This window comes from Choloepus didactylus, chromosome 9, assembly GCF_015220235.1.
Source record: "Choloepus didactylus isolate mChoDid1 chromosome 9, mChoDid1.pri, whole genome shotgun sequence".
Taxonomy (NCBI): domain Eukaryota; kingdom Metazoa; phylum Chordata; class Mammalia; order Pilosa; family Megalonychidae; genus Choloepus; species Choloepus didactylus.
Window position 1 is genome coordinate 15,086,842 of NC_051315.1, and position 72,089 is coordinate 15,158,930.

The window sequence follows — 72,089 nt, forward strand, 5'->3', positions numbered from 1 at the left end:
GATCGGGAGCAGGCGGCGAGGAGGGGATTGGGGGTCGGGACTGGGCACAGATGAAGGGGGCGCCTTTCTTCCGAGGTGGGTGGGCTGGCTCCGCAGCGGCGCCCACCGGGTGAATTTTCACCGACCCACCGCATCTCTGCACGCGGATACCCGCCGGCGAGCGGGGCGGAGACCGAGGCCGGCGCCTGGCGGCCGAGCACGGCCTGCAGCGCCCCCGCGTGCCCGGAGAGAGAAGCGACCTCCCGAAGCTTCTCTCGAAGCGCCTGCAGGCCTAACCGGGGTGAAGCAGGGTCCAGCCCGCCGGCCCAGGGGGAGGCAGCGCAGGTAAAGTGTCTCCTTCAGCAGCCAGCCTGCTTCCCACCTGCAATGCGCAATCACATTCACCCAGAGTTTGCCAAGCTCTCACCCCGAGCCAAGCGCCCGTATGCACGGTCCACCTACTATGTGCATGAGCGCCTACTGTATACTTTGCAGCCTCCACCCAAAGGTGCAGGGGCAGAGAAGGGCTTCCCATCAACTTATCAGAGGACTGCAATTAGAAAATCCTGAAAGATGTCTTTTTAACATTAACAAACATGCACATTTCATGTTTTAGCTTTAGTTTTTGAGTGCATTTTAGGGAAGGCACATGAAGCTGTTTTGCCTGTGTGCACTAAGATTTTAGGATATATAATGGGGGGGGTGGGATGGGGTGAGGAAAGGAATCCCAATCTGTCCCTGATCGTGGTAGGAGCTCAGAGCCCACATTACTGGGCCACCCAGCCCATCACTGCATTGAGATCAGGTGTCTGTCTCCCTGTGGACACAGAGCTGGGTGTCCTTTGCAACCAGCATTGCACCTGGCATGCAGTAGGCACATGGAAATGTCTGCTAAATTGCAGGGGAAAGTTCACATGCAAGATAGTGGGACTGGGAGCAGGGTCATGATGGGTGGAAAGGAAAACAGAGGTGAGTGACAGGGTTAAGGCAGAGTGAGGAACCCCCAAATTCTCCTGGAGGTGAGGATAGCAAACTAGTGGCGGCTGCCTACCTTAGAGCCCACCACCCCCCCCCCCCCCAAATTTGCTGGAGCAGATCATCCTTGATCAGGACCCTCGGGAAATGGGACTTGACAGGGAGGTTAGCAGGAGAATGAGGTGGTGCCCTACTGGACGGGGGGTGGGGGGGTGGGGGGGACGGGCACCCTAGGGAGTCTTCACAGTGGAGAACCACTGTCTCTGCCGTCGGAACTTGGGATCAAATCCTACCTCTGCCTCATACTGGTCATGCGACCTGGAATGCATGGTTCCTCATCTGAGAAACAGCCCCAGTGGAACCTTCCCCACAGGTTGATCTGAAGATGCAATGGAAGGAGGTATCCGATACAGGGTAAGCCCTCAATGGGTGGCTGCCCTGACAGCTCCAAACATCCCCAGTAAAGGCACAGCTCAGCCTACCCACCGCAGCACTGGACCTTCCCTCATTGTCAATCTCCAGTGCCCGTTCCTTCCCCCTCTGCTCAGCAGATGACCTCGGCTCATTCCTTTGGACAAAATAGAAACCATCAGATGAGGATGACCTCATACTCCATCTTCCCATCACCAAACCCACTGGCTACCTGCAGCTCGATTCATATTTTCACCTTCCTTCCTGCTCCAGTGGAAGAACTATTCCTCCTCCCACCAATTGCTCAGAACCCCTTGCCCTTCAGTTTTCAGGAGGGCATCACTTCTGAAATTATATCCTCTCTCCTGAATTATTAATTTCTCCCTCCCTACTGGGTTGTGCCCATCAGCACACAGACTCGGCTTATTGTCACCCAAGTCATAAAATATAAAGTCCTCCGGACCCCAACTGTCCACCCCAGCCTCAGCCCCTTCTCTCTTCCCAGCCCACCGAGCCTGGGTGTTCCTTGGACCCTGCACCTCCCATCCTCCAAGGGGCCGCACACCCCCCGGATCTGTGGGGGACCAGGACTGACAGTCTGAGCTCAGCAGGGAGAAGAGTCTGGGCTCTTCAATGATACACAGGGTACTTTGTTTTTGGTTGAAGGGCCTCCCAAGGAAGACAGCATTCCAGCTGAGAAGCGAAGGATGAGACGAGTCAGCTAAGGAAGTGGGGAAGCAGAGGGAGATGGGTGACTGGGCAGGTCTGAGGAAACCAGTGACATCCCTCAGGCTGGAGAGGACACTTGGGCTGGGTGGAAAGTGGCAGGACAGGGCCCGAGAGGTGAGCGGGGGCTGGCCACACCATGGCTGGAGTGCAGCACCCTTGTAATGGCAGTGGGTGGCCTCCAAAGGGTTAAAACCAAGGCAAGGAATAAGAGCAAAGGTCACTCTGCCTTTGGGGTGAATGGCGATGTGGCTTGGGCCACGGAAGAGGCAGAGGGAGTGAAGATAAGTAGAAAGACCCAAGAAGCCTTATGAGGGAGAACTGAGAGGTCTCTGGTGCTTGTTTGAATCTGGGATGGGGTGGAGAGGGAGAAGGAAGAGACTGTTTTTATTGAACTGTGGTCCCTCTGCACATATTGTTTTATAATATTTTTCTCTTAAAATAAATATATCTCAAGGATTACCCCCTATTCCTAAATATCCTCTGTAATGTGGTTTACATATTGAAGATTATGCAATTGCATTTCATACACTACATTGGCCATTGGCTAGTTCCAATTTTTCTCTACAATAGAAACAAATCTCAGCTCATAAGTAGAAAATCACATATAATCAAAATACCTTTGAAAGCCCCTAAATCATTCAGGAAGTACAGAATTAATTATTTTTTATACACAGCCATGTATAGTAATGAGTATAAATGTATGATACATGTGGTAACGTACAGCGTATAATAAAGAAGAGATGTGCAAAATACAATTTTAAACCACTATTTAAATTATTTTTCTTTTAATTTTTCTGCACACCTGTAGTTGAATTTGTAGAGGTTAATTGCACATTTGTGTGACTCTGCAGCATTAGGTACAATATTCCACAGAACCCAAAGATTAGCTTCCATCTGTCTTTATTGGTCCCAGTTCTTCACCCCTCCAGGTTTACATGCTCTTTGCCACCCATCCTCCCACTAGAGGTGGAGTGAAATTCTCTGACCTATGACTTTGGGCTCAAGCATGTGATGTGTTTTGGTCCATGAAACATTGGCAGAAGTGACGGCATGCCCCTTCTAATCCCTGGCCTCCTGTATTTCTGCTTGCCCTCTTGTGACACTGCTTTCACCAGTCATTGAGTTCTAGGGGGGATATAGGCGGACCATACCTAATTCTAATAGACACAGAGGAGCTGGACCTGTGGCTGAAAGCAGAGCTGCCCAGTTGAGCCCAGCCTAGATCAGCCAGTCCCCAGCCAAACTGCAAATGCATGAGTGAGCATAAATAAGTGTTGTGACCCTCATGTTTGAGTCTCATTTGTTATGCGGCATTAGCTAACCAATACAGTGAGTATCTCTGATTAGTTCCTTTTACAGGTTCAAAAGATACGCACATTTTTAAGGCTCTTGATACATCTTGCTACATTGCCCCCCAGAAAAATTCATCTATATTTCTATTCCCAGTGGTTAACAGTGCATGTTTTCCTCCTCTCTGACCCATCTGGGTATTTTTTAAATTGTCAATTTGATAAATAAATAAATGGCTTCTCTCTTTTTTGCATTTCTTTTGTTATAAGCAAGGATAGGCATGTTTATATGTTTATCGGCCTGTAGTCTTCCATGTTTTGTGAATTGATGGTATCCAGAACACACACACACACACACACACACACACACACAAATGCATCTAGCACAGTGCAAGCCACATAGTGGCTCTTGATGAATCTTAGGTGCCACACTGCTTTCCTTCCTTATATAGAAGGGCTATAGGGAGTGAGAGAAAGGTAAGATTTCTCTGGAGTGAGGACAGTCAGGAAAAGTTTCCTGATGGAAATACAATTTGAGCTGATCTTTGAAGCGGGGGAGTGGCAGGATTCTGGAGTGGTAGATGAAGAAGGGGAGATGTTCTGAGTGGGAAGAGCTGGTGCGAGTAGGGTTGGAGTCAGAAGCTGTTGCGATGGATTCTGCCAGTATTCAGCCCCCAGGACGTGCCAAGGGTGCAGCAGTTAATTCACGTAAAAGGGTATTATCATTATTCTCACTTTACAGATGAGGAAGCAGAAACTCAGAGAGGTCAGATGACCTGCCCAAAGCCACGCAGCTGGTGGGTTTGGTGCTGGGATCCAAATCTGACCCCAAACCCCACACTCTGGGCACCCCATCTGCAGCAGCCACAGAGGTGCTGCTCAGATCTCCCTTTGAGAAAGAACCTGACAAGTGGCTGCGAGGAGGATGGTCAGCCGGAAACCTCCAGGGCAGCTCCTGCAGCAGCCCCCTCCCCCAGGTACCTCCTGGACAGCCCCCTGCCCAGGACTGAGCAGGGTGGGGTACTAAGCCTGGCTCTTCCTGCCCTCCTGGCTCAGAGCTCCCTGCAGACTCTGTCAGATCTGCGTGGCCATCTGAGCCTCTCTCTGCCCAATCCTGCTCGTTGCCTTTTATCTTCCGCTGGCATTTCACCCCCAACCTCAATCAAGTTCTTGCCCTCCTAATTGTAGGTTCTTCAGCTCCCGGAGAATTCAACCCATACACCATCCTAGATCATCTTTCATCCCTCGCCAGGCAGGGACAGGAGGGTGATGAGAATTCCTGTCCGCCTGTTAGAGCATTCGGCAGACTGCGGAGGGTTTCGAAGGATAATATAACTAACTCTGTGTGCTTACCATGTGCCAGGTACCAATTAAAATGCTTTCTTTTTACTTATTTCAATTAAGCCTCACAAGAACTCTATGCGGGAGGCAGTTTTTTTTTTTTGTTTTTTTTTTTAATCTTTATTTTATAAATTAGGAAACGGAGACCCCAAGAGGGTCAGCAACTTTAGACTTTACTGTCTGGGTTACTGAGCTGCCAGGTGGTAGCAGGATTCCCACCCAGGTGGTCCGACTCCAGAACCTTCCCCCTGAACCCTGACCCAGTGATTTGACGCTGGGAAGTGCTCTCTGGGTTTGCTCTGCTGGGCAGGGAGGCCATAGAAGGGCTTGTGCACAAAGTGTCCTTCAAGGGACCCTCCGCCCTGCCCAGCCCACCTGCTTGCTGCCACGAGATCACGGAGTCACCGGGAAGGGAAAGCAGCCACATCTGGGAGGGAGGAGAACCGTTTCAGGTGCTCGGCACTGTCAAGCTGGCCAGCAGTGTCTTGGGGAGGCCATGCCCAGCTTCTGTCAGTCCCCACCCCGCCCCCATCCCTGCCCTGCTCCCTGGCAGTGGAGGATGCAGTTGTGCTAATTTTACCCAGTTCCTCTTCAGCCCCACGATCAGCCAGGGAGCCACTGGGCAGCCATGTGTGGCGGATCCTGTGGATCTGAAGGGGAAGTGGCCGTAGCATGGCTCCAGGAGCTTGCCAGGGGAGCCACCTGGCAGAGGTACTGGGCAACAGCTGCTGTCCTCCATCTGTTAATGTTATCAGCAGCAGACAGATTTGGGATCCAATACCAGCTCTGCCCCCTACTAGCTGAGTGTCCTCAGGTGATCTAATTTTATTAGTTAGTTATTGCTGTGTAACAAACCATCCCCACATGCAGGAGCTTTAAGCTGCAGCCATTGGTGACTTCTCATGAGTTGTGTGGGCCTGGCTGGGCCGGTGTCAGCGGGGCCTATCAAGGTGGCCACACGGGGTTTGCTGTGGGCTGGCTGGCAGAGGGTGGACTTAGCCGAGGCAGTGGGACCCACCTCCAGTGCCCACTCATCCTCCAGCAGGCTCATCCAGAATTGTTTCCACAGTGGTGGCAGGGATTTGAGAGAGAAAGAGAGCGAGAGGAAGAGCCCAAGGCCTCTTAAGGCCCAGACTGAGTTTTGCAGTCACTTCTGCCTGACCCAATTCCAGGGCTGGGCAAATAGACCAGCTTAGATGGGGAAGCTGCAAAGTCCCACTGCAGAGGGAGACTAGGGTGGCGCATGGAGCCAGCATCCCACATGATTTAGGACTCACAAGAATTGCAATACTTGTATAATGGGAGGCCCTAGCTAAAACTCGGGGTCCAAGGTTGTTTTTGTTTGTTTGCTTTTTGTTTTTTTGTTTAAGCTAATCTTAAAAAATGTAAAAGGCAAAAATTAGATTTGCCTTTGGGGAAAACTATTCATTTGTATCTGGATACTGTTTGAGTGGGGGCCTTTAATTACATAAATGTAGAGAGAATACAAGGCAAGACAGGTACACACCTCCCATTCCGAAAGACTATGAAGCCATCCCAATACAGGATGAGGAGCCAAATGGTCTGCTTAACATTCATTCACTCTTTTGTTCATTCATTCATTCATTCATTCACTCACTGAGTGAGCCAATCTGAAAATATTTACCAAGAGCCAGTTGTGTGGGAGACAATGTGCAAGAGAGACTGTACGAAGAAGGGTCTGGAAGTAATAGAGAGGAAATGAAAACAATGCAGGTTGCTGGAGGACCATGTGAGACTCAGTCAGGGAAAGTTCCTTGTAAGCTGTGGTAAGGAGTCTGACCAACTGCCTAAGGAAATAGGGAGCTACTGAAGGTTTTAGGCAAGGAGTGGCATGGTCAGCTTTGCAATTGATAAAGATCTCTCAGGCTACTGACGGAGAGAGGTGGCAGGGGAAAGGCTGATCAGGAGATTCCACCATCCTCCAGGCCACCGATGCTGCGGACTGGGTCACTGTGGTGGCAGATATGGAGAGAACTGGGTGGACCAGGAGATATTGTGGAGGCAGAGTTAATGGGACTTGGGATGAAGGGGTCAGAGTGGGGGAGGCATGGTGTTTGACCCTCGGTGGAGGGGAGCCATTTGCTGATATGGGGGACACAGTGTGGGGTGGCAGATGGTGGGTCAGGGTTTAGCTGCCTAAATTTTGAGGTCCCCACGTGGAGAGAGTTGGTAGATAGTTGGATGTACATGACCGGAGCTCAAGGGAGAGTCTGCACTCGAAGTGTGGATAGGGGTGTCATCAGCACAGGGGTGAAAATCCTAGCCATGGGAGGGAAGTGTGGTGAGCCCCAGCTGGGGCTCTGGGCTTCATTGCTTTGGTGGGGGCAGACATTGCAGGCTCTGCATGGATTTTGCCTGTTCTGTGGCTATAAACTGTATTGTTCCTGTAGACAGATGTGTGTGCTTGTGAGTGAGTGCATGTGAGCATGGATGTGTGTTTGAGACTGTGTATTTGACAGTGTATGACAGTGTGTGAGGGTGGGACTGTGTGTGAATGTGTGTGTATTTGAGTGTGTGTATGTGTGTGCATTTGGGGTGTGTATGTGAGAGTATGTGACACTGAGTCAGAGTGTGTATGTGTATTTGGAGTGTGTGTTTGACAGTGTGTGTGAGTGTTTGTGTGTGTTTGAGAGTGTTTGACAGTGTGAGAGAGAGTGTGTGTGTATTTGAGTGTGTGTGTTTGACAGTGTGAGAGAGAGAGAGAATGTGTGTGTGTGTGTGTGTGTGTGTGTGTGTGTGTGTGTGTGTGTGTGTGAGCATGTACTCTTGTATGGAGCTGGTACATTTTAGAGACTAGCTGCTGACACAGATGCCTTAGGGAAGGACTTGCAGAAATGACCTTTACCTCTTATCATGTTATGAACACTGCAGTGGCTTTAACCTTGCTCTTAGAATCAAGACAAAACCTCCCAATGTGGTGTGTAAGACCCTGCAAGGTGTGGTCCCAGCTCACCTCTCCAGCCTGGTTTCCCTTCTTGCTCACTTGACTTCTCAACTTAAGCCACGCCACCTTTTCTCCAGGGCTTCATTACTTGCACTACTCCTCTCGCCACAGGACATTTGCACATGCTGCTTTCCCAGCCTGGGCTAATCTTTCCCTCTCTCTCCATTGAGTTAGCTCCTGCCTATCCTTCCCTAACTTCTGAGCAGGGCAACTCTCCTGTCATATGCTCCCAATGCACCACCTGCATCTCCTTCAGAGCCCTTATCACGTTTATTAGTGCAATGACTTGAGTCATCTGGCTTGCCCACAATCCTGAAACCCCACGAGGGCAGGAACCATGTCTATTTAACTCCCTAGTTATTCTCAGTATTTAGCACATAGTGGTGATTCAAGAAACATGGGCTGAACAAAAGAAGAACTATGGAGATGCCCAGGCTGGGCTTGCAGGGACTCAGACTGGGTTCCTGAGACCTCACACGGGGTGCTGCTCAGAAGGAACTCTCCAGGGTGGATCCATTCCACACTGGTGGCGCATCAGGGCCTAAGGGCAGGTTGCATCCCTGAAGACCGAGGAAAGGGCTCCCCTGAGGCGGGCACCAGCCCCACAGTTCATTACTCCTGGAGGAGGCAGATGCTGGGACTGGAAATAAGCACCAGGCGCTGGACCTTCGGCTGCTCTATTTTTGTCTCCTCACTTCCTGTCCCTCCGTTCACCAGTAAGGAAGTGGGTGGGCCTCTTCCACATTCCCTTCCTGTCTGCTCAGCCCTCCCTTACTGAAAACTCTATGCTCAGGCCAGCCAGGCTCGGCTTTTGATGAGCTAAATAAAAAAAAAAAAAATTAGAAAATTATCTTTGCTTTCAATCCCATTTTCATGGCTCTGTCTGCCTAAAAAGATTCAGAAAGTCAGCTTTGAGATTTAGCTGGATGGGGTCTTTGTTTCAGGCAACGCCTGCCCTCTCCTTCCCTCTGGCAATGAACTTGGGAGATAAGGAACAGGCGACATACATAAATGGGGAGAGGGGTTGATAAAACACATTAATCACACATTTGCAAAATATTATTCCCAGTACCCCAATGTGGCTTAAAATGTCTTCTTTCTTGTCTGTTCTACTATTCCTCCATCCCGCCTGCCAGGAAGAGCCTCCTGCCAAACTGAAAAGTCAGCTTTGAAGCTCCTCAGTGCTCCCCAAGGCACAGACTGGAGTTCCCCGTCCGCCTGCAACTTTAGGAGCGGGGTGGGATGGCGTGCCTGCGGGGTGGTTCTGGGTGGTTGAGGGACATCAGGAGGGGCAGAAGTTCTGCAGCATCCCACAGGGGCTGTTCTCACCCGGTGCCCCGGTGGTAAGCAGTGGTCAAAAAATGCTGGCTGTCTTCAGCCCCTCCACCTCTCTACGCCCTCCTCCCTGCTCCTCCCTGGGTTCTAACCAGCGCTCTGTCCTTTGCAAGTGGCTTTGAGCAAGTCCCTTCCTGCTCTGAGGCTTTCTAATGTCAGGTAGGAGTGACGAAGAGGTGGGGTCCCACTTCACCTGGACCCATCACCCCCAGATTATTCAGCATTCAGCATAACCACTGCAACACCTGACTATAACCGAGAAGATAGGACTTAGGGGATAGTTATGATTACTGAATCATTATATAGCTATTTCTTTTTACTTTCTGGTATACTAGAGTAGACAGAGGGCAACACCTAAATCTCTGAACCATAATCCAGCTGCCTTGATCTCTGATAATGGTTGTATAACTATATAGCCTTTATCTTGTGATTGCATAAATCTTGGGACTGACCCTCACTTATACCCCCTTATCCTGTTTTTCAACTTTAGAGTCTTAATCACTAAAGACAGCCCCTAATGTTTATTAATGAGGGGCCTTGAGTCAGCCCAGAACCAACCCACCCCAATTCCAAAGCTATCTTAATAGACAGAGCTGGCTCTAGCCAAAATGGGCCTCCTGTCTTGCGCAGTAGCTTAAACTTTAACCTATAAATGACCTATCCCTCAATATAATACTAAAAATCAAGCCCATAATATTAAGGCCACCATTTTCTTATGCACGTTCTGTGGCTAAGCAAGTGATCAATCAGTACATGCTCAATAATTAGATCATCTCTAATTACGTCGTCTTAAGGCATTGTGCTCATTATCCTAAAACCTGCCCATCTTTTGATATTATAAAACTATCAGAGTTACTGCAGTTTGAGGAGACAGATTTTTAGACCAATAGGTCATCTGACCTCTGGCTTTGCGCTTAGCAATAAATCTTTCTCTCTTTGAAACTCTGGTGTCTCGGGAATTGGTAACTTGAGTGCATTGGGCAGAGAACCCTTTGCTTTTGATCGGTGTCATGGTCAGAGAGAGAGAGCACGAGGGGTCACGTGGTTCCACTCAAAGGGTGTATATCTTGGGGCAAGATTGAAAATGAGAGGGGAGCCAGGGTAGGTGAGCTCCTCCGCCTTCTTGGTTTAACACGGTCTTTCCTTTGACAAATATTTACTGAGCTCCTACTGCTCTGAGCGATAGTGACACAGGGGCAAATTAAACAGACAAAATTCTCTGCATTAATGGAGCTCACATTCTAATGAGAACTAATTTTCATGCTTAAGGGCCTAATTCGTGTTTATCTAACAACACGGCGCCAGATACACTCCAACCTTTTCACTTGATGCACAGCCAAAGAAATGGCGGACTGTTGCAGTGCCAGAGGGGAAACTGGCTGTGAGAGAAGCTGTATCTGAAGGACTAGAGAAATGGTCAAGACTAAATTTAACTACAGGTGATCTTTCCCTTCTGTACCAAATTTAGACCTACCCTCAGCCTGGCCACGAGTTGAGATGCCATCATCTCTGTCTGCATGAGTGGGTGAGAATCCAATGAAGGGGTGTATGCATTGATGGGCAACCAAGAAGGGGGGGGAGTGTATGATCTGGTGACATTTGGTCACAGCTGATGACATTGTCAGGGAGCACTCTGAGCTTTATTAATGACCCCTCCCCAGAGGCTGCCCAGCCACTCCGGGAAGTCCTTTGGAGAGCGTTTGCCCTTGCAAGGGATGGGTGGTCACATCTGTGTGCAAGGAGCGTGCAGTGGATGGGTGTGGAGGTCAGCGGCACTCCACACCCGCGTCCTCACTGTGGTCGCAGTTGTGTGAGCCCCAGTTACTCTTGTTGCAGAGCCACAGGCTGCTCTCTGACCCTCTACATGCCACGTCATCCAGCCAGATCTTCCCCGTGCCTTGATAGGAGGGAAGCAAGAAGGAAAAGGATTAGAGTCCCGGCAAAGCAGCTGAGTTTTCCCACGGGAGCTCCCATTCCTCCACATCTGTTCGGCCCAGGACTTGGTCTCTATTCTGCTCTTGACCCTCTGGCAAAAGTCTCATCCAAATATTTCATACTGAATCCATGTGGCATTTGGAATCTCCTCCTAGGGGTCTCCCAGCACTTAGTTTCTTCCCTGCCAATTCACTATTGATGGCTCACTCACCACCTCCCAGACCGGAAAGGGCCGTTCCCGAGGAATAACCCAGCATGCGGCAGAAGACGGTGGCATCGGAATTGTCCCAGTCATCATCACAAATGGTCCCCCAGATGCCGTTATGGTTAACTTCAGCCCGGCCTCGAGATGTAGTACCGATGATCCTGACGTGTATGGATACTGCGGGTTCACCTGGGGGAGGAAATGCACGTGAGAGAGGTGAGGGAGCTGCCCCAGGGCTTTCTGCAAACACAACTTGTCTTTTCACTCTGGAAGTTCTCTAGTGACAGAAGAGGAGCCTGGGCTGCATCCCCTTTGCTGCCCTCAGAGCCCAGAAGTCCTTCAAAACTGCACCCACCCAACCTGGCAAATGGGTTTCGAGCACCTGGGCTCATAGCATCACACTGGGGAAGCTTCTGCCCCTGGGCCAGGCAGGAATGTCCGGCACAGCAAGTCCTGCTGCAGGTTGTGGAAAGGAGAAGGGAAAGGTGGAAAGAAGGGGAGAGGGAGGGGAGGGGAGGGAAGGGAAGGAAGGAAGGAATAAAAAAGGAAGGAAAGAAGGGAGGAAGTGAAGAAGGAAGGGAGGCCGGGGGTGTAAATCTCCCTGGCAATGCAGAATATGACTCCCGGGGATGAATGTGGACCCGGCATTGTGGGACTGAGAGTATCTTCTTGACCAAAAGGGGATGCAAAATAAGACAAAATAGTTTCAGTGGCTGAGAGACTTCAAATGGAGTCGAGAGGTCACTCTGGTGGACATTCTTATGCACTATATAGATAACACCTCTTAGGCTTTAATGTATTGGAATAGCTAGAAGTAAATACCTGAAACTACCAAACTCCAACCCAGCAGTCTGGACTCCTGAAGACAATTATATAATAATGTAGATTACAAGGGGTGACAGTGTGATTGTGAAGACCTTGTGGATCACACCCCCTTTATCTAGTGTATGGATGAGTAGAAAAATGGGGATAAAAACTAAAGGACAAATGGGGTGGGATGGGGGGATGATTTGGGTGTTCTTTTATCACTTTTATTTTTTATTCTTGTTCTGGTTCTTTCTGATTTAAGGAAAATGTTCAGAGATAGATTGTGGTGATGAATGCATAACTATGTTATCACACTGTGGACAGCGGATTGTATAGCATGGATGATTGTATGGTGTGTGAATGTATTTCAGTAAAACTGAATTTAATAAAAAAAATAAAAATAAAAAAGAAGGAAGGGAGGGAGGCAGGAAATCTATTGCACCGTGGCCATAAGCCATAGACAGCATTAGCTTTCCCCAAAACGAGGAATTTATTTGAGACCAAGGGCCTCTCACTCCCACCACACACAGGGTTTTCAAGCACAGAATTGACTCTAAACCACAAATTAAAGATGCTAGAAATAGTAAATACCTTTTTGACCTTTTTCTCCCTTTGTTCCTTGTAGCCCAGGAGATCCTGTCAGGAGCAAAGAAACCACAGTTTGAAGACAACCAAGCCAGAACCCCTCGGCCACCTGCACCAGCAGTAGGGAGAAGGGGACAGGCTCTCTCCTGTAGCTTTGCCAGGTGTCCTGGACTCATGGGGCCTGGATCTGCCTTGGGCATCAGTAGTTGAGCTGGAAGAACTGGGCCTAAGCTACGGCAGAACCTATTTAGGTGGGATTGGGAGGGGCGTTTGGCATGGTGTGGGACAGAAGCAGCTGCCTCATGGAAAGATCCATGGAGATGTGTTTGCACATCTCCTCCAGGAAGGCCAGGGCTCTGTATATCCTCTCCTATGGGGCCCGTGTCCAGGACAATCCCCAGCACTTAGCTTTGTCAAGGAATTGATGAACCTTACCTTCCGGGTTCTGAAAGCCCCTGTCTCCCTTAGGACAAGGCCTCTCCTAAGGACCCACAAATCAGAGGCAGGGGACTTACCTTTGACTCCTTTCTCTCCTGTTCGGCCAACGGGTCCAGTGGCACCCTTGGACCCCTCCTGCCCCGGGCTTCCCTTTTCTCCTTTCCAGCCAACCAGGCCTGGAGAGAAAGACACAAATCCATCACCAAAGAGGGTGGTCTACCGTGAGCAAGGCAAAAGAGATGAGAAAAAGGAGAAAAAAATAGCAGCGGGCATTAAATGCAGCCTAACATCAAGTTGCTAAGCATGCTAGCTTTTGCAGGGAAAATTCCAGCAGCACCTGTGTAGTTTGCTTTTCCTAATGAAAGTGAAGACATTTCCTGCCAGCCCACCTGGCTACGTGCTCCTTGAAGGGTGGCTATGGCTGATCATTGGGGCTGGACCTGGGTTTTGTGGGTCCTGAGGCTTACACAACTCATTCAGCAAGAGGCCGCCAGCTTCTGGACCATTGGGTCCAACTGCCCACCCAGCTAAGGCAGGGCAGAAAGATTGCAAAGTATCTAATTTTACATGTGTGTATGTGTGTGATCTTGCTGGTACACATGATCTATCAGTTTGGACTGAGAGTTGTAGTAATAATATGTTGATATTAATCCTATTTCATTCAAAGGCTTTACAGCTGGGAGCAGAGCCAAGCCAGGTTTGAGTGCAATTAATTGGGGTTAGGGCAGAGGCAGTGCAATTAGTCAGGGAGAGAAATATTTGGGTGTCAGAACCTAAAAGTTGAAGCAGGAGAGGAATCCACTGGAAATACTTTTTCCCAAGAGAACCAGGCCCCTCTTTCCCTTCCTCTGAAATCAGTCTTTCCAAATTATGTCAATGTTTCCCATCCACGCTCAGACAGTAGAAGAATTAAATCAACAACCAAGTGATTTGGGTTCTCCCTTGGAGCGCAGTGGTCTTGGGTTGTTACCTTCTGGAAATTCTCTGAGACTACCCTTCCCCACCAGGGTGGGCCCCCTCTCATCAAACAGCTGCCTTGAACCCCTCCAGAGCTGCAGAGTCAGCTAGGAAACCACTTGGCACGGGGGTGCTGATGGCCGAGCCAGCAACCAGACAGTCACTTGTAATTTAACTTGGACTTTTAGATCCAGACCCAGAGGAATAATTCCAACTCTGGGAATTTCAGGGCTCTAAGGCAGAACCAGATGGAGATATTTGGGGCATCGGAGGAGGGGGCAATAGAAGGACCTTTAGAAAGTCTTCAAAACAGAACGCAGGTGTGTGATCAACTCCCATCCCTCACTCTGTCTTCCTGATTGTCTGTTGCTACTTGAGACAAGGTGCTGCCCTCATAGCTTATGCACGTGTGCACACAGGGGCACGCACATCCCCTGTCCTTCCCGACTCCCACTAAAAGTGGATGCCAACGCCCTTCTATTTACCACCACCTTCCCCCAACACTCACAGCAACCTCTGACAATTGGAAAGCTTTCAAGCAAATGACTGAGGGTTCAGAAGAAATATGGCCCATATTTCAACAGCTCTCTGGCTCCGGATGACCATCACCCAGGCACACCCCATGGGCCACATCTGAAAGGGGGTGATTCTTTGATCCTGGATCACATAGATCCTCACGAGCTCTTATAAAACATCAACAACTGTGTACACATCCACAGTTAGCTCCAAGGGATCCTGGGGGATTGACTCATTTAGGTGGATATATTGCTGCTTCTAATAAATTCATAGCTCTGTTGGTAAAAAAGGAGAGGTATGGGGAAGATATCAGGTACAAGACATTTACCTGAATCAGATAAAATTATAGTAATAAGAATAATAAGCAATGTTATTGCCCAAAGAATTATTGTTTTCTGGGAAGAAGAGCTCTCCAGAGACAGTGCAGTGCTCCACTTTCCCCCGGAGGGCCCAGGATCTTGGGGCTTCATGAACGAGCAGCCTTTAACCACCAGGGGCTCCCCTCTGATGGGCTCTCTGACTGTTCCTCCCAGGGACACCGTTCCGACCTTGGGCGCCCAGGTAAGTGCTGCCTGAGAACCCGCAGGTGGACAAACGGACGGAGTTCCGGAGGCCACTGGCCCTCACCTGACAACATCATCGTGTGGAACTTCCAGCCATCCTGGGAGAAGCTGCTAGAATATTTCTAACACTTGATTTCTCCTTTAATAAATTAAAATAGCAATAAACTATCTAGTCCTTGATAAAGAAAAATTGCTCAAGAAATGTCCTAAGAAATGTGGCATCGGTGCCCACTAGGGTGGGCTGTCAAGAGGACAGGAAGTGAGATGCGGAAAGCGCGAGCTCAGCAGCCAGCGACAGATGAGAGGATGACGGTGACTGTGGCCCAGGGGGAAGCAGCAGCAGGAGGAGAGCAGAGCTGCAGGGGCCAAAAGGGAGGGGGGAATGGACCAAAGCAGATCTGAGGAAGCAGAGGGAGATCCTGCTGCCCAGGGACACTGGAGAGGAGAGCTGCCCGGCCCAAAGCCACACCTGGCCCCCCAACTCACCAGATGCTTTTCTCACCCTTCACCATCCTCAGCCCCTGTCCCACCCTCTACACCAGTTCATGTTGCTCCCCTGGTTTTCCAGGGGAAGAATTCCGGGTCTGAGTGACAATAGGGTTTGAGCCCAGGTCGCTTTGTCAGTGGAGGGGGAGAGTCACTGCACGGTCAAAGTCAGCAAGCGTCACCTGCCAAGACCGCAGCTTGTCCAGCCATCAGTCTGAGAAATTAAAATGAAGCCGTCCCTTTACCTGGAACTCCTGATTCTCCTTTTGTTCCTTTCTGTCCTTGAAGTCCTAAGAGCAAAACACACATAAAAAAAAAAAAAAAAAACAGGGGAGAAGATAATAAAACTTAGATATTAGACACTTTTAATCTTAGACAGCCTCTACCTTTTGTCTGATTAATGCAGATGGAAAGACACATTGGCTCTCCACGGCTGTTGAGAGCTCCTCAGCAGAGAACAAGACGAGACAGACTGCAGATAAATGGGGTCACGTGAATTGGGGTGAAAGAGAAATGTGCGGAATTAAAGTCTGGGTCAGACAGACCCCAGACTCAGAGGGTGGGCTTCCCCAGGCAGTAAAGTCCTGACCCGGGGTCTAAATCCAGTCTCATTCCTTGCAGTTTTGCTTTTTTACTGGGAAATAATTGAGAGATAATTTGGAAATAGTTACCTTGATTTTCAAAAGACTATGGAGAGGATCCAGTGGCCACCAGGAGGTTTGGGGGCCTCACCCATAGCAGCTGTTCCATAAATATTGTTGATTTATTTCATTGTGGTCCCCAGTGTGGCTAAAGATTCATGTGGTTAAAGGGTCCCAAGTCCAGAAAAAGGAAAAGTAGTAATTACCACCATTGGAGGTAGTTCTATTTGTGGTTGTAATATGAAAGGACCCTCCTTTCTTTCTTTTCTTCCTTTCTTCCTTCCATCCACCCATCCACCCATCTGTCTATCCATCCATCTACCCATTGACCCACCCATCCATCCATCTATCCATCCATTTGATCCATCCATTCTTTTATCTTTCCCTTCTGTAAGCTCTCATGGAATACCACCTGTTCCCAACACCCTGCTGGGACACTGGGACAACCATTTGTTTGTTTAGCAACACTGTGCTCTCTCGAATTCAAGTGCAAATATTGATTTTATCTCAGAGAAATGGGATTCCCACTACAATTACATAAACTCAGGAAAATGCAAACTCATTACTGACTTCCAAGCGATGATGACTAGAGCATATCTACCTCTGAGTGGCTGTGCCCCTGTCCTGCCCTCGACTGGTTTCCCTGCTGTGACACCGGCCCAACCCAAACCAAAGATCTGCCCTTCTGTGATCACCAGACCCCACAGTGAAGTCAGGTGTCCTCACTGCAGATGGCCCGGGTGATGCTGCCCCCTGGCCAGCCCCTGCCTCTCAATTCAGTTCAGTTCCGGAATGTCCCCAGCACTATGTGGTGGTCAACAGAGGGCAGGGGGAGGAACCCCTTCTTGGAATAATGAGCAAGGGGAGCCCCAGGCTTTCGGATGACCCACCCGAGGCCTGACGCTGCCTGGGGAGGGGGGCAGAGTGCCGGGGAGCTGAGGGATGCTGCTGCAGCCTGGTGATAAGGGAAGGGGAAAGCACTGGAAGGGCAATGGTGCAGGCCACCGCATTCGGGAGAGGTCCCGAGGCTCAGAAAGGTTTTTCTCAGAGGTCAGACCTTGGCCGACATGCTCCAGCTCACCCCATCTGTGCACACAGTGGCCACTCTGCTGGGAACACCTTCCCCCTTTAGTCTACCCGGAGAACTCAGATAAACCTTTAATACCCTGCTAAGAGGCTGCCGACTGTGAAGCCTGTCCCAGCCTCCCTGATGGATGATCTGCTTTCCCCCGAAGTGGTGCAGAGTCAGCCAGCCCTGGGCTCCAGAGCCTCTCTGCCTTTCCCTGGCTTTGTGGCCTGCGGCAAGTTACCCTGCTCTGTGGGCCTCAGTTTCCTTCTCTTTGAGTCTCCCGGTGGGCGGCTGTCCTGCGTGCCCAGTGCCAAGCCCGTGGCTGGCTCCAGAATGCTGTCACAAGGCCCCTCTGACCCTGTGCAGACGTGTGTGTCCTTGCTGCCACATGACTGTCTAGTCTCCAGGCTGGGGGTGTGTGTGGGGTACCCGGAGGGCTGGGCTGCGCCCTGTGGCCAGGACAGGGTGTGCTGCCTGGCAAGGTGTTCTGTGGGATGAACTTCACCAAGGTCGCACGGCACAGTGGCCGGAGGTTCCATCTCTCTGCTTTCCTGCATCTGACTTGCATTTTCCAAGGGTAGGTGGGGGCAGAAAGGCACAATCAGAAACACGCCTTTGGTTGTCATCACAGAGGGAAATGTCCCCAGCTGGACCCCTGGCCTTCTCTAGGTGCATCCTATGGTGCTGTATTGCAGAACCCACAACCTCAACGGCTTGGCCTGTGCTGGTCACAGGGCCAGGGGCTTTACATGCACTTCCCGGTGGTCCCCTCAGCTACACTGCAAAGTGGTGTCATTTCCCCACGCCGGGATTGTGGACCAGGTAATTTTCTCAAGGTCACACAGTGGGTGGATGGCAAAGTTGGGTTGTGACCCTGTGGGTCTCCCACTGGGCCCTGAAGCTGCTGTTGCCCCTCAGCATGCCAGGCTCCCTCCTTCCCAGAGTTTCACCCAGGTTGTCTGTGTGGTTCCAAAGACACCCCTAGCTCCTCTTTAGCCATCCCTTTCCATGGGCGCTCTTCCGAATCACCTGGAGGACTTGTTAAAAAACAACCTGGTAGGTCCCACTCAGGGCCTCAGATACAGCAGATCTGGGGTGGGGAGCTAGAATTTGCAGCCTACTGAGATCCCAGCTGATGGTCCCAGGGCCACACTTTGAGAACTGCTGCCCTAAACAAATCTCACTCATCCTTCAGGGGCCGGCTCACAGCCAGCTCCTCTGAGCCACCTTCCTTTCTCTGTCTCTGCAAAAAGCCCCTTTTCCTTCTGACCTCTCCCAGAACCTGCGTTCTGACAACAAAGGTTGGCACTCGATGAAATGACCCATAATAGGTTTGCAATGGGTGTTTATTTTGTCTTCCAAGCTCTGTCATTTCTCTCCAAGCCTCGCTGAACTCCAAGAAAGTCTGCACTGAGTGGCTGTTCATTGACTAATTGATTGGAGGACTAATAATTACTTCACTATAAATCAAGGGAGCAGGCTGCTTGGAGCAGCCTCTGCCCTTCCACAGGAGAAGTGGCTGAAAAATGGGATCTAGAACTGCATTTTGTAAAGCTACACTGGAAAGCAAAATGATGCTGGGTTTTTCTTCTTAACCAATCCCTGGGTATTGATAAACTTATCACATGGAGAGAGCCTGAAATCTTTATCTGGAAGGAGGTTATTTAGTGAACTGACATCACCCCTAAGAAAGTAGTTTGTTTAGATAGAAAACTTTGTGTTCAGCTGGTGTTCTGACTCAAATCTTGGGATGTTCCTGTCAGAGGGGAATTGCCTTTTCCAACCCCTGAGTGCTGTGGAGCTGGCAGGGACCTGATGTTCTTCTAGAATATTCTGCATACTTTATAGACAAGGAAACTGAGGCCCAGCGAGGTCACCCAGCCAGTCAGTGGCAAGGTCCACTTTCTCCGAGTGAAATGTATAAATTTCCAGTGCATTAGGAAACACCCTTAAATACCATCCTGCCCCATATGCTAAGTGCAGGCTGGTCAATTTAGGATGAATCTAACGACTGATAAATTGAGCTGTGGGGCAAGGGGTAAGATAGAGGGTGGAGAACCCAAAATTGGGATGTGGATGGACTCCTGCAAATGTCTCTAAGAAATAGAGTGGAAAATGAGGAAGAGTTTTACAAGTGACAGTTTAGTGATAAGATTTTGTAGAATTTAATAAATTCTTGGACTACCTCAGTACTTAGATACGGGGAAATGAATTAGCAAAGAAATTGCATTCATGTTCTATGGTTTAACTGCTTTTATGAATCATCTTTCTGCTTATCTTTAAAGCAAAGCATCTTAAAAGGCAGATAAGAAAATGGATTTCAAGTGATTTGTACTTTGGCTATGCCTTGTGAGGTAAATAAAAAGACATAAAAACATTCTGGTTTTTGTTTTCCTTTAAACATATAGGCCATTGAGATGACGAATTTCTAAGAGTGGTGTTTTGGAGTATGCAGTTTGGGGATGCTTCTAAAATCATTTCATCGGATGAAAATGGTGGAGAGTAAAGGGGCCTGACAACAAGTTGAAGTGAAAGCCTTCCACGGTCCCAAACAAACTGTGGTTTTCAAAAGAGCTAAGGGATTTAGAAGCAAAATTTGCAAGCACTGGAAATAGCAAAGGTTAGAAAAACTAATATGTTTGGAGGGATTGACAAAACCCTGTTTCCAACAGAAGAAGGAAATTACCATTAGAAAAAGATCTGCTTTTAATGGCTTACTTAATACACTGTGAGGTGTGTCTTCCCAGCTGAAGGGAAGGAGTTCCCTCCTTGAGGCTTTTAATCTGAGCTGGTTTCTCTCTCTCAAGAAGGGCAACCATGGGGAGACCTTCCACCTGAATGAGTGGGCATGTTGCCAGTCAATCACTGTTCACCAAGATAGGGAGGTGGGAAGTGGGGGGCTGTGGGATGGACTGAGGGTGATTCTAACTTCTCTTGGGTCCTATACTCCATTTCTTTCTATACAACACAATCTGGAAAAGCACAACGCTGGAACTTTGGGATTAACTCCTGGATTCAGTGTCTACTAACCATGAGAATGTGAGCAGGGAAAAATCAAATGATCATCTCAATAGATGCTGAAAAATCATTTGACAAAATCCCACATCCGTTTATAAAAACACTTCAAAAGGTAGGAATTGAAGGAAACTTCCTCAGTATGATAAAGAGCATATATGAAAAACCCACAGCCAGCATAGTACTCAATGGTGAGAGACTGAAAGCCTTCCCTCTAAGATCAGGAACAAGACAAGGATGCCCGCTGTCACCACTGTTATTCAACATTGTGCTGGAAGTGCTAGCCAGGGCAATCCGGCAAGACAAAGAAATAAAAGGCATTCAAATTGGAAAAGAAGACATAAAACTGTCATTGTTTGCAGATGATATGATCTTATATCTGGAAAACCCTGAGAAATCAACGATACAGCTACTAGAGCTAATAAACAAATTTAGCAAAGTAGCAGGATACAAGATTAATGCACATAAGTCAGTAATGTTTCTATATGCTAGAAATGAACAAACTGAAGAGACACTCAAGAAAAAGATACTATTTTCAATAGCAACTAAAAAAATCAAGTACCTAGGAATAAACTTAACCAAAGATGTAAAAGACGTATACAAAGAAAACTACCTAACTCTACTAAAAGAAATAGAAGAGGACCTTAAAAGATGGAAAAATATTCCATGTTCATGGATAGGAAGGCTAAATGTCATTAAGATGTCAATTCTACCCAAACTCATCTACAGATTCAATGCAATCCCAATCAAAATTCTAACAACCTACTTTGCAGACTTGGAAAAGCTAGTTATCAAATTTATTTGGAAAGGGAAGATGCCTCAAATTGCTAAAGACACTCTAAAAAAGAAAAATGAAGTGGGAAGACTTACACTCCCTGACTTTGAAGCTTATTATAAAGCCACAGTTGTCAAAACAGCATGGTACTGGCACAAAGATAGACACGTAGATCAATGGAATCAAATTGAGAATTCGGAGATAGACCCCCAGATCTATGGTCAACTGATCTTTTATAAGGCCCCCAAAGTCACTGAACTGGGTCATAATGGTCTTTTCAACAAATGGGGCTGGGAGAGTTGGATATCCATATCCAAAAGAATGAAAGAGGACCCCTACCTCACCCCCTACACAAAAATTAACTCAAAATGGATCAAAGATCTCAATATAAAAGAAAGTACCATAAAACTCCTAGAAGATAATGTAGGAAAACATCTTCAAGACCTTGTATTAGGTGGCTACTTCCTAGACTTTACACCCAAAGCACAAGCAACAAAAGAAAAAATAGATAAATGGGAACTCCTCAAGCTTAGAAGTTTCTGTACCTCAAAGGAATTTGTCAAAAAGGTGAAGAGGCAGCCAACTCATTGGGAAAAAATTTTTGGAAACCATGTATCTGACAAAAGACTGATATCTTGCATATATAAAGAAATTCTACAACTCAATGACAATAGTACAGACAGCCTAATTATAAAATGGGCAAAAGATATGAAAAGACAGTTCTCTGAAGAGGAAGTACAAATGGCCAAGAAACACATGAAAAAATGTTCAGCTTCACTAGCTATTAAAAAGATGCAAATTAAGACCACAATGAGATACCATCTCACACCAATTAGAATGGCTGCCATTAAACAAACAGGAAACTACAAATGCTGGAGGGGATGTGGAGAAATTGGAACTCTTATTCATTGTTGGTGGGACTGTATAATGGTTCAGCCACTCTGGAAGTCAGTCTGGCAGTTCCTTAGAAAACTAGATACAGAGTTACCGTTCGATCCAGTGATTGCACTTCTCGGTATATACCCGGAAGATCGGAAAGCAGTGACACGAACAGATATCTGCTCGCCAATGTTCATAGCAGCATTATTCACAATTGCCAAGAGATGGAAACAACCCAAATGTCCTTCAACAGATGAGTGGATAAATAAAATGTGGTATATACACACGATGGAATACTACACGGCAGTAACAAGGAACGATGTTGTGAAACATATGACAACATGGATGAACCTTGAAGACATAATGCTGACTGAAATAAGCCAGGCACAAAAAGAGAAATATTATATGCTACCACTAATGTGAACTTTGAAAAATGTAAAACAATGGTTTATACTGTAGAATGTAAGGGAACTAGTGACAGAAAGCAATTAAGGAAGGGGGAACAATAATCCAAGAAGAACAGATAAGCTATCATGGGTAAATTTAACGTTCTGGGAATGCCCAGGAATGACTATGGTCTGTTAATTTCTGATGGGTATAGTAGGAACAAGTTCACAGAAATGTTGCTATATTAGGTAACTTTCTTGGGGTAGAGTAGGAACATGTTGGAAGTAAAGTAGTTAGGTTAGTTGCCTTTTTCTTACTCCCTTGTTACGGTCTCTTTGAAATGTTCTTTTATTGCATTTTTTTTAATTATTTTTTTTTATTTTTTTATTTTTCATACAGTTGATTAAAAAAAAAAGTTACAAAAAAAACAAGGAAAAAAATATGTAGAGCCTCCTTGAGGAGCCTGTGGAGAATGCAGGGGTATTGGCCTACCCTACCTCGATGGTTGCTAACATGACCACAGACATAGGGGACTGGTGGTTTGATGGGTTGAGCCCTCTACCATAGGATTTACCCTTGGGAAGACGGTTGCTGCAAAGGAGAGGCTAGGCCTCCCTATAATTGTGCCTAAGAGCCTCCTCCCGAAGGCCTCTTTGTTGCTCAGATGTTGCCCTCTCTCTGTAGCTAAGCCAACTTGGCAGGTGAAATCACTGCCCTCCCCACTACGTGGGATCAGACACCCAGGGGAGTGAATTTCCCTGGCAATGTGGAATATGATTCCCGGGGAGGAATGTAGACCTGGCATCGTGGGACGGAGAACATCTTCTTGACCAAAAGGGGGATGTGAAAGGAAATGAAATAAGCTTCAGTGGCAGAGAGATTCCAAAAGGAGCCGAGAGGTCACTCTGGTGGGCACTCTTACGCACAATTTAGACAACCCTTTTTAGGTTCTAATGAATTGGGGTAGCTGGTGGTGGATACCTGAAACTATCAAACTACAACCCAGAACCCATGAATCTCGAAGACAATTGTATAAAAATGTAGCTTATGAGGGGTGACAATGGGATTGGGAAAGCCATAAGGACCACACTGCCCTTTGTCTAGTTTATGGATGGATGAGTAGAAAAATAGGGGAAGGAAACAAACAAACAAACAATCAGACAAAGGTACCCAGTGTTCTTTTTTACTTTAATTGCTCTTTTTCACTGTAATTATTATTCTTGTTATTTTTGTGTGTGTGCTGATGAAGGTGTCAGGGATTGATTTAGGTGATGAATGTACAAGTATGTAATGGTACTGAGAACAATCGAATGTACGATTTGTTTTGTATGACTGCGTGGTGTGTGACTATATCTCAATAAAATGAAGATTTAAAAAAAAAAAAAAAGAATGTGAGCAAAGAGTTGAACTTCTCTTAGCCTCTTTCCTTGGCTATAAAGCGGGCTTGGTAAAACTCACCTTGCTGATCATAGGAATAAAGCCCCAAACACAGTGTCTGCCCCGGAGTGAGAATAACAAACACGACCTCTTATTTTTTTAGTTATTGCACAATAATGGGATCTAGCTGATACCTAGGTCAAGTCTGCTTTCAGCCAAAGCAGCTAGAAATTCTCTTGAGAGATTAATGATTTTATTTACAAAATGGGAAATACATCAGTTGGAGGACTTGGCTTGATATAATCAAAACTGGACAAAGCACCATAGTACCTTAAGTTTGGGGAATACCAACATCCTGGAATTAACAAGTATGCGTTATGTCCCATTAGGAGATGAGCTGGATCTACCTGCCACCACCCCTTCCCTCCCAGTTCACAAAATATCAAATCCAACCTCTCCAAAAGTTCATTACTTTATGACTTTTGGATGCTGTATGGCCATGGATAAAACTAACCAGATTATGGTCATCTGCAACATCTGTGTGGCTCATCAGTTCCTTGATCAAGACAAGCATTTGGACTTGGGTGAGCAATGTCCCAAATGGAAAACTTAATTTGCTACATTTACTTGGGCAGCCAGAATGAAGGAATATCCCACAGAATTTGCATGGTAGGTATTCACCAGTTGTCCTTATGCAAAATAAGCAACCTGACTGCTGGAGAACCCCATAAAGGTGCTCAACATATAGATAGGGACTCAGTGATAAAAGAGTTAAAAGAGATCCCCAGACAATTGTCCAAAAATCTCTGGACTAAAATGGGTGTGGGTCTTTCGTAAGTAGCTAAGAGACCACAATAAGGCCTGAGGGCTTCGTGTTTGCTTCTAAGAGAGGAAGAAGTTGCTGCCGCTTCTGTACTGATCCTTCCTGGCTGGGATGGAGAGAGGTGTCTCCCAGAAACCCCAGGTGGGATGGGGGCGGGAAGGCTTTCAGGCCGGCTGGGAAGACCACCAGATAGAGTGTAGCATTAAGGGCCCAAGCGTTGGGTTGGCCAGGCCTGGATTTGAACCCTGGCTGCATCTCTTGCTGGCTGTTTGACTTTGAGCAAGGTACTGTAAAATAGCGCTAGCAAGAGTGCTTGTCCCATTGAGTTGTCACGAAAATGCTCATTATTAGGAGCAGCTCTTATTAGGCAAACTCACTCAGAATGCAGAATGCAGGGCAAGATTCCCAGACCTCAGACAGCGAGAGACACCAGGCTGCGGGCCTGGGGATGGGCATGGTGCCTCTTGTGGGTACTTATCTTACCCCCCAGTACTCTTGCTTAGCTAAGAACCATTTGTCTGACGGACTGTTTATAACTGAGGGATGAAAGCAGCCATCCCTCTGAAGCCAAGCAGAGAACTCAGGGGCGAGAAAGCCTCAGAAGGATGCTAAGATGTGGGACAAGGGAAGATGGAAGTATAAGATCGGGAAGAGGCAGCCCACATGTCATGGACACCTGAACGCCACACACAGAGAATTTCCAGGAGGTGAGACCTTGCTGGGGGCCCTCAGGTGGCATCTGCCTGGGATCAGGTAGCAGACCCCCAGCCCATCTGTGAAACAGAAGCTGGCTCTGAGGCTGCCCGATTGCAAGGGGAGATGGTGTAGCAGCTGCCATGACGTGACTCCTAACAACCTCTAGAAAATCGCCAAACCTCTCAAGACCTTAAACCAAGCCCCACTAGGAAGTGGCCCAGCCTACCACTCTTGGTGGAGCTCCTGACCCTACCCAATACTCTACACCCTAGACGCCAAGGACACCAGCTTACATGGGGCCCTCCCTCACTCCTCCAGGACTTCACCAGCTCTGCACCCTCTCTCTAGACTTCCCTCCCTCCACCACCACATGGCCAAGCTCTGCACATCCTCCAAGACTCAGCTCTAGCTCTTACCCCACCCTTGCACTGGCCTGCTTTGCCCTTACCCCACCAGACTGGGACCACATCCAGGACTCTGAATCTAAGCATTTAACAGAATGGTTTCATTTGTTCAAAGAGGGAATCAATGACTCAATCAATCAGCTGATCAGTTAGACCTACCCAGGGGTGCAGTGACTGACCCATGCCGTCTGACACAAACATGCCTTCTGCTCCTGCAGAGAAGGGGGTCTTCGCAGGGGCGCAGCCCTTTCTGACAACCCTGTCCTCACCGGGACACCTCCTGGCCTGGGCCTGGCACGTGGCAGCTTGCCATGCACATAAATGCCCACATCACCGATTGGCCTGCCGCAGTCTGCCATCTGTCTCCTGCACCACCCTCTGTATCTGAGGGCAGGAACCAGGTATCATGACCCCTGGGGGGCTCAGCACCCAGTGTGGGGTCCTGGACTTACCTGACCACACAAGCACATTGTAGGTGTCCAGGACATACTTGGTGAATAGATAAAATTGGCACAGTGGCTTATAACCTAGACTAAATTGGCATGAGGATTTACAACCTAGATTCCACTAGCAAAATGGTTTATAAACTAGTCTCTGTGAGTTCAGAGAGTGGGTGTTCAATCCTCCCAGTTTGAAATTCCCTGGGAGATTGTGCAAGGTAGGGTTTCTGGGCTACCCGCCTAAGGTGGGGTTTCTGGTCTACCTGCCCAAGGTGGGGTTTCTGGTCTACCTGCCCACGGTGGGGTTTCTGGTCTACCTGCCCACGGTGGGGTTTCTGGTCTACCTGCCCAAGGTAGGGTTTCTGGTCTAGGTCCCTGACCCCTGGGACCCCACAGAAGGTCAGCAGGAGAGAGTGGAACCAGGCACCCAGCTGGGAGATGGGGAGATGGTATGGGAGGGGTGCCTCATTCTCCTTCCTGATGCTGGAGATTTTGTCCTGACCCCCAAGGCCTGACAAGGACCCTGAACAGAGAGAGAAGAGCTCTGCGGGCTTTCCCAAGGAAATTGCCTTTCCTATCACCTTCTGTGGTGGTAGAGAGCCTCAGGGACCAGAGCACAGGAGGAAGGCAGCCCTGCTCTATGTCCATCCCCAACACTCACAACCTTGCACGCTCACCCACCCACCTCCACCCTCTCTTACCTGTATCTCCCTTGCTTCCTTTCGGACCTGAGGCTCCTGGACTCCCGGGGATCCCTGGTGGTCCTGGAGAGCAGATGCCACGGAGAGCATCAGGACTGGGCCAGGAGGATCTGGAGACATCACTCCCCACCCACCCCAGGACCAGAGACCTCACCTGTGGGCCCAGTGGAGCCCGGGCTGCCGGGGTCACCCTTGATGCCTGGGGATCCCGACACACCTGGAGAGCCTGGAGAACCCGGTGCTCCTGGTTGTCCTGGAAGTCAAGCAGTGACTGCAAGGCTGGGGTGGTCTGCAGGGGACCTGGCTGCTCCCTTCCATTCTCCACAGTAGACCTGCACCTCCTAAAACCTGCATGTCACCTCCATAACTCTTTAAATATCTCTCTTTATAGTCACGAACTAGTCTAATAGGTGGGAAGAAATCATCTTTTCCACCACTGCCACAGAGTTTGCGACTTGTGGACATATCGGGGACATTGGGTGGTGACTGTCCAATTCCACACCCCCTGGGTGGCAGGGTCAAGGTGAAGGTCCAAGGAGGAATGTCAACTAGCCTGCCCTCTGCTGTCTCATCACTGCTATTGGGAGAGGCAAGGTTTTTAAGAAACCCCAGATGTTGGTAAAGACCATCTCTGGATTAACGCTGCAATAAAATGAAAGCTGTGGGGTCAAAGGTCTGCACTTGACATTGCCCAGACACAGTGGTGGCTGGGATGATGCCCAGATCCCCACAGTTCTTACCCTGATCGCCTTTGATTCCAGGGATTCCAGCCAAACCTAAAACGAGGAAGCATTTTTAGGGTTTGTTTTCCTTGTGGCTCAGCCTGCCAGAAAGCCAGGATAAGTGCATGTCAGTGGGCCTGGCTGTGTGGCTCTTACCTGGAGGGCCTTGCTTCCCAGAGTCCCCTTTACTCCCTGGGGCCCCAGGGGGCCCAAGGACCCCCACATCTCCTTTTGCACCCACGTCGCCCTTCCTTCCTGAAAAACCAAGAAGTTATAGTCAGTCAAGGGGAAGAGGGTGAAGACGACCAACAGGATCCCGTGCTGACCCTCACGCTTCCTGCCACCCAATCTGAACCCCCTGAGCTCCTACATGATACCTAGAAGTGGAAGACACGATCCCTGCCCTCAAGAAGGGCACCGCTTTGCCCCAGAGACAAGACATCATGAAAAGGGGATGCACTTGGAGACCCCAGACCTAGTCCTGGTCAGCTCTGCCAGGCTCATTTTAGTATCTGCACTTTGGGAACTATTTTTTGAAAACCCCCAAAACTGAAATCTGAATTCCAGAAAGCAGATCCCAAGTGCTGAGGAGAACAGAGGCACTGACCGAGAAAAACATTTTCCAGCATTTCATATTTCTGCCAGCAGTTCAGACATGGGATGTCCTGATGCCCGAGATTTCAAATTTTCCACTTATCATCAGCATTCGAGGCTTGTCGCAGCCTGTCCTCTCCTCAGTCCTCGGTCACTGTCTCCTCCTTTCCCATCAGTGCCTGGCGCATCTCAATTGAGGGCTGAGCAACTCCTTCCCAAGTGGTAAGTCGGCTGGGGAGTGGGTTGCACGGTCCTCACTGGCTGTACCAGGCAGGGGCTGTCCATCAGTAGCCACCTGGGTTAGCTGTATTCAGTAAGCTGGGCAAATTCCCATCATCAGTAACCAGCTGGTTTAGCTGGTATTCAGTGAACCAGGCAAGTTCCCATCAACAGCATAGTCCCATCTCAAGGCTCAGGACGTCAAGGAGCCTTAAGTCCTCAAACTGGCTTACTGGGGTGGAATTTTGCTAAAAGAAATTTTTCTTTTCTCCCTTCTACTATTTTCAGAATATTAGCACTGGAGAGGAATTAAGCTTGAAGCCAGACTTCCCAAGAGTAAATTAGGAAAGGGGTCAAAAAGGTCTGAAGCTGGGAAGAAAGAGGCAACTGACGTGAGAGCCTCTCTGGGTCGAAGCTTGGCAACATTTTTGAATGAAGTTTGGTGCAAGGCTTGGGACGAATTCTTTGAGATGGCCTGGAGAGCTGAAGGATGAGTGCTGCTGGAAGGGAGACACAATGACCCTAAAGAGCTTGTTCACAGCAAAGGTCTCATAATGGCCTGCGGTGCACACAGCATGGAAGGCAGTTCCTGGTCACTGAGAGCGTCCACAAATCGGGCGTCCGGGGCTTCTTTCCTTCGATGCTTCTGTAGGTCCCCGTCTCTCAGGCTATGGCACCTTCAGGTTATGGTGATGGCTCGGCTCTAGGAGGGCTTCTTCAGAATGGTCCGGACCAGCGTCTGCATTGCTGTAACATCCCACAACCCCGTCAAAGGGGACAACCTCAGGAGGGAGGATCGTACCCGAGAAAGGCCCAGACTCTGGTTCCAACCCAGGAACCAGCGCTGCTGCCTTCGGAACTTTCCAATCATAGCTGAAAGGTGGAAGGAGGAGAGCAGACTTGCCATGTGCAAATTCTCCCCTGCGGCGTTGCCATCTGCAGGGGCCAAGGGCATAAAGCCTCAGTCTGGGGCAGGCTTCACTTGCTCCGTAGGGCCCCATCAGCTGGAAGGGCGTGGGAGATCCTGTGATCTTGGGAGAGGACACTGGAGAAGAGGAGGGGTAGGTTGGAGTCCTGGTTTCTGAAGAACTGAAACTGCTGCATTTCTGCTTGCTGAGCAGAGCGTCTCCACTTCTGGGTCTGGATATGAACTTGGTGACCTCCTTTGGGACACTGGGTGGGTGTGGGATGGGAAATAGCATGACTCAGATTCACAGAGCAAAGGGTGGGCTGGCGGGACTGGCGGCATCACCGTAAGGAAGTCTGGGCCACCCTTTCCTATCCACAAAGGGAACTGAGGGGCACCACCCAGAAGAGGTCTATTTTCTCTCCCACAGTGTCTTTCCAATATTTGATGATGGCTGACCCATCCCTGCTGAGGGCTGTCTTTTCAAAGGCAAGCATCCCCAGTTTCTCATAATATAAATAATTCCTATTTGCCAGGCACACATCTTACATGTTTTATATTCCTGTCGTGATTAATCTTTATTTAAAGTAGGTGTTGCTACATCCTTTTTACAGGTGTGTAAACTGAGGCTCAGAGAGGTTAAGAAATTTGCCCAAGATCACACAGCTAGTGAGTAATAGTGAGCCATATTGGAATACAGACCTGTCTGATTTTGGAACTGAAGTCCTTCCCTTCCTACCTTACAGGACCAATAACAGTAATAATATTAATCATTTTCATTTATTTAGTACCTACGATGTGACAGATAGTTTACAAACATGGTCTTTAAACTTCACAACTGCCCTGCAATGTGTCTATTGTTTCATTTAATTATTGTCATTTTAATTTAGTTATTGTTCTTTTCTAAAATGAGGAAACACAGGAAAATAGGTGCAGGGCAGAGATGGAAACCAAGTCTGCCTGGCTCCAAAGTCCCTTTTCTCTCCATTGCCCTCGGAGACACCCTGATGAGGCTGCAAGACTGAGGGACAAGGAAGTGAAGATGCTCAGTCATGTCCAGAGTCTCTGGGGCAGTGTTTCTCAGAGCGTGGACCTTGGACCTTCAAGGTCAGAATCATCCGAGGGCTTTAAACCCAGAGCCCACCTGCATTTTGAACAACCAACCAAATGGCTCTTGTACAGCTGGGAAACACTGCTCTAGTGAGCCCCCGCTATCCATGACGGATTTTAGCCATTTGGGGTACCCCGTCTGGAATCAACCCCCTTGCCCTCACTGTCAGCCCATCCTGCCTGCTTGCCAAGATGACTCCGCAGTCCCTCTTCTCTGAGCTCTGAGCACTACCTGTCCCCCCACCCATCTTGCATTATGCCTTGAACGAAATTGTTCCCCTCACTCACCCCACTCTTAAGTTTTTTATTTTTGCTTTTCTTTTCTTTTTACAAATAAAAACATCTTACTTTATTAGCAATAAAAACAACAAGCCACTTGCAACAGTTACTTTGATTCCAGTTATTCTGGCTTAGATTCTAGCATTACTAATAGGGTATTCTTAAACAACAAAATTCCATGACAATCTCTCTAAAGTAATTACAAACACCACACTGCATTCTATCATTAATAGCACTGATTCTTGATTGGATATCAAGCTAAGCAAAATATTACATTAAATGCATTCAGAATTACCAATATGTTATCAAAAGGGACTGATTATACACAGGGCTTAACACTATCATTTAAAGTTCCAGAACAAGGATTCACTTACTAAAACTATGTCCCTTTGAATGAATTCTGCCATCCCACACCCCAAAAGGAGAGGGGAAGTGCACTCCACTTGAAATCCTCCCTCTTTTGTTTTTGCCTCCCTGTCCTTTGCTTACCTAAACTGTTAGCTCCTAGAAAGAAAGGACATCTGGTTTCTCAGGATGTCTGGAAACAGAGCATGGCCCTGCCCCAGTGGGCACGGGAGACAGAGCCTAAAGGAAGGAGGAAATACTTCCCAGCACCAGACAATTGTGTGCTTTACGCACTGTCTCTAATCCCCCAGCAACCCTCGGAAGCATCCCAGTGCCATTTGACAAAGAAACTGAGGAGTGGACATTCCCAAGGTCACAGATCCAGTCCATGGGGGAAGGAGTTTTAGCCTGTGGGGCTGGAGAGGGCCATCTCTGCCATGAGCTCAGCTTTGATGGGCAAGGCTCGGGGACCCAGCCCGAGGAGGAAACGACAGCTCTGCTCAGGCCTGAGCTGTCTCTGTGGACAGACAGCAGCCCGGCCCTTCCCGGCCTCCCCACACCACCCAGGACCTCACGCAGGGTCACCGCCATGTGTTGAAATGCATCCCCTCCTCCCAAAAATGATACGTTGAGGTCCACACCCCAGGCACCTTATAATGCGGCCTAATTGGAAAGAGTCATTGCAGGTGGAATGAGTTAAAATGAGTCACCCTGGAGGAGTGTGGGCCCTTAATCCATGCAACTGTGTCCTTATAAATGGGGAGGGGACACACACAGAGGGCTGACCACATCCGAGAGCCAGGATGCACTGCAGCTGTGAGCCAAGGGGCCCCTGAGCATGGCTGGTGAACCCCAGAAGCTGGGAGAGGCCAGGAAGGCTCCTTTCCACAGGACTTGGAGGAATGTGGCCCTGCTGGGCCCCTAGATTTTGGACTTCGGCCTCCAGAACCGTGAGAGGATACACGTCCGCAGTTTTAAGCCCCTCAGTGTGTGGTACTTCATTCTGGTGTCCCTGGGAGACTGACAGTTGCCTCCCCTCTCCCACAGGCTCACCTGGAAAGGGCCTGGCTGAGGCCCCCCGCAACCCCTCTGGGAAACCTGCTTTCATTCCCTACTTACCTGCCTCCCCCTTGATTCCGGGTGGGCCCTGGGGTCCCTGGGAACCTGAAAGGAGAAGGGAAAATTCAGAGCGTGGTCTGGACAAGAAGGACTGAAGAATTAAGTGGGCCAGGGGACAGGCACCTGGGGGTCCCACAGCCCCCCGGCTCCCTTCTCAGCCCGGCACATCTGGGACCCCCTTTGGACCAGAAGACCCAAGAAAGAGGGTCAGGGACACCAAGGGGGCAGGCAACAAGGTGGGGGGCAAAGCCACATGTTCACATGGTTATTCACTCAGCAAACTTGCACCTGAGGATGAGCCAAATTGCAGATTAAAAAAAAGGGGGAAAGAAGACAGAATTCTTGCTCCAAGAGGCCCATGGTGTAATCAGCAAAAAGAACAGGTCCCTAACAACTGTATGGATGACGTCTTCCAAGAGAAGTTGAGACAGAGCTGGGTTCAAATATTAACTCCACCTCATTAGCTGGGGGACTTGGGCAAGCTCCTTCATCGTTCTGAGCCTCAGCTTCCTCATCAGTAAAATGGGGTTCATATACCAGTTATACAGGGCCACCCCGAGGTCACTATTGGGGAACCCATCACAGAAAACACGTGGCCGGCTTAAGGGAACTATTATTGCCTCTTTCCCAGGCAGCTCTCTGTGGTCTCCAAAGAGCCCTTTGCAGACAGGAGCTTCCGATTCTCACAATGCCTCTGGGTAGGCAGGACAGGCCCCCACGTCCCACATCTCAGGGGAGGAGAGTGAGGTTCTGAGAGGCTCTGGCCTTGCTGGAGGTCACACAACTAGAGCGAGACCAGCAGATTCCAGATGCCCTGGCAGCAAAGCTGGCGCCTTGCAGCGGCTCCATGGGGGCCGGGCTGTGACATGCTCACTGTCCCGGAGCATGGCTGCAGCTTCAGTCCAGTTGGCGGGGTCTGTGGAGCTAAGCCCATTTTATAGATGCAAGACTGAGGTCCAGAAGGTGGAGGCAGGCCCGGGAACTGGAACTCCTCTTTTGGCCCAGGGGTCCCTCCCTGGCATGTCTCAAGAAACAGCCCATTGGGAAGCAGTTCAGGTTTGACTGACCAGCTGTGTGGACTAAATAAGGATCTTCCCTTGGCCTGGCCTTGTTTCCCTTGTCTGCAAAAAGGAAAGAACAACACCCACCCCACAATGTCCTCAGGGGACTAAGCAAGATAATGCCACATGGTCAACACCCAGAGAACAGGGGTCTGAGGCCACAATCCCAGACACCCCACAGCCTGGGGGGAAGGACAGAGGGCCTGCAGCCTCCCCTGGATGGGCCAAGGTGGGGGTTGATGCCCAGACCTTCTGCAGCCCCAGACGCAGCTGAGGAGGCTCAAGGTCACAAATGCAGTGGAAGTTGCTGGAACAGCCTCTCCTCTAGAGGGAGCAGCCAACACTCATCAGGCTGGGTGCTGTCTTGGCATTCACTTGTTTAATCTTCCCAACAACTAAGCAGCAAGGAATAATAATAATAACATGAGAGAGCATTTTCTCTGTGCTGGGCACTGGACAGGGCATTTCACATTCATTATTTTGTTTCCTCCTCAAGGATCTGGGAGGTTTCTATCACTACTCCTGTCACATAGGGAAGGATCTGGAGCTCATAGGACTTCCTCACTGTGAGGGGCCGATCCCCAGACCTGTCAGCTTTCCAGATCCGGGGTCTTTCCACCAGACAGGGCTGCCGCAAGTATATGATCTGGGCCAGACTTGACAAATTGTGGGACCAAAGAGTTCTGCCCCAAGAATGTCATGCATTTATTTTCAGGGTTAAATTTTAATTACTCCACTGGCTGGAATACAGTAGGGGTGGGAGTGAAGTGCATGCATGTGTGTGCACATGTGTGTGCTTGCGTATGTGTGTTGAGGAAGGAGGAAAAGGCAAATAGGCCCCATGCCTTGTTCCCAGAGAGCTCCTGCTTCCATCAGACCTTTTTGCACATCATCTCACTTGAGCCTTGCAGCAACCCTGTGAGGTGAGTAAAATTATCTCCATTGTTTCCTACAGAGACGAGCAGCTGAGGCTCCAGAAACATCAATTCACGGGCCCAATGTTGCACAGGTAGTAAGGAGCTGACCTGGGTCAGCGTTCCAGTTGGCCTGGGCCCGCGGTCTGCTCCTTGCACTATGGTGCACACCCTCCCACACCATTCGAGGAGACATAAGCCATACACCCACAGGGGAGACCAGAACGTCCACATTGGCATAAGAGCTAAGTGTCTGATCAAAGTCACCTGGAAAGAGTGCTGGCGGTGAGGAAGGGTAGGGTCTGCATGTGAGGACTGGGGTGAAAGTGGATGGGGCTTGGAGGATGACTGGGATTTGCATGGGTGGGGTGGGGCGGGGAGCCATTGCATGCCAGGAGTACATACAGGCCGGGAAGCTGAGTGTGCAAGATGCAACTGAGGGCCAGCGAGTTTGTAGGGGAGGCTGTGGGGACCAATGAAGGGTGAGCTGGGGTCAGACGTGGAGCCCCAGAATGGCACAGGCCAAGAGGCCCCTGGAGAAGGTTTTGGGGAAGGGAACAGGATCGTTCAGGGTAGAAATGAACCTACCTGGAGAGCCTGGTTCACCTTTGACACCGAACAGCTCTGTAAGGAAAGAACATGGGTTGCAGGCTGAGCTGTGGGGTGCCTTTAGCCTCACCCACTCCTGGGAGCCCCCAGTTCCATGTCTGAAGGCTGAACCCATCTATGTCAGGAGCAGGGACTTCAGTCAATGGCCAGGGTTTGGGCAATGGGGAGCCACACCTGGCTTGGAAAGGGCCAGACATTTACTTGTACTGAGTGGCCCATAACCCAAGTTCCAAAGGTATCTGGGAGCTGCAGAGGTGTGGAAAGAGGGTTGAGGGCCCCTGGGTGCACGAGGCATTGTCGAGAGTTGGTGGAGCCCAACTGGCTTGAGGAGGTTGTTGAGGCCAAGTGAATGGCCTCCTGGTGATGAGCGGAAATGAGCTCTCCTCGCAGCTCAACAAAGGGAGCCCGGGGCCCCCACGGTTCCTGCACGGAGTGTCCGAGCCTGGGCTCTGCCCACCTTATGCCCCCACTCAGCCTTCATCTTTGCCAACTGGGGACACCACAGCCTTGGGAGCAGCTTGCTCTCCTGGACCCGTGTCAGCAGAACTGGGGATGGGGGTCACCCTCCTAAGCCCAGCTCACCTCAAACAGGGGCCAGAGCAATGGGCCCCACTGTGGCCAGAGCTCAGCAGGAAAAGTGTAAGCCCGATGGCAATCGGATCACCCCCAATAGCTGGTTTTGCCCAAGCTGGCTGAGGGAGCAGCCCTTCATTCTTGGACAGCCTGAGGGCCTGGGTGTGCAAGCTCTACTTTGCCCAGCAGCAAGGCCAGAGATGGTTGGGGACTCCCTATCATCTTCCTCTCTGTCTTCCTTCTCTCCTGCCTGCAGCCCCGTCATCCAAGCCACAGCCTTTCCCTCAGCAGTTCCAGCTCTCCTCTCCCCTCCCAGGACCCCACAGTGACTCGCCCAGCTTGGCACCCTCCACTGGTCTCTCTCCAGCCCACACTGATGTAAGTCAGCTGCACAAGAAAATCCTGGGGTTCAGCCCAGGCTCTGCATCTTATCTGCCCTGCTCCACACCCTCCTAAACATTCTGGATTAGTCTGGGCACTTCATGACTCAGCCCTGGCCTTGGCTGGTTGCTCCAGGCCCTGCCCTTGGAGTCACACTTTGCCCTTGGAGGTCACATTTGTTTGGTCAGGGTCTTTGGGTCCTGGGTTCCTGTCCCCTCCACCTCCCAGACCCCAGGTGCAGCCGCTCATGTGCCTGCAGCTTCATGCCAGCCCCTCGGGGCTCTCCTGCTCTGCCTTGGCCCCCAGAGTCCCAGACCAGACCTTGCCAGGGAAGGGGACTCCAGCCCAAGCAGGACCTCCGCTCCTGCCCTCCTCTGATGAATTCCAGCCCAGAGGGGAGGGGCCAAACCTGGACTCCGGGTGAAGTTCTCCACCCACCGCAGCAGGTGCTTCTGGCTGGCGTGGACCTCAGTGAGCTGGACCTGCAGGACTTGCAGTGTTCCGCTGTCCCACCCAGAGCGGGGGATTGGGGCCGACTGGAGCGAGAAGGATGGGTTGTCCTTGGGATCCAGCGTTCCATTGGGGAAATACATTTCCAGGGCCTGGAAACGCTCCTGCAGATTCAGAACTGGACACACACACACACACACAGGCACCAGTGTTCTTTTAGGGTCCTTATTCAAGGCCAAGGCATTTGAGAGCATCCTGGTGTAACCGTTGTGGGGGCATAACTTCTGTCGGTCCTGACTATGCAAACACAAATTTCACGGGCTGTAGGGATGGAGCAGGAGTACAGAGCTTTCTCTACATCTTAAACACATGCACTCCACACTAAGGTTGGCCTTAGTGCACGCCCAGAGAACATTCCTCTGTGGCCTAACAAGGTGCCCACTGCATCTGCAATTAATCTTCAACCTCCATGCAGTTAAGACCTCAGTGCAGGCTCTGGTAATGGCTGCACAGCACTGGACATGGGCACAGAGTATGCCCATCTGACCTGGAGAGCCACAGCAGGGCCCATGAGTGACCTTGATATGGGCATGGCGTGCTCATGACAACTGTGTGTGCAACATCCTTGAGTGACTTCAAAGTCTGCTGACGGGATGCTTCATGATCTTCACATTTGGACCAGGAACATTTTCCTCAAAAGTAAAATCAAGTTAAAATGAGCACGCCAATCAACAAAGCCCCTCTCACAAGGAGGCTGGGCATCTTTCATGGTAGCAACACCTGGCTTATTCCACCTGTGTAAAATCACAGCACCTTTCCCTGATGAGGCACACCCAGGTTCACAGGTGGAGTATCTCTCACACGTGTACACAGGGAACACACACTCCCCTCCCCATCACTGTGGCTACCCAGGGGATGAGGACCTTCTCCCAGCAGGTGGGCAGCAGTGCCCCCAGGCCTCTCCACTCCACCTGAGCCTGCATGGGAGGCAGCCACACTGGGTCACCCCAGGAGGGACCCAGGGAGGACTGTGACCCCTTTACCTTGCATCACCAGCAACCCGGCCCCCGCGGTGAGCAGAATCAGGTAGACGACTATCAAAGCCAGGAAACAGTTCACCCCTTTCCTCTTCCTGGGCTTAGAATCTGAAACACAACCCGGGCAGAAGGCAGCTGCTGCAGAGGGTGGAGAGCAAGGGGGCCTGTCCCAGGAACCCCCGCCATGCAAGCAGAGGGCTTCCTGTGGGAAAGACACCAAAAGCCACGTCCCCAAAATCTCCCCCTGTCCGTCCTCCTTCCACAAGGCAAGATGTGCTGCTGTTGGTCATTCATTTGTGCATCTGGACAAACATCCACGCCATCCATCGTTAGCTGGAGAATAAAGTTCTCAGGAGCAGGTGTTGCGTGGTCCTTGCTCACTGATGAAGCCCCAGCATGGTGCTTGGCCCCTGGTGGCCTCTCAATACAGGTTTATTGCATGAATCAATGAATTAACATGTTTAGGTTTCAAAACTCCAGGAGGAGGAGGAGGAGGAATGCTTGCATTTTATAAATGAGTAAGGCTTGGTAAGTTGAATAACTTAGTAGGTTTTTAAGACACAGATCTGAAACTTATGAGCAGGTCTTCGTTTTTATTAGAAAAGTAAAACATACTTGATACAGTTTATCTGACAATATAGAGGGCATTAAAAGGGCTCATTCTTTCTTCAGTCCACTGGGGTCCTAACCCGCTGAAGTAAGCTAAGTTAGCATTCTGGAATGTGGCCTTCCTCCCACTTCCTTGTGAAACCTTACAAACCCAGGTACATGCAGATAGACTTGTTTTTCCTTTTAATATTATACAAGTGAACTCATACTACGTTGTGATGGTTTGGAGGCTTTATAGGCTGCAGAGAAGTATGTTCTTAAATTAATCCATTCCTGTGGGTGTGGATTCATTTTAGAGTCATGGCAAGTAACTTTAGGTGAGTAGGATCTTAAGCTGAGATGTGACCCACCTCATGCAGGGTGGGTCTCAATCCTCTTGCTGGAGTCCTTTATAAGAGAATGAAACTCAGAGAGAAACACACAGAAGCTGAGAGAGAAAACCACAGAAACAGAGAGGAAGCCACTGAAACCAGAAGGTGGAAGCAACCAAACCCAGAGGAGAAGGGAAGGACCAGCAGACGCCACCATGTGCCTCGCCAAGTGACAGAGGAATCCAGGATCACTGGATCGTCTCTTCAGGAAGAAGATATCATCTTGGTGATGCCTTGATTTGGACATTTTCCTGGCCTCAGAACTGTAAGCTTATAAACTAATTAATTCCCATTGTTGAAAGCCAGTCCATTTCTGGTATGTTGCATTTTGGCAGCCACACAGACTAAAACATACATGTAATGTGGTACATTGCTTTTTGCAATGAATGATTTTTCATGGACATTCTCCCAGAAATGTTAGAAAGATCTAACATTTCCCTTTTTAATAGCTGCCTAATATTCCTTCCAATCATTCAAATATTTCCCTACTGATGAACTGTTTCCAGTTTGGGACATTACAGAGAAAGCTGCCAAGCTCCTGGTTCTGTTCTCTGCCCCACATCAGCTGTCTCCCTGTTTAGGGGCACCAAAGGCAGGGGTGCGGCCCACAGAAGACCCTCCTGCGGTTCCTTCCTGCTCACGCCGAATGAGACCTGCTCTGCGTAGGCATTTTACCAGCACCGTCTCCCAGGCTCACGGCAACCCTGCCATGCAGGTGAGTTCATCCCCTTTCTACAGAGGATAGACCTGGGTTCAGAGAGGCTAAGGTGGCCCCAGCACATCAACTCCAAGGCCTGAGCTTGCCTTGCTGGCCTGGACTAACTGCTGCCCTGGGGAAAGCCCAGCTGAAATGAGCCCCAAGGGCAGATGATCAGAAGGGAAAGAGATCCCAAACAAGCAGCTGAAGGCGGGAGCACTGTTTGTTCAGTGTGATGGGTGGCAGTGAGTTTTCAAGTAATGGCTCTGACATGTGTGTATGAACCTCAGGTCTGTTTTCATTGCCCATGGGACCTGTACTGTCCTACTGATATCCTTTCCAGTCACCTGCAGGTCAGGCTCCCTGCTTGAGAGTCACATGGATGCATGGTGGTCTCAGGACAGTTCTGGGCAAGAGGAAGAGCTTTAGTTAATGATAGTTAGGTATCCTTGGTTGAGCATTGAGAGTCCCCCCTTGCACCTCCAGAAGCCAGGCCCACACAGTGGCTCTCCAACACACAATCAGGCCAAATCAGGCCCCTGTTTTCAGGCCTTTAATGGCTGCTTGCTACCCTCAGAACAAACCAAAGTCCCCACCTGGCACACGATGCCCTTCTGTCAGCCAGCTGTCTCTGGCCACGCCTCCACATGGACGCTGGTCTACACAGAGTTGTATCCTTCTGACTTAGGGCAATGAATCTCCTCAGGCTGCATGGCTCTCCCTTCCTCCTTCCCCATGACTAACTCCTACTTGTCCTTTGGGAAAAGGATGGAGCCTCTCCTGCTCCCTAACCTTCTCTGGCTCCCCAGGGCTGGCAGGGGCCCACCTCTGCTTCCCCATATCACCCTGTCTTTCTCTCACCCTGAATTGTGCCTGTTCATATCTCAGTCTCCCCCATATGTCTCGGAAGATTCTTGGGCTGCATCTCTAGCACCAACATGATGCTTGCCATGCCATTTGTTCTGGAAAGATGTTAGCTGGATAGAGGGATGAATGGGTAGCTGCAGAGGTTTGGGTGCTGATATGTTCAGAAGTGTTGGAGGAGCCTTGGGAATGCAATTTAGGGCCTCGTGGCTACATAACCATTTAACACAAGATGTTGGATGGTAAATGCCGTCTCATGGACAACACTGAATGGGATGAAACAAAATGTGTGATGGGAATGGAAAGAGAAACTGTGCTTCAGAGACAGATGTTACAGAGGTTAGGGGTAGGGGTGGAGCAAGTATGAGATGGCTATTTTTAAAACTAGCGAAGGGAACAAGCTGCAAGGCATTTGAGTAAAGATAAAAAGAGGAAAAACAGTTATGGTGGCATTATGGGAATAGTTCATGAATGCCCACGTGGGCCCAGAATGCTTTTCTAATTCAGAGCTAGCTCCTGGTAGAAAGGAAAGGTATTTTAGAAGCTGGGAATGTTTAATTTGTGGACATAATCTGACTCACTCTGTACAAAACAAAGGATCTGGTTAATTCTTTAACTCTAGTCTGACTGGTTCATCTCTTAGAGGTACAGAAAACCGCCACAGAAACATCTGGTCTGAGTTCAACCAATGAGGAAGAGCTATTTGGGATGGGAGAATGAAAAGAGCCTCATGTGGTCAAGAATGGGCTTCCCTGGAGCACACCATGGTGAGGCTGGGGAAAGATTTTGAGGAAGCAGGTTTCAGAAATTTGAAAACTCTGTTGTCCGACTGTCAATGAAAATACAGTTGCAGAGGGAAATAAAAATAATATTCTGGTTTCATGAACGATCCTAATGAAGAAAAAAAGACTGCACAAAATCTCCAGGGTTCCCAGGTCTGTGTTTATCCCTTACATCCCTCCCAAGGTCAGAAAGGGGCCCAGAAAAAGAGTTGTGCTTTCCTCCCCTGGCACAACACAAGCAGAGAACTCATAGGAGCACTGCAAGGCAATCAAGCTCAAGGAAGTGGCTTCTGTCCTGTGGGCCTGGCATCTGTCTCCCACTTCCCACCAAGGAGCACTGAGCAGCCTGGAGAAGGGCCTTCCACTCCAAAAGGAGTGCCAGCAGGGATTGAGCAAGAATATCCTTGGAACCAGGTGAATGAAGCAGAACTGAAAAGCACTGCCAGGATTCTAAAAACTAAATTGTTATTGAAATCACAGCCCCTATAAGTAGGCCAGAATCTATGCAACAAACCTCAGCAGTACGGCTGTCGACTAAAAGAGAAGAGTGAAATAGGATCCAGAGTCTCCTAACCCAATATCCAAAATGTCTGGGATACAATTGGAAATCACCCGTCATATCCAGAATTGAGCAAATCACAACTTGAAGGAGGAAAGACAATCAACAGATGCCAACATTCAGATGACACAGATGTTGGAGTTATTCAACAAGGATTTTAAACCAGCCATAAAAAGGCCTCAGTGATTACAAATGCTCTTGAAACAAATTTTAAAAATTAAAAATTGAGCCAAAGAAATAGAAGATATAAAAAAGAATATAAAAAAGAAATAAATGGAAACTGCAAATTTTCAAAAAAAAAAAAAAAAAAAAAAAACCAAAGGAAAAGATATACCAAAATGTATGGGATATATCGAAAGCAGCACTGATAGGGAAATTTATACCATTAAATACATACATTAGAAATGAAGAAAGGCCTCAAATCAATAAACCATGTTCCTATCTCAAGAAACTAGAAAAGAAGTACAAAATAAACCCCTAAGCAACCAAACAAAGATAACAAAGCAACCAAAGATTAGAGCAAAAATCAATGAAATTTAAACTAGAAAAACAAAAGAGAAAATCAATGAAACAAAAAGCTGGTTCTTTGAAAAAAATCAATAAAATTGACATGCCTATAGCAAGACTGATGAAAATAAAAAAAGAGAAGACACAAATCACCAATTTCAGGAATGAAACAAGTGATATTACTGATATACATATTCTGAATCCATTAAACAGAAAATAAGGAAATGCTACAAATCACTTTATTCTTGCATCTTGCAAACTACCAGAACGCAACCAAGATGAAATAGATAAGTTCAGTGTCTATAACCATTAAGTAAATTGAATTTTTAATTAAAAACCTCCCGGAAAAGAAATCAGTGGCCCAGATGGTTTTACTAGAGTATCCTAACAAATATTTAAAGAAGAATTTGCACCAATTTTACACAATCTCTGTTTCGGTTTCCTGGCTCCGAAGTAAAACCGTGCAATGGGTTTGGCTTAAACAATGAGAATTCATTGGCTCATGGTTTTGAGGCTAGAAGAAGTCCAAAATCAAGGCGTCATCAAGGAGATGCTTTCTCCAGGAAACTGTGGTGTTCTGGGGCTGGCTGCTAGCGATCCTTGGTCCTTGGCTTTTCTGTCACATGGCAATACACACGGCTGCCTCTCCTGGCTTCTCTGTCCTGTTGACTTCCAGCTTCTGGCTGCTCCGTCTGTGGCTTTTTCTCTCTGTGACTATCTGTAAGTCCTCCAGTAATAGGATTAAGTCCCATCTTGATTCCGCTGGGCCACATCTTAGCTGAAGTAACCTCATCAAAAGGTCCTATTTATAAGAGATCATACCCACAGGAATGGATTCAATTTAAGAACATGTTTTTTTCTGGGATACATAGTTCCAAATTACCACAATCTCTTATAGAAAATAGAATAAGAGGGACTTCTTCTAAATTTTATAAAATCAAGATTACCCTGATATGATAACCAAAGAGTACACAAAAAAAAAAAAAAAAGAAAGAAAGAAAGAAAGAAAGAAAACTAAAGACCAATATTAATCAGGAACTTTGAAGCAAAAAAAATCCTCAACCCCATATGAGTAAATCATATCCAGTATTATAGTTAAAGAATTATATATCATGAACAACTGGGATTTATTCCAGGTTTGCAAGGATGGTCCAATATTCAAAAATCAATCAATACAATCCAGCATATCAACAAGTTAAAGAAAAAAAATCATATCAATTAATGCAGAAAAAGCACTTAAAATCCAACACCCTTTCATAATATGAACTCTGAGCAAACTAGGAACAGAAGACAACTTCCTCAACTTGCCAAAGCACATCTACAAAAAATCACTCTTATGCAACATAGTACTGGAAGTTCTAGTCAGTTCAATAAGGCAAGAAAAAGAAATAAAACGCATGGAAATGGGAAAGGAAGAAATAAAACCATCCCCATTTGCAGAGGACATGACTGTCCACATAGCAAATCCCCAAGGAATATACCAAAAAACACTCCTAGAACTAATAAGTGAGTTTACCAAACTTGCAGGATACAAGATCAACATATGAAACTCAATACCATTTCTACAGAAAAACAACAAGTGGAAACCAAAATTAAACACACGATCGCATTTACAATCATTCCAAAGAAACGAAATACTTAGAAAAACATGTACAGGATCAGTATGCTGAAAATTACAAACTCCTGATTAAAAGAATAAAAAGAGATCTAAGACCTAAATAAATGCAGAGACATATGTGTTCATGGCTTTAAGACTGAACAAGGGGTCAATTCCCTTTACCGTGATTTATAGATATAATGTAAATCCTATCAAAATCCCAGCAAAGTGTTTTGTAGATATAGGCAAGCTTATGCTAAAATTTAAATGGAAAAGCAAGGACATAAAAGAACTAAAAACAAATTTGAAAAAGAGTAAAGTGAGAGGAATCACTTTACTTGATACTGAGGTTTAAAAGAGAGCTATATAATCAAGTCCTTGATACTGAGGTTTAAAAGAGAGCTATATAATCAAGTAGTGTTTTAATGGTGGAGGGACAGACACTCAGATGAATGGAGAACAGAGGACCCAGTAACAGACCCAGAAATATTCCCAACTGATTTCTGACAAATGTTCAACATCAATTTAACGGAGGAAATGTAGCATTTTCAACAAATGGTGCTAGAGCAATTGGACATCCTTTGGCAATAATAATAATATGACAACAATAATAAATAAATTAATTTTTAAAGAACTTTGGCCTAAGCCTCACAAGAATTCTCAAAACTCAACAGTTAAAAAAACACAAAACACTAACACCACCATTAACAATTCAATTAAACAATGGGCAAAAGACATGAAAACACAAAGAGACATTTCAGCAAAGATATAAAGGTGGCAAATGAGCACATGGCAAGATGTTCAACATAATTAGCAATTATGGAAATGGAAATTAAATATCACCACACACCTACCAAAATGGCTAAAATAAGAGATAGTAACAACACCAAATGTTGGCAAGGATGAGGAGAAACTGGCCCACTCACACATTGTAGGTGAGAGTGTAAAATGGTACAGCCATTCTAGAAAATAGATTGACAGTTTCTTATAAAGTCAAATTGCAACTCACAGCAATTGTACTCTTGCACCTTTACCCCAGAGAAACAAAAACTTAGGCTTACACATTCATTTTACATGAATGGCCAAAGCTTTATTTGTAACAATCAAAAACTGGAAACAACCCCAATGCCCATCAATGAGTGACCAGTTAAACAAGCTGTGATACATTCATGTCATGGAATACTACTCAGCAATAGAAAAGAATAAACTATCAATACATGCAACATCTTAGATAGATTTCAAGGGAAGTACGCTATGCAAAAAAAGTCAAACTTAAAAGGTGATTACTGTATAATTCCCTTTATGTAAAATTCTTGAAATAAAATTAAAGAGATAGGGGACTGAATAGTGGTTGTGAGGAGACAGGATGGGGGGGTAGATTGCTAAAGGGGTAACATAAAGAACCCTACATCAGTTCTGTATCAGTTTTGGTGGTGTTTACACAAATCTACAAGGGAAAAATTGCATGGAGCCTTATTCACACACACACACAAACGAGTGCACGTAAAACTGGTGAAATCTGAATAAGCTCTGTGGTTGTCCCAATATCAATTTCCTGGTTGTGACATTGCACTATAGTTATGCAAGATGTTACTACTGGGGGAAACTGGGGGAAAGGCACTTGCAAACTTCCTTTACATTTTTTTTTTTTTGTAACTTTCTGTGACTCTATAATTATTTCCAAAATAAGAAGTTAAAAAATTAAAAATTTAAAAAATTTAAAAAATTTAAAAAAAACCCGTAGGGTAAAGGCAGATGCTTAACGGATGTTGAAAAATGTTGACATCACTAAAAACAAAGTCATTACATGAAATGATAGTAGCGGTGTCAGCAAGGTTGAATTATGGACTTGAAGGTTAAGGTCTGTTGGGAAATTGTTTAAATTTATCTTCAGAGCAGGAAGACGGGACAGCGAGGTACACTGCTGGGATCCAATGGCATAACGTTTGTTAAAACAAACAATGGCAACAAACCCCATAATTTCCCTACCTGTATTTTGTTTGGGTCTTCTCTGTCAAGCACATTCTTGAGACTGAAATTGGTGGGAAAAAAATATTATGAAGAAGGATGTGAAAGTAAAGATAGTTGAGGGGTTACTGTGAGAAATCCAAACAAATTACAATCCACAGAACTAAAAGTTTGCTGATATGGTAACAGAACTTCTCAGTAAGCCAAAAGCATCAAAAGAGTGACAGGAAGACTCAAGCCAGATAAAGGTTCATAAATTTCAAAAAGATAGAAACAAGTGCATGCCAGAAATCACATATTGTCAATGGGGACAGATATAAAGTCTCTTTCCAGCTCGAATGCGCACTTGTTGAACTCTAGCAGGGGGAGAAGGAGCTGGACATCAGTTCATGAAGAAAGTCCTAGGGTTTTATCCACCCTGAGGGCAAGAAGAGCCAACAGTGTGTCAAGCTTATTAGGAAAACTAATGCAAACTTCAGCAGACAAAAAATAAAGACAGAAGTCAGGGACCATTTCGTGCTGAAGCAAGTAGTTTTATTCATTTCAGAGAGTCTGAGGGGGTCCCTCTGTTACAGAGACAAGCAGTGATTAATGCTTGCATGGTTCTCATCTAGCAAGTTCCATGTTTTTCCCCCACAGCCTCTGTATTAGAAGGCATTTAGGAAGATGTTTCATCCAAATTAGAATGACTTTATCTCTTGGTTAGATTGTTACTTAGTAACACCCATGACCCAAGTCAGAAATTGGAGATTCATCCCCGAATCCAACAAATCCCTCACCTGCCCTTCCCCACTCTTAGAGTCCTACTGATTTGACTTTCAACACTTCTCCAGAACATTCCTTCCTTTCCTTCCTTACACCCGCTGCCTGTCATCATCACTTGCTGCCAAGCTCCTCTCCGTCTTCAGTGCTACTGTCCCTAACTTGTCCCCCATCTGTGATAGGGAGCAAATGCAAATGCAGATCACTGAGCCCCAATATCAACCCCTCAAGAATTCCCACTGCTCCTGGGATAAAGTCCAAATTCAACCCCAGCTGGGTTCCTCTCCCGAGTTTGTTCCAATGATACGGAGCTGTTTGCATTTCTTTGAATATTCCTGGTGGATATGACATAGACGTGTGGCACCCCACCCCTGCCCTAGCTGTCATCCCTTTCTCTAATTAACACTCCTTATCCTTTAAACTTTAGAAGACATGTCTTCTCTGACCTCTGCTGGCTCCTTACCGGGTAAGATGCCTCCGTAATTCCCTGTGCACATCTCAGTCACAGCGGGGAGGAACTGTATAGGAATGGTCAGTTTGGAACCGGGCCCCACCCTGCCCACTCTCCTGCCATCCACGACAAGCTCCGAGCTCCTTGAGGCTAGAGGGGGTTGAGTGCAGGGCCAAGCAGGTAGCAGGTGCTCATTATGTTTGATCAGCTGACTTGACTTGAACATCTCCAGGAATCTTGAAAAGTCAGGTATCCAGAATGCTTCACTCCCTGAAGTTCTAAATAGCCAAAAATTGTTATATATCTGCATGCTTGTCTTTGTCTATTACCTCGCTGTGATTTCCTAGAGGTCAGAGCCCTGGACCCTTTGTCTTCATATTCCCATAAATTCCAGCTAGTAATCTGCAGACAGATGCTCATTCCTAGGAGTTGGATGAGCAAGGCATGGGGGACCACAAGTCAAGGGAGAAAGTAGCAACCACTCCTGAATATACAACTTCCAGAAACAGCTGACAGTGGGAATAGACTCATGGTCTTAGAAGGTGATTCCAAGTGGATGTTCTAGAATGGGAAATCAGACATCCTCTGTGGAAAGCAAGCCCACCGGTGACCTTAAATATTGCAAATCCTAGACGATTTCAGAAATGCATCACCCATGTAACACTGAGTGAGGAGCTAGCAATAGAGTTGACTGAATTTTTAAAACCCGAATTTAATTTAAGACAAGCTAATTTTGAAACTATGAACTACATTCTAGCCAACACAAAACAGAGAAAGTGTTCTCTGATCAATACATTAGTTATAACAGAAGTCCCCTTAATGAGTTTTAAAGGAATTGTATAAAAATTCGTGGCACTTGGCTTCAGTTTGGTGGAACTTTTTCAGTCCCCTTGTTTTGCATTGGCATTTCCTCACCCAAGCGGTGTATAAGAATTAGACACTAATAAAAAATAAATAAATTTAAAACAAACAAATAAATAGGAGGGGCATTTAATAAGCATTAGCATTTATCTAAAGGAAAATATTTAAATACAATTTAAAGGAAGGGTGAAGCTACAAAACAAAATCCCAACTATATACTAAAGATATGACATCTATCATTAGATTGCAGGAATTCCAGATTTAAGCATTCCAGAAATGTATGAGTAAGTTAAGAAACAAAATGCCTTTATGTTGCAAGCCTAATCTTTCTATCAACCTGTCTATTCTTATATCACCAGTAGAGAGAATGCAATGCCGGCAAATACATTATTGGGGAATAATACGTTACCATTGATTTCGAAGGTTTCCATTGCAGGGAACATGGTTGGGTCAAGGGCTGCTTGTTCTTTGGTGCTAGCCAAGAACTCCTCCTCCTTGAGACTCTCCGTATTTTTCATTGCTAAGCTTTATAGATGGCAAAAGTCCTGGAGCCAGCAGAAATGCTCCCCTCAAGAGGAACCACTCCAGGAAAGATCTTTCCCATATAACGACTGCACTTAGTTGTAGACCATGGGGCACTTCCCTTTGGCTCGGATTTCTGAATTTACAAAATATTTCCTGACATGATCAGGAGCAGGCATTTCTCAAAAACGGACTGCTCACATGTGGAGCTCCTGACAAATGCAGCTGCTGGTTAGGGGGAGTGGGTAGGGGGCTTTGAGGCATAAGTTGCCCCTGAAACCATCTCCTTATACCCAGGCCCCTGAGAGCCAAGAGCTGGGAGGCCCTGGGAGAAGGTTTCCCCCTCTCCTTTTTGCCGATCTGATCCCCACCATCGTCCCGGACCTAGCTCGCTGTCCTGGGACCTCTCCAGCCCACCTGAAATGTCCCTCCTCTGACCTACTTCAACACTTAGAGCCCACATCCTTGTTACTCAAAGTGGTCCCTGGACCAGTGGCATCAGCATCACCTGGGGTCTAAGATGCCACATGTCTCAGCATGCAGTTACATTTTTCTTTGTAGTTTTCCCAAGTTCTGCATGTCTGTGTATGGCCCTGTGGGATCTGAGGTCCTTGAGAGAAGAACCCCCTTCCCCACCTCCCTCACACCCAGCATTCCCTACACAGGAGGCTGTGCAGCATTGGGATAAACACACGGACTCAAATTCCACATCTTCCCCCACAGTGACCCGGGACAAGCCACCAGCGCTCTGAGCCCTCACGATCCCATCCCTCATTTGTATAATAGGGCAGATGTTAATAGTTGTCATGAGCATTAAATGAGTCGATGCATGTGAAGCGGTGAGGATGCACCCAGCACGTACCGAGCCCTGGGATGGAGATGCTGTTCCAATCCCCGGAGACACCGGGAGCCTCCTGGGTGCCAGGATGACCGAGGCAAGGGCTTGGCCTTAAAGAGGCTCACAGCCTAGTAAACAAGGTGTCTGTTGCACAAGGTGGCTGTGCAACAAAAGTGCAGAGAGTCTGTCATGGGCAGCAGGGATTGAAGCACCTGGAGGGCAGAAGTGTCCTCGAGGCCGGGAGCCCCGGGGGAGGGGTGGGGGAAGGTGATGGGAGCAGAGATGGGAATATCACCACACTCTTCACCATCCCAGTCAAGGAGAGGCCAGCGCTGGGTTGGGAGGGATGAAGAGAGAGGGAAGGCAAGGGCCCTCCAGGTTGGCAAGCCTGCTGGTCTATTTGGAACGGAAGAGGTAGGGGGAGGCGAGGGGCAGAAGATGAGGCGGAGCTAGAATAAGACACTTGGGAAAATGAAAGTGACAGGCAGGGCCAAGTGTGGCAGAGCCCACCGGGGTAGTCCACAATTTCAACACCCAGGAAGCCACTCCACTGAGCAGCAGGCTGGGAGCAGATGCCAGGGCAGAAAAAGTTAAAAGGAGAGAACTGAAAGTAAGGAAGTAAAGGCAGCTGGCCACTTAAAGGACAGTGAGAGGTGACAGGAACTGCAGGGGTTTCCCACTCGGGAGGGAAATCCCCTGGGCAAAGGGACCAGCTTCTTTAGACGCTCCTCTACCCCCTGCCTATCAGCTCTGGGCAGGGGCTCATCAGGAAACCTGGTGCCACTTTTCCTGGAGGAAGAGTAAGTGGATGGAAGGTGTGGGGTTGTTTCAGGATCAGGCAGACCTGGGTAAAAATCCCCAACTCTGTCATTAACTTGCTGTGTGGCCTTGGGTGACTGACATACCTCCTCTGAACCTCCGATTCTCCTCTGTAAAGTGGCGATTAAAATGCCTGCCTTGTGGGTTGTTGCAAGTGTCAAAAGACAAATCGGAGTCGAGATGGCAGATTGCAGTGTTTTGTTTAGACGCCAAAAGTTTTGCTGCAGCAAGGAAGCCTGATCACGTGTGAAAACGGAAGTAGCTTCAAACTTCTTGAGATGGCAAATGACTCCTGTTGATTGGACAGGGGTTAGTCCATCTTCTGGTGGTGGGGGGGTTTAGGGCAGGTGGGCTTGATTTTGTACTGGGTGAAATGTAATGAACTAGGGGCTTGATTGGCTGACTGGGTCAGCTGCCTTGGTGGAGATTTCAAATTCAAAAGATATTGAGAGGGAGTTCAAGAGAAAGTCGGGCAAAGGTTTTTTGGCTCTTAGGGGTCCCCAGGGCTTTCTCCATAAAATCTAATCACAAGATTAAACATGATCATGTATAGGACAGAGTAAGCATTCAGTGAATGATAGCTCATAGAAGCATTAGCTCTCATCCAGGATATATTACATGCCAGACCCTGTGCTAGAAATTTACATGCATTACTTAACACTAACATTTAACTAACATTACTAACACAGTAATATCACTAACAACCTGTAACTTGTCTCAGATCATGTGATTAGAAAGTGATGGCACCAGAATTTGAATCCAGGAACCCCTTCCTCTACAGCCCAGTTTAATCCAGGTTTCCTCCAGGGGCTGGAACGAGAGGCATTTTTAGAGAAACACACATACCTGTACCCCCACCCCACCCCCCAGCCCGAGACTCTGGTCTAAACTTTAAAGTCCATTGGCAGTTTTAATGTGCAGTCAGGCTGGGGGTGCTGAGCAATAAATAAACATGAATTTAAAATAAATAAAATGAAGTTTTCACAAGAGCAGGGAGACTGGGGTGAGCATAACTCCATCCTAGAAGGATCCATTAGATCCATTAGATCAAAGGAAGAAACAGCCATATCTGTCTTCCCGGAGAGAAAAGTGTCTGAGTGGAATTGCTGATATTCACCCCCTTCTTCCATAGAAAGAAATGGGTACTTCATATGAGTCAAGCTAATAATCTGTCCTGCAGGGCTGGAACTTGGGGCTGAGTTAGGATGAGGCAGGCGAGGCACTTGCCTTGATTGCAAAAGATTTGATGATCTAGATAAATAATATTTGATGCAATATTTTTAAAAAAATCAATATCAATGCAAAAATCCATGATGAACAAAATATCCAAACCATCAACACAGACAGTACCCTACTCCACACGTGCACAGCTCTCCCTACTCGCTCACCCCAGGCCTGGCCCTGCCCGTTAGCTCTGGGTTTCAGTGTCGCACTTTGTGGAATGAGATGTCAAGGGAAGCCCTGCTTGCCCGTAGCGTGGGTGTGAGGATCAAATAATAAAAGCGTAATCACCTTCTGTACACTAAAGGGCTCCTAAGTAGAATCGCATCTTACACAAAGTCAGCATGTAATGTTAACCTCTTGCATTGTCAATGTTACCTTTGAAAATCCCTTAAATCTCCCATAATGTACAAAACACACAATTTGGGGAATATTGTACAGTCTTTTACTAAGTCCCACTTAGACACATTTCTCTCCAAGAAGACGGGTCTGGCTATTTCTTCCCTTGAGCACCAGATGAAGTGGTTGCTTTGCATTCAGGGGCCATATTGATCAAGAAATGCTGAGTTTGGCTTTATTTTTCTGGCAGAGAACATATAATTGGCTTGGAGTATTTAAGTGTGTTCAGAGTAGCTTCGAAGTAGTTATACCAAGTTTTAATGATCTCCAAAGTGACAGCCAAGTGGCTCTTGGGGCTTTATTAGACAGAGGTAATGGGGCTGGGGTCCCAGGCAAGTGTAACCCCACTCCTGGTGACTTCTGCAAGGGCTCTCTTTTCTACCAACTAGTGGGTTCCAAACTAGTGCGGTTGGTGGACCACTAAGAAGAACCCTTGAGCAACCCCATTCCAGCTTAAAACTGGGTGACTTTTGTGATACATGGCGTGAAAATCACAATCCAAGTTCTCCAACAAAACAAGCAAACCCCCAGCACAGAGGCCAGGCAGGCCTCGTGGCCACTCCAGAGTCATCCTGCCACCCCTCACCAGCTCTCTGTTTACTGGCTCTCTTGTCAGAGCAGACACCACGGAAAGAACAAGCTGTGTTAACGAAAAGTGTAACAGAAACAAATGTTAAAAGAGTCCATCTATTGACTACATTTTTTTCTGCAGTTATGAGTGACAGTAGTGGTCAATTAGTGTCCCCACGCCTAGACCTGTGCCTGGTACTTAATGAAGCTCCATTAGTACTTCAAAATGAAAAAGTCATCAACAGGTGAGTCGATAGTAGGTAGTAGTATCCAAACAATGGATTACAATCAGCAATAAAAAGGGATAAGTGAGATAAGTGACAACATAGATGAATCTCAAAAACCACTATGTTGAGCAAAAGAAGCCAGGCATCAACCATAAGCCATAGTTTATAATTCCAATTATATGAGGTTCTAGAACAAGCAAAACTCATCTATAGTGTCAGAAGACAGAGCCATGGTTTCCTGGGGTGGGGGCAGGGGCTCAAGAGAATTTTCTGGGGTGATATAAATGCTCTGTATCTTGCTTGGTGTGTTACTTACAAAGATGTACTGATTTGCCAAAAACTCATTGAACATTTTATTGTATATGAAATATACCTCAATAAAATTTATCAAAGCAAAAGTTCATGCATAAGCTGTCCCAGTGGGCCCATGAGGTCCCACCCAGGGCAAAGGCTGGGAAGGCAGCAGACGAACTGGTCTGATGACAGTGGCATGAGTCCTCCTGAACCCAGACACCCCTCCTTGCCTTCCTGATGCCTGCAATTTGCCTTCACAGGGGACCAAGCCTTCTGTGCCCCCATGAGGTCTAAGAATGCAGCTCCCCCTGGAGAGGAAGGAGTGGCTTATTCACGCTGAAGGAGAAATGAGCAATAATGTTCCTTTCAAAGGCAGATTTGGGGTGTGTGTAGAGGAGACCCCCAAGCAGGAGACAGTGGGAGCACAAAGAGGCCCTGGAGGTCTACAGGACAGAAGTTGGTGAATGTATAAGAAAAGCAAAGCAAGAGTCACTATAAGAAACTTTGCAGGTTTCACAGTTGTGCCAAGGGTCACCTGAGCTAATTCCCATCCATTTAAAAAAACAATGTTGTCTGCACAATCCTGAGTTGAGAGCAGAGGGGATGGACCAGAGAAGCCAGGATATCAGTCACTAATGGTGGCTTACGAGTGGCTGTGGAGGTATCTGTCAGTCCCCATTCATTCAACTGATAACTGCTGAGTGCCTGTGATGACCCCAGCTCTGTGATAGTAAGGAAAAGAAAGAAAGAAAAAAAGAAACAGTCCCTTATCCCCTCCAATGAGTCTGGCATCCCCCCCTCCCTCAGTTTCTCACCCCCAGGGTCACACCCCCCTGTTATTTTTAGTAACTGTAAGCCCTTCATCTTCTCGATTTTATCCTCTGCATTCTCTGACCACACCTCCCATCTTTCCAGCTCATTCCCGGTAGTACAGTAACTCCAATGATCCTTCAACTCTAGGACCCTGATCTGTTATTCTGCCACCCTTCCTCTGTCCGTCATCCCAACATGTTCTCATCATGATGATTACCCCCTTGCACACATCCTCAACTCCCCCACCCCTCTTCTGCTTCCTTGTACTCACTTGACAAAACCGCAACCCTAGTTAGAGCCAGCCTTCCACACTGCTGAATGGAACTGGGGACAACTATGCCACCATACTGATGGTCTTATTCTAATTTTATGACAAGAGCTGCAAATGAACCTTAATCCTGCCTGGCAATCCACTAAAGGTCTTCACTCAATTCACTCTTTCACTCTCCCAAACAACTCTTTCATGTCTTTCCTCTCTCCTCAAATCCCTAATACCTCCTTTCCTATCTTCACCCTCAGCTAATGACATTGTTCTCCTCTTTACTGAGAAAATTCAAGCAAGCAGAAGTGAAATTCTCCAGGCTCCCACCACCATATATATGTGCTCTTCACCAGCATCTGCAAGCAAGACTCTGCCTGCTCTTCCCATGTACAGATAAACTTTCCAACCTCCTATCAAATCCCAATCCTCGGACCCCTACCTCACACCATGTACAAAAAGAAACTCAAAATGTGTCACAATGTAAGAGCTAAAACCATAGGACTCTTGAAAGAAAACAGGAGAAAACCTTCAGGACCTTGTATTTGGCAATGGATTCTTAGATACAGCAATAAATGCACCAGTGATGAAAGAAATATAGACAAATTGGACTTCAACATTAAAAACTTTTGTGCATCAAAGGACATTATCAAGAAAGTGAAATGACAACCTATGAAATGGGAGACAATGTTTGGAAATCATACATCTGATAAGGTTTTAATATCTTGAATGTGTAAAGAATTCCTACAACTCATCAACAAAAAGACAAACAACCCAACTAAAAATGGGCAAAAGTCTCAAATAGATATTTCTCCAAAAAAAGATACAAAATGACCAATAAATTCATGAAAAGATCCTCAACATCATTAGCGTTAGGGAAATGTGAATCAAAACCACAATGAAATACTACTTCATACCTACTAAGATGGCTACTATTTTTTTAAAAATGGAAAATAACAAGGGTTGCTGAAGATGTGAAGAAATTGGAGCCCTTGCTGGAGGGAATGTAAACTAATGCAACCTCTGTGGAAAATATTTTGGCAGTTCCTCAAAACAGTTAAAATAGAATTATCAAAATGCCAGAAATTCTACTCTTCAGGTGTATACCTAAAAGAATTAAAAGCAGGAACTCAAATGGACCATTAATACACTAATGTTCATGGAAGCATTATTCAAGTAGTCAAAACATGGAAACAACCCAAATATCCATCAGCAGATGAGTGGATAAACAACATGTAGTGTATCCATAGAATGGAATAGCATTCAGCCATAAAAAGGAATGAATCTCAGATTCAAGCTACTTCATGGATGAACTTTGAAAACACTATGCTAAGTGAAATAAACCAGATGCTAAAGGACAAATATTGTATGGCTGTGCTTATATGAAATATCTAGGCTAAGCACATTGATAGAAACAGAAAGTAGATCAGAGGTTACCAAGGGCTGGGGAGAGAGGAGTGAGTGTTACTGCTTAATGGGTTTGGAGTAGTGAAAATGTTTTAGTAATAGATGGTGCCGATGGTAGCATAACATCATAAATGTAATTGATGCCACTGAATTTTATACTAAGGAACTATTAAAATGGTCAATTTTATGGTATATGCATATAACACAATTTAAAAATCCCACCTTCTCTCACCTTCTCATGGACATTAATCCAGCAGCTGTTTTCCTTCTCTCTCCTCCTCTGCAATTTTATAGTCTCTACTAAATTATTCCTGGTTGCCAAATGAACACACTATTATTTCTCCATCCTAAAACACCTACTCTTGACCAATTTCCCTACATTCTACAGCCCAACTTTTCACTCTTCCTTGTAGCAAAATGCCTGAAAAGAGTTGTCATACCCCCTGTCTGCACGTCCTCTCCTCCCATCCTCTTCTAAATTCCCTCCAACGGGACTGCCATTGCCATCACTCAACCAAAACTACTCTTGTTAACATCACCAATGACCTCTGCATGGTGACATCCCATGGACAATTTTTAGTCCTCCTTTTACGGCCAGCAGCATTTCACAGGGTTATTCACTCTTTCCTTCTTGAAATACTGTCTTCGGTTGTCTCCTTAGGCATAACACTTTCATGTAGGATGGTCACTCTCAGTTTAGTTTTCTGGTTCCTCTTCTTCTTCTTTGCATCAAATGTTGGAGTGCCCCAGGGTTCTGGTCTTTTCCACCTATACTCACTTGTTTGGTGATGCCATCTTGTCTCAGGGTTTCAAGTTCCATCTATGTGTGGCAATTCCCTAATTTATATTTCTAGTTCAGACTTTTCTCTTGGACTGTAGACTCATTATTTCTGCCTATATGTCATAAGGATATCTCAAACCCTATTTGCAAAAAGCGAAGTCTGGGTATTTCTCCTATCTTAGTTGATAGCAATTTCATCCTTCCAGCTGTTCCAGTCAGTCTTGAAGTCAGCTTTTTTTTTTATTATTCCTTTCTTTTTCTCCCTTTCTCTCCCCATAGTCAATCATTAGGAAATTGTTAACTTTACCTTCAAAACACATCCGGAATTTGAAACTTCTCACCATCTCCCTGCTACCAGCCCACTGCAAGCCAACATGATCTCTCACCTGGATTACTTCGATAGCTTTCTAACTTGTGTCCCTGCATCTATCCTTGCTGTCCTATAGTCCATTGACAATAGAGCAGCCAGGATGATCCTCTTAAAATGTAAGTCAGATTGGACAGAATGACCTCATATGATCACTTGCTGGGTAACAGGCCCTTGAACAAGCAAACATGCAGGATGTGTGTCTATCTTCCCTTTCTCTCCATCCCCAACCTTTGTCCCTGCCCCACTGTGGCCAAGAAGTCTGAGTTCAGGGGGATATTGCCTCTGGGGAGAACCAGGGTTCATTCACTAGCTGTCTGGTGTCATATGACTCTTGGTGGATCTAAGGGATGGATGGAGTGAGCTGAATCTAACTAATGGAAGTGGGTGGTTGTGAAAGAAGTCCCAGGGCTGGATTGATTGCTTATGTTTCTTTTCCTCCTTCTGACTCTTGCATTTCTGAGCCCCACTGGCCATGGGCCTCTGGCACCGAGTGGGGTGGGGGTCTCAATGATCAAGTGGACAGCAAATGCAGAGTGAAGGAGGGTACACTTGCAATTGCATGGGGTTCCAGAGAGCTCCTAGAGGGCTTCGGGAGGGACGGGAGCAGTGAGTTGCATTTAGGGGCGATTGCTAGATTATTAGATCGATGATAGATGGTTGCTGCATCATGGTGGACAGTTGGCTTCACAGACCTAAATAATTCTGGTGTCACATTGTCTCTGAGTTGGCTGAAGGAGGTGCAACAGGTGACACGTCCTCAGCCAGATAACCCTGGTCGTTTAAGGCTGTGGTAGTCGGTGAAGTTATCTTAGAATTCCAAATAGAATGCTGGTGTACAAAAGAATGTCCCCCTCAACCGTCCCCAGGGGACAGGGCAATGCACTTAAGCTGCCGTCAGGTGGGGAGACCTCACTGCTCGTTTGCCTGTCAGACCTGAGATAAGCTCAGATGCAGAGGAGAGGAGACGGGGTCCCAGTGGAACCAGTGGAAGCTGAGTCATACCTGCTCAGGATGCTGGAGTAGACATTAGGTGTTCGGAGCTGTCCCCATCCATTTCCCCTTCCTAGAGTACCCCAGTTTCCTTTATCAGAACTGCCTCTCCTCTGCTCTCCTTCAGTCTATCTCAATTATAATCAGGGGACCTGTAGTCTCCCAGCCAAGAGAGAGACAAGCACACAAAGCTAGGCCAACCACATGACCCCTTCCTGGTGTTTAAATCTTGCACAGAGGAACAAATAGACTAAAAACTGTTGCAGTTATATTCCTTCCTAGGAGCATTGTCCTGAACAGCCATCTCTGCTACCCAACTTTGGCCAGGCCTTGCTTCCTACCCTTCCTACCCTCAAGAATTGCCTCAATTTGTCTTTTCTAAGTTCAGTGCTTTCTGCCAAATCCTGGAGTCCCTGAAGTTCTTCCTATAAATTTCCTTGTGCTAAGTGTGTTAGATTTTGTTTGTATAGTTTATAGCTAAAGAAGCCAGACTTCCCTGCTCTGCACAAAGAGTTCTTTCTGCCCTCTTCTTGGGTCTGCGTGCCCCTGCTTCTGGCCTTTCCATTGCCTTGGGTGAGATACCCCTCATCACCAGCCTTAGCCTCAAGGGACCCCACGAGTCCCACCCCCACTCAAACCAGGGGGCGGGGAGTACCACAGTTTCCAGAACTGATAGGATTGACTCCCTCCCCAATAATCCAACACATTACTCAACTGAAATCCAGTAATTGTTGATCGTTTGTTGACAGTTCTCTGTTTCACGTATTTCTGAAATGGATAGTATTTCAATCGTAAAATAGCAAAATACAAACATTTTTAATGCAATTTTATTGAGATGTATTCACAAACCATACAATCATCCAAAGTGTACAATCAGTTGTTCCCAGTATCATCATATAATTGCGCATTCATCACTGCAATTTTTTAAATTTTCATTACTCCAAAAACTAAAAATAAGAATAAAAATTAAAATAAAAGTAAAAGTAAAAAAGAACACTCAAAACACCTTGTACCCCTCCTCCCTCTCCCATTATTCATTTACTTTTTTTTCTTTAATTCCTTATACCGGAAAGAATAAAAATAAGAATAAAAAATAAAAGTAAAACAGAACACCCAAATCATCTCCCCCATCCCACCCTATTTTTCATTTAGTTTTGTCCCCATTTTTCTACTCATCCGTCCATACACTGGATAAAGGGAGTGTGATCCACAAGGCTTTCACAATCACACTGTCACCTCTTATAAGCTACATTGCTATACAATCATCTTCAAGAGTCAAGGCTACTGGGTTGCTTGTTTTTGATAGTTTCAGGTATTTACTTGTAGCTATTCCAGTGCATTAAAACCTAAAAAATATTATCTATATAGCACATAACAGTACCCACCAGAGTGACCTCTTGACTCCATTTAGAATCTCTCAGCCACTGAAATATTCATTTACTTTCTGTCCCCATTTTTCTAGTCATCTGTCTATACACTGGATAAAGGAAGTGTGAGCCACAAGTTTTTCACATTCACATGGTCACACTGTTTAAGATACCTAGTTGTGCGCTTGTCTTCATGAATCAAGGATGCTAGATTGCAGTTCAACAGTTTCAGGATATTTCCTTCTAGCTATTCTAATACACCAAAGACTAAAAAGGGATATCTATATAATGCATAAGAATAACCTCCAGAATGCCAGAACGACCTCTTGACACCATTTGAAATCTCTCAGCCACTGAAACTTTACTTTTTTTTTTCCATTTCTCTTCTCCCTTTTGGCCCAGAAGTGTCTCTCAACTCTACAATATCAGCTCCAGGCTCATCCCTGGGAATCATGTCCCATGTAGGGGGAGGGCAGTGAATTTACCTGCAGACTTGGCTTAGAGAGAGGGGCCATGAAGGAGCCTTAAAAGAGGTTCTCTGGGGGAGACTCTTAGGCAGAATTATAAGTAGGCTTAGCCTCTCCTTTGCAGTAAGAAGCTTCATAAGGGCAAGCCCCAAGATTGAGGGCTCAGCCTACTAAACTGGTAGTCCTCAGTGCCTGTGAGAATGTCAGGAATTCCCCAGGTGGGGAAGTTTAATATTTCCACATTTTTCCCTAGACCCTCAAGGGGTCTTTGCAAATACTTTTTATTCTCTGCCCAAATTACTCTGGGATATATCAGGGCTTCGTACTAACCTGTACAAACCAACCAGATCTCAATTCCTATTCAAGGTTTCATGTAAGTATAGTGTTTGAATAAACTGACCATGCAAGTGAAATTATATAGAAACACAAACTTTTTAAACCACAACCCATAAACTGTTCTCAAATGGTAATGAATATAGGGTCTCCCCTCTCAAAGAGCCCCTGAGAAAAGACTCAGAGGTAGCCTCCTCCCCTCTTCCAGCTCATGACTTAGAATCAAGTCGAGAAAGTTCGGAAGGCTCTGATGCGACAACTTTGTTAAGACTGACTTGCATTGAACCTCTTTTCAATATGAGGGGTCATCCCCATCTTTGGAGTTGTAATGGGATGCCAAGGCTATGCTCAACTAAAGAGGCTTAAGAGCCCAGTTGAGTTCCCAGCCTCCCTGGCAGCCAAGCAGGGACATATGGTCAACCACATTCCTCCAAAGGAGAAGCAGGGGTTACTGCCCACCAGAGAAGTGGCAGCAGCTGCAGCAATGCCCAGGGTCCCACCCCAACCCCTCCTGGGGAACCCAGGCCAAAGAGCAGCAGGAGCAACACAGCAGAGAGGTCCTCACTGGACAGGTTCTGTGGCGTGATTCTGGCTGTGACCTGGTGTCCCCATCCCTGATCTTTGTCCAGGCCTGGTTTAGCGATTTTACCAGTGATTCTGTGTGTCCCCAAGAGTCTTCCAGTGAGTTCCTTCTCAGCTTAAATAAGCCAGATTTCCATTTCTGTTGCTTGCAACCCATATTGCAGACTGATAAAGAGAGCAAGAGAGGTAATCAGCAATGCAGACCCAAAAAAGTTCCCAGGCTGTTACTCTCTGTCCTGTTGAGTCATTTCTGATCAATTCACAGTGATTTTGCAAACTGCGTGGGGTCCTGACACGGAATTCTGAAGAGAGAGATGGGTGGACGGGAGCTGAAGTGATTGCATTTCCGTAGACTCACTTCCAAAATGATAGATTTTGTAGAATCACTTCCCCAGGAAAGGGGAAGTGGACGGTATACATTTTAGTAAACTATCAGGGACAGTTAGGCACTGGTACAGGTTATTCTTCATAACAACTCTCTGGAAATGTAAATGTCATTGTTCCCTTTTTACAGATGAAGAAACTGAGGTTCAGAGCCGTGGAAAGCCATCGACCCAAAGTCACACACCCAGGTCTGTCTGACCACACACCCTGATGTGTCCATTACACCTGCTGAATGTTGGGATACTGAAAGGGAGCCAGAGGTATTGAAATGATGCATTTGCAAGAGGATTTTTGTCTGAAGCAATTGAGCTGATGCTATTGGCTGTAAGAGATAGAAAGAACTAGAAGCTGGAGAGCCAAAGGGAAAACTGTGAAATAGGCAACGTATGTCTTTGATAAACCATATCCTCCCTCTCAATGCCCTTTCCCCTGCTTGGGGTCCTTGCTCTCTCTCTCAAAGAGTCTGTGTACTCAGCACTTTTGCATGTAGAATTTACCCTAAGGAGATACAAGAGCACAATGTGATCCTAATACATTGTAGCGTTGCTTATCATAGCGAAAAACTGGAAACAGACCAAACAGGGTTCAGTAGAGAACCCAATAAATAAATTATGGACTATTATTACACAGCCATTACTGAGAATAAGGTAGGTCTAATTATGTCCATTTGGAAAGAATTGCAAGAGTTATTGTTAAGGGAAAAAAGCAAGACATAACAAATGAATAGTACAAATCCAGTGATGTAAATTAAACAATATATGCATATACTCATCTGTAAGATAGTCTAATTATAAAAATATTTTAAGTGGAAGAGTAAGCAAAGACCTTTCAACAGTAGCTGCCTTTGTGGTAAGAGACTGGGGGTGGGGGAGAGGGATATCTTTTTAAAATTAGTTTTATTATCATCTCTTCATAACAATAATTGCTAACTTATGTCATATTTATATCATATTTATATATGAAATAAATAAATTTATATGACTTATGTCATATTTATATCAGCCTTGCACTGCCCTAAGCCTTTTATGTATTTTAATGTATTTGATCCTCATGATAACCCTATGAAATTGGTTTCATTGTAGCTCCATTCTGCAGATGAGGAAATCTGGGTGTAGAGAGGTTAAGCAACTTACCCAAAGTCTCACAGCTATTAACTGACCAAGTAGGGATTTGAGTTTGGGCTCAAAACCACTGCACTACACTGCCTAGAACTACATAATACATGCACATAGATTAAAAAGGAAAAACTGATAAAAGGCTGATGCCTAAAAAAGGAGCAGTCCACTCTCCCTTCCTTCCTCCTCAGAGACAACCACTTCCGAATGCTTTTAGCTGTTCTTCTGGTTATTACTTCCTTATTTTAGTAATATGTTTATGCTGCTATTTTTTGATTTGCCAATTCTGGAACATAAACTATTGACTTCCTGTGCTGGAAGATGGGGATTTAGCTCTCTTCTACTGCCGCTCTTTCTTCACCCAATTCTGCTCACCCAGCATTGAACTAAATAATTGCTAAATCGGCAGTCAATGCTTAATCTCTATGACTGTGCCCATATGTTCACTGCTGAGCCAAGACATCTACCGTGATTCTCTTTTCTTGCTTGTATATTTTTGGTTTTTCTTGAATTAATATTTGGCTTTTTTTTTCATTGGCTTAGTTTTCTATGAATCCATAGAATGTTTTTTCAAATGTTCTATCAAATCTGTTCAAAATTAGTAAATACTAGTTTTCAGTTATATATGCTATTACTTCCATTTTTTCCTAGAGAACCCTCTCCTGAAGTTTTTTATCAAATAGTTGTCTATAATTGAATTTTTTGTCATGTGTTTTAATACCTTAAAATACCAAGTAATGGTTTTAAGCAACTTTATTGAGGTATGACCCACATACAATAAACTGCACTTATTTAAAGTGTACAATTTGAGAAGTTTTGACATCTATATACACCTGTGAAACCATCACCACAATCAAAATAGTGAGCATAACGAACACCCCAATAAGTTTCCAGAGGCACCTTTGTAATCCCTCTATCCCATCTGTCTCTTCCCCACCCCCATTCCCAAGCAACCACTTATCTGCATTTTATCACTATAAGTCAGTTTTCAATTATTAGAGTTTATATAAATAGACTCATACAGCATGTAGTCTTTTTTTCTGGCTTCTTTCATCCAGTCTAATTATTTTTAAATGCATTCAATTTGTTGCATATATCGATGGTTCATTCTTTTCGTAACTTAATAGCATTCCATCCCTTGGATATTGTCTTAATTTGCCAGAGCTGCTGTCACAAATACCATACAATGGGTTGGCTTAAACAATAGGAATTTATTGGCTCATGGCTTTCAGGCTAAAAGTCCAAACTGAAGATATCAGCAAGGTGATGCTTTCTTCCCAAAGACTGTTATGCTCTGGTGCTAGCTACCAGCACTCCTTGGTGTTCCTTGGCTTTCCCTTAATGATGATGTCTTCTCCTTTCTCTTCCAGGTTCCTGCTGACCTCCTGCTTTTCCCTGTGGCCTTCTCTGACTCTGACTTCCAGTTTCTTTCTCTTTATAAGGCCTTCAGCATCTGGATTAAGACCTACCCTCATTTGTTGAGCCACAACTTAACTAAAAATAACATCTTCAAGAGGTCCTATTTACAATGGGTTCACACCTACAGGGATGTGGTTAAGATCAAGAACATGTCTAGATTGTGGTACGTAATTCAATCTATGACAGATGTACCACAATTTGTTACCCATTCACCTGTTGATAGACATTTGGGTTGTTTCCAGGTTGTGGCTGTTACATATAAAACCAATATGAACATTTGTGTGCAAGACTTTGTGTGAACATTTATTTCCATTTCTCTTTGGGAAATACCTAGGAGTGGAATGGCTGGATCTTATGGTAGGTGCGGGTTTAAAATTTTTTTAAGAAACTGCTAAACTGTTTTCCAAAGCAGTTGTACCATTTTGCAATTCCACCAGCAGTGTATGAGAGTTTCAGTTCTTCCACATCCTCGTCAACACTTGGTATACTCAATCTTTAACTTTAGCCATTCTAATAATTATGTGGTGGTATGTTAATGTGGTCTAAATTTACATTTCCCTAATAACTAATAATTTTGAGCATGTTTTTGTGTGCTTATTTGCCATACAGATATCTTCTTTGGTGTCATGTCTTTTCAAACTTCTGCCCATTTTAAAAATTGGGTTGTTTGTTTTCTTATTTTTCCATTTTGAGAGTCTTCTTTGTTTTAGTAAAACAAGTCCTTTATCAGACACATACTTCATAAAGATTTTCTGTCACACTTGACTTGCTTTATTCATTCTCTTAAGAGTGTTTAAAAAAAGACACCAAAAAGAAAAACTTTAAAACTATATGTTCATCTCAGAAGCAGAAAAAAACATTTAACACAATCTGACAACTATTACTGATAAAAATCTCTCAGGAAATTTGGAATATAAGGGACATTCTTTAGCCTGATAAAAGGCATCTGTGAAAATCCTACATTAAAATCATATTTAATGATAAAAGACTGAATGTTTCCCCCCTAAGATCAGGAACAAAGCAAGTATGTCTGCTCTCTCCACTTCTACTCAACATTGGACAAGAGGGTCTAACCATTCAATAAGGGAAGAAAAGAAAAGAAATACAGATTGGAAAGAAAAATTAATACTATTTGTACTCACAAACAACATGATCATCTATGTAGAAAATCCTATGGGGTCTACACAAATACTACTAGAGTTTAAAAGCGAGTTTAGCAAAATTGCAGAACAGAAGATTACTATATAAAAATCTATTAAGTATCTGTATGCTAGCAGTAAACCATCAGTAATTTAAAAGTTTTAAATTATACAGTGTAAAACAGCATTGTAAATATGAAATATTTAGGGATAATTCTGACAAGAAATGTATGAAACCTGTAGCCTTAAAGCTACAAAATATTGTTGAGAGAAATTAAAGAAGGCCCAAGCAACTGGAGAGTGATATCATGGTCATAGCTCAGAAAATTCAACATAGATGCCATTTCTCCTCAAACGGATCTGTAGATACAATGCAGTATCAGTCAAAACCCTAGCAAGATTTTTCATAGAAATTGACAAGCTAATTCTAAAATTTGTATGGAAATGGAAAGGACCTAGGATAGCCGAAACAAACTTGAAAAGAAGAAAAAATTTAGAGGACTTACACTACCCAACTTTAAGACTTATAGGAGTTAAGTGATCAAAACATTTCAGTATCTGCAATTTGGGAAAGTGTTCAAATCTTTTGCCCATTTTAAATTGAGTCTTTGCTTTCTTGAGTTTGGAGAGTTCTTTATATATTCTGGATATAAGTCCTTTATAAGGTAGGTGATGTCCAAATATTTTCTCCTAGCTGATGACTTGTCTTTTCATTCTCTTAAGAGTGTCTTTTGATGAGCAGCAGTCCTAACCTTTGATGAACTCCAGTGCTATTTTAAAATATATTTTTGTTTCATAGATTGTGCTTTTAGTGTTGTATCTAAGAAATCTTTGCCTAACCCAAGGTCACCGAGATTTTCTCCGTTGTCTTCTTCTGGAAGTTGTATGGTTTTCGATTTTAAATTAAGGATGAGGATGCATTTGGAGATACTGAGAAGCCCGAGGCCCTTTCAAGTGACCCTGACTCATCCCCAAGGTGGCCTTTCAGGTCACTGAACTTGAGTGGTTGTTGATGTTGGTGTAGGAACCACAATACATTCAGCTGCCAAAACCAGAACAGCCATCTCACATCGGCTAAAACAACACAGGGAGCCACTGGCTTAGCATCAGATTGAAAGTGAGGGTGGGCTATAGGTAGCGTTTAGTTCAGCAGCTCAGTGATGCCACCACAGCCCGGTTTCTCTGTAGCTGTATCCTCAGGCTAGATCCTTCTCGAGGTGACATGAAGGCTGCCAACCCTTCCTCTCAGCCCAGAGAGAGAGAGGGACGCATGTCCAGAAGCCCCCAGCGCACCCCAAACTGGGACACATGTCTAACTCTGAGTGACTAGCTGTGGCCAGGGGTGGGCATGGGAACATTCCAAGGACCAAGGGATCATGACGTTACCCAAAGCACCTGGGCTGTGCAGGCACGGGGGCCCTTAAGTGTGAACTGAGGTAGATTCTAGAAGAAGAAGTAGGGATGGTGGGGGAGCAACTCCAGTGTCCACTGCAGGTGGATTTGGGGCAGGGGAGAGGTTTAGTGAGAGCTTATATCTGAAGTAACCAATGCTGTGTTTAGAAAATTACCACTATTTGCATATTTACAGCTATATAACTGGAAAACTCAAAATAATAAACTGAAATAGTAATTAAAAAGGTTAAGTAAATCCAGTAAGGCAGCTGGTAGCAAAATTAATAGCTTTCCTTATATAAGCAGTCATCAGTTAGAAAACATAATAAATATAATGTAAGAAAATATCCCATTAGTCCTGCAAACAAAGAGATAAAACACCTAGGAATGAATGTAGCAAAAATTATTAAGGCTCTGTGTGAAGAAAACTTTAAAATTCTACTGCAGTACATTTCTAAAAGACTTAAATAAATGGCTTGGATAAGAAGATTCAGGGTAAAAAGAATGACAATTGTCCCTAAATGAATATATGAATCTAAAGCAAGCTCAATAAAAATATAAACAGGATTTTTATGGGTAGGGAGGGGACTAGACAAGATCTTTTAGAGTTTATGTGGAAAATAAACATACAAGAATAGCCAAAAATATGGAAATTAAGGGTTGTGAGAGGGAACTAATCTTACCAGATATTTTAAGGAATTTTAAATGGACAATAATTGAGTTTTTCCTTGTCCATCCATGAGTAGGCAATAACAAAGAAAGAGAAGAGAGTTCACAAATAATGAAAATATACATTGAAGTTCAGGTTATAAGTGGGGCATATTTCATATCAGCAGAGAAAAGATGAATGATTTGATAAATTATATTGAGACAACTGGTTAACAACTCCTAACAAAAATACGTATATGCTAATGAATCAGAAATAAAGGTGCAAAAAAAAAAAAAAAATGAAAAAACTGACAGTACCAGAAAGATGGGGATCCGTTTTAACATATTTTAAATATTCTTGGAGTGGAGAAGAACTTTCTAAGAAAAACCAAATATAGGTGTTTTAAGTTTGACTACGTCAAGATTACAACACTATATGGGAGAAAATACTCTATGCAAAGTTTTATTTAAAAAGGATAAGCTGAGAAAAATATTTAAAATGCATTTACAAAAAGCTAATTTCCTTAATGTGCAACAAGTCTTTACATATAAATTTTTAAAATTCTACTCAAAGAATGGACAGATCACATGACCAGGCAGTGTGCGGGAAGTGGGGGTAAAATGGGTCATAACGGATGATGATACAAGTCATAGCTCCACTTTTTAGCCATCAGATTGGCAAAAATAAAAAAGTTTGATAAAACATCATTGGCAAAAGTGTAAGAACAGGCATTCTTGTGCAACATTCATGGGAGTGTAAATTGTTGCAGCTTCTCTGATATAGCAATTTGGCAATTTCTGTTAAAATAGCCATCCTTCGACTCAGCAATTCCACTTCTAATATTTATTTGACAGGTATTTTCCTACACGTGTGCAGGATATACAAGAATGTTCATCGCAGCATTGATTGTGAAAGGAAAAGACTGGAAACAACCTAAATATCCCTCAATATAAATTATGATCTAGTTATACAACGAGGCCCAGTACAAGGGAGCACAATAATGTTTTAAAACACCATGTGCCAGTTTGAATGTATTATGTCCCGGTAAACGCCATTATCTTTGATGTAATCTTGTGTGGGCAGATGTATCAGTGTTGATTAGATTGTAATGCTTTGAGTGTTTCTGTGGAGATGCGACCCACCCAACTGTGGGCGATGACTCTGATTGGATAGTTTCCGTGGAGGTGTTACCCCACCCATTCAGGATGGGTCTAAATTAAATCTCTGGAGCCATATAAATGAGCTGACAAACAGAAGGAACTCAGTGCAGCTGAGAGTGACATTTTGAAGAGCAGCTACAGCTAAGAGGGACACTTTGAAGGACACACAAGAATTGAGAGAGGAGCTGCAGCTTATAGAGACATTTTGGAGATGGCCTTGGAAAACAGACTTTTGCTCCAGAGAAGCTAAGAGAAGACAAATGCCCGAAGAGAACTAAGAGTGACGTCTTTGAGGAACTGCAGCCTAGAGAGGAACATCCTGGGAGAAAGCCATTTTGAAACCAGAACTCTGGAGATGTCAGTAACTTGCCTTCCCAGCTAACAAAGGTTTTCCAGACACCATTGGCCATCCTCCAGTGAAGGTACCTGATTGCTGATGTGTTACCTTGGACACTTTATGGCCTTAAGACTATAACTGTGTAACCAAATAAATCCCCTTTTATAAAAGCCAATCCTTCTCTGGTGTTTTGCATTCCGGCAGCATTAGCAAACTAGAACAACCACCCAATGTATTTCCCTTCTTGCTTGTTTTTTTTTTTTTTAACCCGTCCTTTTTTCCCCTCCTCTGCCCCTGGACCATTAAGGCTAGGCCTAGAGGCTGGTGTGAGTTGCTTATATTGCCAGGGAAAGCTGATGCTGCCAAGAGAGAGGTCATTATTCAGCTCTGATTTCAAACCATTCCCTAAAAGGTCCAGAGTGAAGCCATAGTCTGGAAAGTTCACTGTTTCCAGATATGGAAAACGGGCTTCTTTAAACTCCAAGGTGGGATATTTATATTTCAAGAGCAGGGTGAAGGAGAAGGGAGTGCCTGCAGGATGCATTGTACTAGTGTCTGAGCAGCTGTCAGCTAGTTGCAGCTGGGAGGGTGGGGAAGAGATGGGAGAGAGAGCAAGTGTCCTGGCTCCCCCTTTCAGACTGCAAGCAGACAGGCTAGGAGGAATCTGATCATCTCGGGGCTCCTGGGCTATGTTTCCAGGACACTCTAGGGAGATGTCAAGCCTTCAGCATTATTCCATGCCCTACAGGGGGACCAGGCCTGAAGGACAGGTGGGTCTCAGGGCTAGCCTCAAATCCCATGTGTAGTAATGTGAATTGGAAACAGCACCCAGGGCTCCTGGGGCCCCATGGAGTTATGGGGGCACCAGTGGACCAGACCTGGGGACGGGGAGACATTTGGGCTTAGGATAAGGGGTTACAGAGGGCAGACACATGATGCTGAAGGCCTTGGCAATTTCTGAGGCCAGCCACAGAAGGTGTCGGCTCTGGATGGGCTAGCCTCATGTCAGGGGATACTGGTGCAGATCAGGGCCAGCAGCTGATCACACTGCAGCAGGTGCCATGAAAGAAACAGGTATAAAATTGGGTACACTTGCCTGTGCAGCACCTGCTAACAGAAAGGGACACAAGAAACTGATTGCCAGTGCTTATCCCTGAGGAAGAGGCTTAGGAGACTGAGGTCTGGCAGGATCCAGGCCCACACAGGATGTGGGCCCCCCAAGGGTTGGGTCAGTGTTGCCCCTGTTAGACTAGGCCCTCATGAGGCCAAGGCCAGTGTCTCGCTTATCAGACTGGGAGCTCCACAAGGGCAGGGATCAGGCCTTCCCCTGCAGGGGCTGGGTCTGGGGGCTTCGTGTTTGCATCTAAAGACCTCAGTGTTGACCTTACTTAGTACTGCCACTAACTGCGCCCATCCCCCTTAGACATCTAACCAACTTGTGCTGAAGAAAATGGGAAGTGTGAGCTGAATGGTAGCTACAATATGGGCTGAAGAGGTGGCCCCAGGCAGAAGATCTCAGAAGCTTTATAGAAAAAGGACAGTCCCTGTTAACACCCATTCATGTCCCCATGCAACTATTAATAGCATCTCCCTTCATGCTTAAAAAAGTCCCAGTTTGGATGATAAACCATATGGTTACTATTTCTAGATAATCTGAAAACAGACCTCTTTCCCCAACCTCCTGGAAGGGAGGGTCAAGGGCCCTTTCCTTTGGTCCCCCAAATGTCTCTGCAACAAACACAAATTCATCCCTTCCCCTGAGAGATCGGGAATGTGGGGGAGTGCATCAGATATGATCCCTGGGCTTAGGAAGCTTCTAGTCCTGTGGGAAAGGCAGGGAGACAAGAGAAGGTAAGCATCACAGGTGGAGCTTGCCGAGTGCTCGATAAATGTTAGAAATTTTCCTATTCAGCTTCCTTCTGATCTTTTTTTCCCTAAGGTGGAACTGTGATCATTGTAACAATGATTTTAAAATGATAATAATAATAATAATAACAATAGCGACCCACTATGCAGGGCCCTGAAAAGGTAGGCACCTACCTTGGGCAGCTGCCAGACCAATGTGGAGAGCCCAGTCCTTTGGCAAATACATGGGTGAGATCTTTCACATTCCCAAACTGAAGAGGGATATTAGCCCCCACATCATCAAGTGACTGACAGAAATTCTTTACAAAACCCTGCAAGATAACTATCATCATCCCCATTTTACAGATTAGAAAACTGAGGTTTGGAGAAGCAATGCAACTTACCAAGGCCATGCAGCAATCGACTGGCACGGCTGGTGTGCAAGCTCCAAAGCCCAACATGATGTGATGGCCCAGGAGCCTGCAGACAGAGCTTAGTGGAACAACTGCACTTCTTAAATCTAGCTCCATCCAGAAAGACCCAGGCTCTTCCATGCCTTGAGAACTGCTTTGGTTTCTCTGGTAGGCAGAATAATGCTCCTCCAAAGATGTTCGTGTCCTAATCCCTAGAACCTGTGGATATGTTATTTAATAAGGCAAAGCAACTTTGAGGTTATAATTAAGTTACTGGTCTTAGAATGGGGAGATGATCCTGGATTATCTAGATGAGCCTGATGTAACGATCTAGGCAGAAATCTCAGACCACAGGCCACTGGAACATCAAGAACCCTGCACTGGCCTCCTGGGGTGACTGTCCACACTCATCTAATAACTCAAGATTAATCAAGCCTCCATTCTTGGAACTATATAGACATGGCCCCAGGCTTGGAAGCCTCTGGAAACTCCCAGAAGTTGAACATTCAGTGGAAAGAGCATCCAGGTGTCAGGCTGAAGTCTTTCTTATTCCACCAGATGTTCTGGAGTCAGAGAGAGGAGAGTGGGCCTTGCAGCACTCAATGGGCCCTTAGTCTTTAAAGACACTGGGTCCTTTCCAGGGCATGACATGCTGATATCTGTTCTTTTCTTTTTACTCCCATGGAGGGTTTACTTCTCAGCCCTCTTGAGTTAGTAGGTGCTGTACAACATAATGACAGTTCTGGTCAGTGGTCAATGAGTATTAGTTGCATGTAGTTTAAAGCAGGCAAGAGTGCCCCATGCTCTCTCTAGCTCTGCTACAGTGACTCAGGGAGCTGCGTGTAAAGATAGTAGAGCTATAGGATGGAAGCAGCATGAGAAGCTCAGTCATCACAGGAGTCAGTCAACCCACACCAGAGTCCATGGGCAAGAAAGGAACTTTGGATTAAGCCATTGAGATCTCAGGTTCTATTTGTTACTGAAGCACAGCCTGGCCTAGCCTGACTCTTTGCAATATCCCATAGGAATGATGGCAGCAGAGGCTAGTAGAATGGAAGTGCTTAGATGGAAAATCCTCTTCTGTGTCTTTAATATGTCTTTGCTTGCAAGTGCTCCTCTCCTCCCTCAATTGTCCAAAGATCTCCCATGGTTCTTCACTGGTCTGCCCCTGTGAACAAGGGGACCTGCCAGCAGCCGGACTTCATGATGTATTGTGATTCAGAAAATGTCGGGGCCAAAGGGGGCCCCAGAGCCTCACCAGTTCCAACATCCCCATTTTAAACAGAGAATCTGTGGCTTGGGAGGTAATGTGACTTGTCCAAGGTCACACAAAACCTAGGTGATAGGATAGCTTGGTATCCTGGCATCCAAACTTTCTTCTCCCTTTCTTCCTTTTGACCTGGATACTCATCTCATCTACATTGTTTTGCACTAAGAAAAATTTATCCAAAACTTGGAAATCAAAAGAAAGAACAGCATGCCTTTCCAATATTATACCAGGACATTGTTTAACAAGCCCACTAAAGACCTACTAATTCTCTGGGAGAATATACTTCATCTTGACTTTACCATATAGCATTTGTGAAATTGCATGTTTACCTGTAGATTTCTGTATGATAAGAAAGGCAACTCCAAAGATGATGCCTTAACTGTTTTGATCTAGCCTAGCAGTCCTTTTTTTTTTCTTTTTTGTAAACACCTTTCCTATTGTACCACAAAAATCTGAGTTTCTCAAATGTTCTTGGAACCATTTTTACCAACTTGCTTGTTCTCTCATTCATTAATTTATGTGTTGAATAATACTGTTGACCAAAGTTCATTCTGTATTTAGAATGCAAGTCCTCTTAGTAACTTTTTTTATTAATTTCTGCTATTTTATTATAATTTTTTAAGGGCAAGCACATTGCTTATTTTTCAAAATGTGCTTCAAATATCTGCAGAGGTATTTATAACTTTTTGGGAGTTATTTGGCACTTGAAAGAAGTGCCCACTGTTTTCCAACTTTGTACCAATGAATGAATCAGTGCATATCCATCTGGGTTATTGACCTGCATTTTACCACAATTTTTAAAGAGAAGCTCTGAAGATGGGAATCTAGGAGAACTGCCTCATAGACATTATATCCATCTTCACACAGAAATGTGGTATTTCTGTCTTGATGCCCAAATCCCAAATCTAATCCTGTCTCCTGTTATCCCTTCTCTCTAGAGACACACCTTTCTGCTCAGTGGGAAAAGCTGGGATGGGCATCTTCTCTTTGGACAGACTCAACTGTGACTACACAAGCCCCGCCACACAGCAGCTAAAAGGGAGAGGGGTCTGTAATTCCACTGACTCCGCTCCTCCCCTCTGATTCCATCAGCTTAGCTGGTCACCTACGATACTCAGGAACAAGTCACCAGTCATAATAACTTCCCTTTACCTCTCTTTCCTGCTCTAATTACAGCCCTCTCCCCAAGACCGCAGTCCTTCAAGAGGAGGCCTATAACGGTGTCATTCCCCAGAAATTCTATGGGTGCTCCTTTGCTGGTTTACCCTTCCACCTAGAGGCACTGCCAGGTCCTCCAAAATAAAGACAAGGACGCCTTCCACCCCCAATAAGCAGCCGCTAATATGCAGAAGTTTTTCTGGGTGTGGCAGAGCAGTGTCTATTTCTCCAAATAGAGCAGTGTCCTTCCCTTGTCCAAGAACCTCATTTGCGCTGAAGGAAACTGTCTGTTTTGCCTGTCATGATTTATTTTCACAGGCAGCAGCTCAGTGTTTATCATTCAGCACAGGGCTTGGGATGGGGCTGAGTGGCTCGGAACTAAAGCAGCTGATTTATATTCAGAGTGGAATTTAAATTGACTGCGCAGAAGTCAAATCTAGCATTGTTCGTGTTTACTTTCTCTGAGCAGTGCCGGGGA

At 45.9% G+C, this 72,089-nt stretch overlaps 1 protein-coding gene across 1 annotated transcript; it reads right to left on the bottom strand.

Moving 5' to 3' along the window:
* Positions 1-10,623: 10,623 nt before the first annotated feature.
* Positions 10,624-47,607, bottom strand: MARCO (macrophage receptor with collagenous structure). Its single transcript, XM_037849565.1, has 14 exons — positions 47,481-47,607; positions 37,050-37,151; positions 35,966-36,184; positions 34,582-34,617; positions 32,019-32,063; positions 27,602-27,700; positions 27,464-27,499; positions 26,878-26,976; positions 26,724-26,786; positions 15,762-15,806; positions 13,072-13,170; positions 12,563-12,607; positions 11,171-11,353; positions 10,624-10,921 (listed from the first exon to the last, which is right to left on the bottom strand). Exons 1-14 carry the CDS (start codon positions 47,587-47,589, stop codon positions 10,791-10,793), a joined length of 1,311 nt encoding a protein of 436 aa, XP_037705493.1. The 5' UTR covers positions 47,590-47,607; the 3' UTR covers positions 10,624-10,790.
* Between the last annotated feature and the right edge of the window lie 24,482 nt (positions 47,608-72,089).

Bases quoted from the DNA above. Each gene is read 5' to 3' on its own strand.
- MARCO (XM_037849565.1), bottom strand. From the start codon at position 47,589: ATGAAAAATACGGAGAGTCTCAAGGAGGAGGAGTTCTTGGCTAGCACC. The intron at 27,500-27,601 runs GTAAGAGCCACA...TCCTCGTTTTAG, and splicing joins TGGGAAGCAAGGCCCTCCAG to GTTTGGCTGGAATCCCTGGA. The intron at 12,608-13,071 runs GTAAGTCCCCTG...TGCTCCTGACAG, and splicing joins AGGAGAGAAAGGAGTCAAAG to GATCTCCTGGGCTACAAGGA.